At 38.0% G+C, this 72089-nt stretch overlaps 1 protein-coding gene across 2 annotated transcripts; it reads left to right on the plus strand.

The window, feature by feature from the left end:
* The first annotated feature begins 24548 nt into the window (after positions 1-24548).
* Positions 24549-38086, plus strand: IL33 (interleukin 33). 2 transcript variants are annotated; one of them, XM_024734281.1, is made up of 7 exons: positions 24549-24645; positions 30802-30927; positions 31475-31615; positions 32750-32857; positions 33771-33821; positions 34716-34813; positions 36182-38086. In XM_024734281.1, exons 1-7 carry the CDS (start codon positions 24549-24551, stop codon positions 36386-36388), a joined length of 828 nt encoding a protein of 275 aa, XP_024590049.1. In that variant the 3' UTR covers positions 36389-38086. The 2 variants fall into 2 exon arrangements, with proteins under 2 accessions (XP_024590049.1, XP_024590050.1); XM_024734282.1 differs by having other exon boundaries at positions 34719-34813.
* The last annotated feature ends 34003 nt before the right edge of the window (positions 38087-72089 follow it).

Raw genomic sequence — 72089 nt, forward strand, 5'->3', positions numbered from 1 at the left:
TCTTTTGTCATTCCCACTGGTAATGCCAGAACAAACAGTATCCATCCATAAACTTGGCTTTACTTTTAACCAGCATACCAGTCTACATCTAGTTCCTCTTCACTTTGAACAGCTCATAAATTGGATGATCATCACAATTTTTCCCAGCAGTGTTAATGAATCTGAGACCTTTTGCAATTGTAAGAATGTTTTGCTCATTACTTCTCTTGGATTTCCTAGCAAAGATTAGATATTTTCTTAAAGAGCTGGACAGAACTTCATAGTTTTGCATGTCTGCTGTGTTCAAATCTCAACCACTCTAACTTCTTAGCCCTAACTTCTTAGCCTGCTGGCTCTATCAGTTGCAGTTGTTTAAGAAATGCTATTTAAGTAGTTTATATTTTCTTTAAAAAGAGAAAATGATATGACTTTTCCCCACGTTCTTTCATTTGGGGGCTTGTTAAACCCAAACATGAACTTTCCTCTAACCTGAATTTATTAGTTCCAAAATTTTTCCTACCTAAGGTTTTATTTTTCAATTATCTTTTATACATATATTATATATATTAATTGTCCACACTCTTTAACAATCCTGTTTAAACAATACTTTATCAGTAGTCAGCATGATTGCTTCATGCAGGTAAATCAATAGTAGTAATATTGTTTCCTTGAGTAAATATTTCTTATTTTCTAGTCATTTTTAAGAGTTTGAGCCACAGACCTAGGTGCCAACATTCATTCTAGTGTAATTCAGTGGCTATCTTTAGCTTCCTTTTTTTTCTTCATTATGACTTGTATAAGATCTATATTACCTCAATGTATATGTAGCATTACTTTATCAAAGAGCATGCATATTTTTTTCTTCACTGACTTTCTCACATGCCATATGGTTTGTGAAATCATAATCATAATTGTCACTATGCGGTGCCAATTACATTTATTAGAATAAATCGGATGTTATTGACTCAAAGGAGTATAAGCTGTTTGACTAAAAAAGTTTGGAGGGTCCCATGCCTAGGATGTGACATATAATGCTTACATGTGGCTGTCCAATTATTATTACCATTCATTATGTCAAGTGGAAGGATTTCTCCTCAGTACTATGAGGTCCATGAGATTAGACACAGCATTTAGAAGCATTAAAGTCATTCGCACTGTGATGTACCAGTTGGAAAAAAATGTTGTTTATAAATCTTTGTATTTTTTTAATTCATAAAAGTATAAAAAATTAGATAGAAGTCCAGTTTATAGCAGCGTCCAATTTTTTTTTCTGGTTATTTGTGGGAAATGCTCCTAAAAGAGCATCTGGCTTTAGACTTATTGGCTCTCCCTACTATCTAGATAGAATCATGCAGGGACTAGTAACCTCGAGGATTGTAGTTCACTGCTAGGTCCAGATAACTTCTGTACTTATTACATGCAACACCTCTTCTTGGCAAAGAAAGGGACACCAGTTATATTCTTTTGCTCTGCATCATTAGGCATAGAAAGAGGTCATATCTGTCCAGGGGAGGAAAATAATTAGGTCTTATCTTGGAGAAGAGAAGTGTCTAGCATAGTCTTCATTTCAGTAGTTTTCACTTTAAACCCAGCTACCAGGTAACCAAGACTGAGCTTACTTGGATTCCCATGTAAGGATGATGAAGTCAGCAATCTGGGAAACTGTTACAGCCCATGAAGTAGGCAGGGTGGGAGACAAAGGCTTGTCACGCCATGGTGGACAAGTTTCCAGACCTCTGAGTTGTATTTCTGATCATTGCACAAGATAGCTCTGTTGAAACTTTTACGGGAATTAAATATCCAGGGTATGGATTGTGTCTTAGCTTATTCAGGTCAATGTCCAGGAACTCCCACATCTGTGAGTAGAAAGCTTCTATACTCTTGAATTTTAAATGTCTTCTAACAATCAAATTTAATATCTAATACACAATGCAGTATATCACTGGGTGGCCATTTGGTTGTGAAAGAAAATCTCATGGTCTGTCCAGGGATGATGTTCAAAACATTTAACAGCTGGCATGGCATGGCAGAGATAAGTGAGAAAGGAACTAGCCACGTGGAGCATGCCAGCTGAATACCAACTTTGGAAGGGACTCTCATTGTGGCTTTGGCCTCTATCAACTAATTTGGGATAATGTGGTAGTGAAGGAGCTGTGGGATAGCTTAAGTTTTGCGGTACGCAGGCCTCTCACTGTTGTGGCCTCTCCCGTCGCGGAGCACAGGCTCCAGACATGCAGGCTCAGTGGCCATGGCTCACGGACCCAGCCGCTCCGCAGCATGTGGGATCTTCCCAGACCGGGGCACGAACCCGTGTCCCCTGCATCGGCAGGTGGATTCTCAACCACTGCGCCACCAGGAAAGCCCAGTGCTTTTCTCTTTTGAGCATCATTACGGACTCATGATTTTTGGTGATGTGTAATTAACTCGTTTTCAGACTTGTTTTGATTAGCTATAATTTTTTGTTGTCTTCAGTCACTTGGTCACAATTTAGTACACAGAAGCCCCTTCACGGTGGCTCTTTCTTTTTAAACTACCTCAGAACTTTAAAATATGCATCTCTGTTCTCAGGCAACAAGTTATTCAGGCTCACCCTGCATTTCTTCTATCTGAAACATTAAATCAGCCGTTCTCCAAAGAGCCCTAGTTTCTTCAGTGGAGAACATTATTAGGCTACCAAAATCTGGGCCCTGGGATATACATTGGATTATATCATCTTAATACTGAAATTAAAGCAGTTCAGTTAAAATCATGAGTTCATATTTGTATTATCACTGGAGTTCTATGATATATGTCAAAATACTTCTTACAATTATTTTTAATATTTTATTTTGTTATGAGTATATAAACATTTGTTTGATTTACACTTTGGTCCAATTGTTTAAGTTCTTTTTGACTTTGAAAATGTTGATGTGTTATTGACAGTTTTTTAAATTTGGTTGCTGCATTAGTTACTGGAGGATGTGGAAACCTGCTTAACAGTTCACTTTATAAATAGGATGTTAACTGAAGTTTGATCTTCAATGTCTTTACAAGTCATTTCATTTGGCTACTATGTGTCCACCCACAATGACTTAATGCATGATTATATGTATATGATTATCATAATCAATTGTATACACAAATTAATATATATATAAATTTTTGGTGAACAAATCCTACTGGTGTTTTACAAGAATAAAATAGCAATAAAAGTACTATATTGGCAATCTGTAAAATTAATAGTAAAACTAGTAATAATAGTACCACTATTGGCAATCTGAATTTTTTTTTTAAAAGAACAACTCAAATAATTACTTATAAATTTCAAAATCCTTTCATGATATAAAATTTTTCAGTTTATCCATTCTGTTTCTGTCATATCATGCTTTTCTCTCATATAAAATATTTTTATTGATTTTAAAATATCAATTTATGTATTCATATTATTATACTAAAATTTTGCTTAAAATATATCATTATTTAAATATTAAAATGTTTAAACTAGCTGCTATGGAACACAGTATGAAGGTTCCTCAAAAAATTAAAAATAGAACCACCATATGATCTAGCAATCCCACTTTTGTGTATGTATCCAAAAGAATCGAAAGCAGGATATTGAAGAGTTATTTACACACCTATGTTTATTGTAGTATTATTCAGAATAGCCAAGAGGTGGAATCAACCCAAATGTCCACTAATGAATGGATAAAGAAAATATAGTATATACATACAATGGAATATTATTCAGCCTTACAAAAAAGGAGGAAATCCTGTCACATGCTACCACAGGGATGAACCTTGAGGACATTATGCTAAGTGAAATAAGCCAGACACAAATACTGTATACTATATGATCCCATTTATAGGAGGTATTAAAGTAGTCAAACACAAGAAACAGAGAGTGGAATGGTGTTGCCATGGGCTTTGGGAAGGGGGAAATGGTGAGTTGTTGTATGATGGATATAGTTTTAATTTTGCAAGATGAAAAAGTTCTAGAGATCTGTTGCACAACAATGTGAATGTAGTTAACACTACTGAAGTGTACACTTAAAAATGGGTAAGATGGTAAGTTGTATATTATCTATTTTTTTACCACAATTAAAAATGTTTATAAAGAAGGGCTTTGAGCAGGGGAGGGGGAGAATGTTTAAACAACCCAACTGTATTTAGAGATATTATTAAGTCAATGTCCAGAATACATTAGTTGTTAGCCATTTCTTTTTAGGATTTAGAAAAAGCCAATGTAGATTACATTTAGACAAAAAATATGTAAAGATAATTTGTATCACTTGATATGCTTTAGCTGCAATAAAAGAATAACAAATTGAATATGGCTCAAATTATAAGGATATTTACTGCTCACTTAACAAGAAGTTCTGAAGTTGGCAGCCCCAGAGTTGGTGTAAAGAATCAAGGACATAACCAAAAGACCCAGGCTCTTCTTACCCTTCTGCTCTGCCATTCTCAGACTGTCCATGATCTCTCCCTTCATGGGAGAAGATGGCTGGCCCAGCTTTGAGCACCACATCCTCACAGAGGGCAAGTGAGTGGAAGTCAAACAGCACTTACTTCTAAGGAGAGAAAGTTTCCCAGAAGTCCCAGGCACACCTCCCCTTTGTCTCAATGGTAAGATCTGTGTTACACGCCTATACCTAGAACTGTTATTGTCAGATGGAGACAGTATTGCCATGAATGGCTTAGGTTTCTGCATATCTAAATTTCTTTTTGGGGGAAAGAAAAGAGATTTGTCAGTTAAAAAAAAACATTCATGCTAGGTAAACTCTCAGCATCCCCTCATTCCTGCAGAACTCCAACCATTTTTAGTTTTTCAGGACTTCTTGCCCGTCGCTGAGAAGGGCACCCAAATTCTTTTCAAAGTCATCCTGAGGATTCTGCCTTAGTCTGAAAAACACCTCAAAAATTGTCTTTAGGGGGGCTTCCGGGAAGATGGTGGTAGAGTAAGACGCGGAGATCACCTTCCTCCCCAGAGATACACCAGAAATACATCTACACGTGGAACAACTCCTACAGAACACCTACTGAACACTGGCAGAAGACCTCAGACCTCCCAAAAGGCAAGAAACCCCCCCACGTACCTGGGTAGGGGAAAAGAAAAAAGAATAAACAGAGACAAAAGGATAGGGACGGGTCCTGCACCAGTGGGAGGGAGCTGTGAAGGAGGAAAGGTTTCCACACACTAGGAAGCCCCTTCGCGGGCAGAGACTGCAGGTGGCGCAGGGGGAAAGCTTTGGAGCTGCGGAGGAGAACACAGCGACAGGGGTGCGGAGAGCAAAGCGGGGAGATTCCCGCACAGAGGATCAGGGCCGACCGGCACTCAACAGCCCAAGAGGCTTGTCTGCTTACCCGCCGGGGCGGGCGGGGCTGGGAGTTGAGGCTTGGGCTTCGGTCTGAGCACCGGGAGAGGACTGGGGCTGTCTGTGTGAACACAGCCTGCAGTGGGTTAGTGCACCACAGCTAGCCGGGAGGGAGTCCGGGGAAAAGTCTGGACCTGCCGAAGAGGCAAGAGACTTTTTCTTCCCTCTTTGTTTCCTGGTGCGCGAGGAGAGGGGATTAAGAGTGCTGCTTAAAGGAGCTCCAGAGACGGGCGCGAGCCGCGGCTAAAAGCGCAGACCCCAGAGACGGGCATGAGACGGTAAGGCTGCTGCTGCCGCCACCAAGAAGCCTGTGTGTGAGCACAGGTTACTATCCACACCCTGCTTCCGGGGAGCCTGTGCAACCCCCCACTGCCAGGGTCCCGGGATCCAGGGACAACTCCCCCAGGAGAACACACGGCGCGCCTCACGCTGGTGCAACGTCACGCCGGCCTCTGCCGCCGCAGGCTCGCCCCGCACTACGTGTCCCTCCCTCCCCCCTGCCTGAGTGAGCCACAGTCCCCGAATCAGCTGCTCCTTTAACCCCGTCCTGTCTGAGCGATTCTATTTGTGAGTGTGTATGTGTATGCATCTGTGTGAGATTATATCTGTATAGCTTTGCTTCCACCATTTGTCCTAGGGTTCTATCCATCTTTTTATTTTTCTTAATAATTATTTTTTTATTTTAATAACTTTATTATATTTTATCTTACTTTATCTTCTTTCTTTCTTTTTTCCTTCCTTCCCTCCTTCCTTCCATCATTACTCCCTCCCTCTCTCCTGTCTTTCTTTCTTTCTACTTCTACTAATTCTTTCTTTCTACTTTTTCTCCCTTTTATTCTGAGCCGTGTGGATGAAAGGCTCTTGGTGTTCCAGTCAGGAGTCAGTGTTGTGCCTCTGAGGTGGGAAAGCCAACTTCAGAACACTGGTCCACAACAAGGACGTGGAAGAACTAAAGATGAAACAAACAACGATGAAAAACACAACAAATGAAATTAAAAATACTCTACATGGGATCAGAGTAGCAGAATAACTGAGGCAGAAGAACGATTAAGTGACTTGGAAGATAAAATAGTGGAAATAACTACTGCAGAGCAGAATAAAGAAAAAAGAGTGAAAAGAACTGAGGACAGTCTCAGAGACCTCTGGGACGACGTTAAATGCACCAACATTAGAATTATAGGGGTTCCAGAAGAAGAGCAATTATACTCCAATAAAGATGTAAAAAAATTTTTTTTTCTTTAATCTGATTTTCAGTTCTTTCAGGACAGAAAACTGTCTTTAATCAGACATATCAGAAGCACTTCTTCCATACTAACGGAAAAGAGGAATGTGTCCATTTCCCATTTGACCATTTTCTAGTCAGCTCAATTCATTCTTAAATACAGACGCTGATGTTCCTTTAATTTTTTTTTTTTTTAGCCATGAAATAGATTGCTTACTTAATTCTGTCAATGAGTCTCTTTGATCACCACACTTGAAAAAGTAGAATACATATATTTTAGAATTCACTGACAGTCTCTATTTCCTTTAACTTAAAAAATTCATTAACATATACACACAGAAAATTGCACAAATCATGCGAACAAACCTATGCAACCATAAAAAGAAACAGAAGAGTAAAGAACTCCAGAATCTTCCTCCTGCCCTCTTGTTGTCACTTCTCTCTACCTCAAGAAAAGCCATTATTAGGTTTTTTAATATCATATATTCAATATGCCTTTGGGGGTTTTGAGCTATTCATAAATAAATTCATACATTCTATATCTCTTTGTGTCTAGCCTCATTCATTCAAGATTATGTTTGTGAGATACCTCTGTGTTGTTGCACATCGAAGTAGCTTGTTTACTCTCATTACTGGTTAGAATTCCTCTAAATGAATGTGCCACAATTTATCCATTATAAGGTAGTCGGACATTTGCATTGTTTGCTGCTTGGAGTTATGTGACTAGGACTGCTAGGAATATTCTCCTACATATATTTTGGCAAATATTTTTATGCCTTTCTGTTGGATATATACCTTCAAGTAGACTTGTTGGGCCAAATGTATGTATATGTTCAGCTTTAGTGGATACTACCACATTATTTTCCAAAGTGGTTGTAGCAATTTACACTCTCATCAGCCATGTATAAGAATTCCAGTTGTCCCAAATCCTTGCAAATACCTGGTATTTCCTGTCTTCCTCATTTTAGCCATTTTGATAGATAAGCATTGTGGTTCTCCTTCAACTTTAATGCATGCATTTTCTTTACTTTTCCTAGAAATATGTTGTTTCAGTCTGGGGCAACTAGACTTAAGTAAGCTGACAAACACACTTCAGAAAAAGATATCTTCCCTAGGATTGTAGTTTTGGAGTTGAGGTATGCCTCTGTTGTGTACCAACTGCAAAGCAACATTAATTAGAGAAGAAAACATTAAGAAAACAAACCATCATATTATATTTGGGTTTCAGAAAAAAAGTCAGGAACCATTTTTTAAAAATGTTACACTATAGTAGAAAAAAAGGATTGTTCTCTTAACCTCACGATCACAAATGGAGTTTTTATAGACTTTGAATACAACATACTTTAAGGACATTTAGTCAAGTTATTATTGAATCATTATGATCTAATAATAATCCACCCTCAATGTTTTATTAAATAAAACATTGTCCAAGTGACATACAATTTAACAAAGTATCTACTTTATGTAATTTATCACAAGCATTTGATAAACCAGGTAATATAGAGGTTCTACATGTGACATCCAAGCACTAAAGGCTGACTGACTGACTGGTTTGGGTTTATTTTTAAGCACAAGGACAACTCTTATCTTCTGGTTGGGTGTCAGAAGCCTTAAGTTCAAACAAAGCAAAGGGTATTTTTAGAGCTTATATTTAGTCTTCATAATATAACTAGCAAGCAGTAACTAGTAGTTGACTTCCATTCTTAAAGAGGAAACTTTTTTCTTAAATGTTTTTATTTTTAAAGTGGGTCTGGTACATTATCTTCTACCAATGCAAAGTTTTGCTGCTTTGGGCTGCCTTCTCTTGGCCCTAAATTTTATTTTATTTTATTTTTTTATTGTTTGGCTGTACAGCTGCTGTGGAAGTGCAGAGTCTTAACCACTGAACCGCCAGGGAAGTTCCTCTTGGTCCTAAATTTTAGACATTAAAGTCCTTATTTCCCCATTACCATAAACATCTGGCTCACCCTTTCGGAAGCTCCTCTTGTTATTCCTCAGTTTTTCAAATCTGCCTTCAAATGAAGCCTACTAGCCTCCAGGATCAATTCCAGAAATATCTAGTGGCATCCCTATGCACTGCGAATGGAAGTTAGGTATACTTTCACTGGCTTTAAACATATATATATATATATATATATATAGTATCTGGAATAAACTCTTCTTATCAATGTTTTATGTAGTTAAGAAATGTACCATACCCAAATCAGTCTGCTTCTTTAGAAATTTAAGGATATATATTGCATTCTACTTTAAAGATGCACTTCAAACTCTAAAGTTTTCCTGTCTAAAATATGATGTTTCTCTTAAAAAACAAACAGCAAATCACCTGCTAGAATTTCAGATGCTGCCCAGATAACCATATCCTTGTTAGGATTTGGAATTGTACAAATATTAAACCAGTCTAGACTTTGGAATCTGGGCACTATTTCCAGAGTCATAGCTGACATTAATGGGCAAGTTCTCATCTTTGGTTAAGCAATCTGTTTCGGTTGTATTGTTGCCAATTCCAGATGCTCTCACTCTTCTTGGTATGTGTTTGTGGAGAACAGGCAAGATCCAGAAATAATTCCTCCAAACATACATACACATAGATGCAATTACTATCTTTTTTATGAATAAACAGGGATGATAGAGTTTGATATAGCTTCATTGCCTACCGTTGCAAGTTGTTTTCCTTTGTGGATCTAGGTATAAACTTTTTAGAAAGCAAAAGAAGGCAGGTCTAAAACAACGAACTGAAGCAAAACAGATTGGATTTTTATCTCCAGTTTTGAGTGCTGATTTTATGACCTAGTGACTCAGGTATATTCACATGCTGTGGCTTGGCACCTGCTTTTACCTTATCTATTTCTCAGCAAAGCCTTTATCTGAGATTTTGCCCCCACTCCTTGTTCCCCTGCCACCTTCTATGGAATGCTGTGCCAGAAATATTTTCTGTGATTCAGTTTTAATCACATCTTCTAAAACCTTTCTCACTCTTCCCTCACTTGTCTTACAAGCTAGAAGGAAACAAATCAAGGCTGCATGCCCTTATCCCCATCCAAAAAAGTGAGCAGTTTCATTGGTTCCTAGAGACAGGACATTGCACTGTGGAAGAAGGTATTCAAACATTTATTAAATTCCATACTTGAGACAAAAGGACAGCATCAAAAATTTCCCTGATAAAATGGAACAGTTCCCTGTATTTTCTTCACACTTTGTTTTTCTTTGCTGTTGTTGCTTAAAATTTTAATGAAACATTAGCAGGTTATAGAGGAAAGAGCAGTCATAGCTACTGCTCTGTGAGCTGGGGACCTAAGTTCTGGTCCTGATCCTCCACGATATACTCACTCACTAGCTGTGTGACCTTAAGTAAGACCTGCTTTGAGTGTCACTTCCCTCATCTGTAAAATAAGGAGTTTTAGGCCAGCCCTGCAGTTTTTAATGGTACTCAGTGGACGGCAAATGTGCTTTAGTGGTTCTGGCATCTATCTGATGCTAATTTCACAGGTTCTGGGGCTACTCTGAGACTAAACACTGATCCATAAACCCAATCAAAATTTCCTTTCTGCTCATCCAAATAGTTTCATTGTCTTCAGTAACTGACATTACAATCTTTTCTCTTTTTAAAAATGTTCTGCAGTTTCATAATTAATATAACAAGATGTAGATTTTTTTCTTTTTTTAAACCTACTTGGGATTCATTGGGATTTTTAGATCTGAGGATTGGGGTCTTTCAATAATTCTGGAAAGTTCTCAGCCTTTATACCTTCAAATATTGCTCATTTCCTATTCTATCTCCTTCTAAAATTCCAAATAGATACACATTAGACTGTCTCATTCTGTCCTTGAAGTCTCTTACCCCCATTTTTATATTTTTCATCTTTTTAAAAAAGTAATAATTATTTTTTTAAAGTCTTTATTGAATTTGTTACAATATTGCTTCTGTTTTAGTTTTTTGGCCCCAAGGCATGTGGGATCTTAGCTCCCTGAACAGGGATCTAACTCGCAACCCCTGCATTGGAAGGCGAAGTCTGGACCGCCAGGGAAGTCTCTATTTTTCATCTGTAAGTGTTACTGGATTGTATTCCAAGGAATACCTTCAGATACATTTTCTCGTTCACTGACTCTCTTCATATGTGTCTAATCTGTTTAATCAATCCATGGAGCTTTAAGTTCAACAGTATATTTTTCATTTCTAGATATTTTATTTGGATCTTTTTCAAATCCATTTGTTCTTTGTTCATGTTTTCAATCTTTTTAGAGCTCTACCTAAACATATTACAATCAGTTGTTTTAAAAAAAATCAGTTGTTTTATATGTCATTTATGATTGTTCTAATACATGAAGCCTTCGCAGGTTGGTTTCTGCTGTCTGTTCCCTCCATGGGCTCTCACCATGATGCCTAGTATTCTTGTTTGCTTTATAAATCTTGACTGCAAATTACTCATTCATCCTGCAAATTTTTCTCTGTGAATATTCTGTGGCTTGAGTTGCAGCTGGTAAAATTCATCAAGATAAGATTTGAGTTTTCCTTTCCAATATGCCTTGGGATACTACCAACCTAAAACCATTTTGTGTTTAATTCTCTATTTCAGGCTTTTGGAGGCACACAGGTAGTGAGTGTGAATACAGGCTGCAAACCCCTGTGGGGGCTAAGTTTTCATGAGGAGATAAATTCTCAGAGCAATGGTTTCCCTTCCCTCGGACAAACAAGCTTCCTAGCTATCCCCTTCTGCAAGTGGGGTTTATTTATCTCAATCAGCCTTAACCTGTGAGTGTAGCCCTTTGGATATCCAGGTTTGTGCAGCAATTCCCTATTAGAATCCCCATCTTAGGCACATCCTGGGCTTTATTTCCTGGCGCCCGCACTTCATGTAGTTGTCCGCTCTCTCTAGCATTTAGCAGACAACTTTAGGAAAAAGCCAAGCTTGCATGCCTACTATACATTCTTTACTTTCATGCCAGCTCAACGATAAATTTGAAAAAAATTTTTTTTTTTTTTTTTTTTTTTTTTTTGCGGTATGCGGGCCTCTCACTGTTGTGGCCTCTCCCCCCCGTTGCGGAGCACAGGCTCCGGACGCGCAGGCTCAGCGGCCATGGCTCACAGGCCCAGCCGCTAGGCAGTATGTGGGATCTTCCCGGACCGGGGCACGAACCCGTGTCCCCTGCATCGGCAGGCGGACTCTCAACCACTGCGCCACCAGGGAAGCCCTTGAAAAAACTTTAAAAAATATTTCTTACAGCATTATAGTTGTTTTGTCAGGTGGGCTGGCCATGGTAACTAATCCACTGTTATGTCGGAAACAGAAGTATCTGATTAATTAACTTTATAATGAGCAAATATTATAAATTTAAATATATAAACCATAGTTATATTAATAAATCAACAAATTCCTGATTTTCTCTTTTTTGTCTCTTGGGGGTTCTATTCAATATTCCTTTTTCAGAAAAGGATTCTACTTCTTTAAAAGTTTTGAAAATTTCCTCTTCCACCCACAAACTGTAATGATTATAATGATTTCTCCTTATGATGCTGCTAAATCTATTAACTAGCTAGACCACCACTGATGGCATATGAACTGAGTCTCAGTTTCACTCTCCCTTACAAGGTCAAATAATCCAGGTGGCATGTCATATTTTCAAACTTTTAATTTTGTTTTCATAGTAGGGAAACCTTTTTGACCTAGAAAACTTTAAGCAGAAGCCCAGTATGGAAAAGAGGTTTCTGCTCTGGGCTCAGGAATAGGGAAGAAGATCTGAAAGCCAACAGATTTGAATTTCTCCACCACTTTTCTGGAATACCTCATGAATTCTAAAAGTTTGCTTGAGGTTTTAGGCTACGGGACCTTACGCAAGTTCTTTGATCTCTCTGTGCTTCAGTTTCCTCATCTGTAAAATAGGGAAGATAATAGTACCCCTTGATAAAACTGCTATGATGATTGAATGAGTTATATATATAAAGCACTTAGTACAGTACAGTATTGGCACAGAGTGAACACTATATAAAGGTTAATTTTTAAAAATACAGAACTTCTAACTCTTCAAAAATCCTATTGAATTTTTCATACTCTTTTGACTTTTTACAAAATTCATAATTTGTATATTACTTGTCCAGTTTTACTTAAAAAGAATTTTCAAAATAAAAGAAAAAAGTGATCTCAACTTTAAACTTCAGAGTCAAACTAAAACCAAAGACCTATTTATTCTATGTTGTTTCATTCCCATACATTGCTTTCTTCTAGCACTTAGGGCTCTCTGAATCCATAAAAACAAAAACAAATCTACACTACAGACTCAATAGACTTCCCTTTTCACTTTAAGTTTGCTCTAAGACAAAACATACCCAAGTCCATTATGTACCTTGATTTCAGATTCACCTCTACCCATCTAGGTTACTTAATGCTCCCTTGTCTGCCCGCCTCATCCTGTCTGCTATAAGGTTAGTGAAAAGAGAGGAGAAGGGCACAGGGCTGAGGCAGAGCTTGTGCATTTCTCTGAGGATGGCATCTTTTGGGTGGTCAAGGGGCTGGTGTGGCTGCTGGTATAGAACCAAGCCCAGGGATAGGGGAAAGAAGGGGCTGAACCAGGAAACTGTATAGGAGCACAGGAAAGAGAGTCAAAAGGATAAGAAGACACTGGCTTTCAGGAACCCTCTTCATTTTTGAGAGGAGGAGACTGTGACCTAGACAGCTGAAAAGCCCTGTGGGAAGGGAGCAAATCCTGGGTCTAAGCTTGAGAATTGGAGGTCATTCTACCTCTGCTTCTTCAAAAATTACTAAAGACTTGGTCTAATACACAGCTGGGTCTCCAAAGTATGTGACGCATGGGGAGGGGCAACCAAGGGGAATAAAACAACACATTGAACTGAATAATTCAAAATGTTGATCACACTAAAACCACAGGGCCAGAGGCCAAACATAATGTCAGCTTCTTTAAATGCTTTAGAAAAAGCACTGACCCAAGAACAAGAAGACCTGGGTTCTATTAGGCTGAGCCATATAAAACTGTCATTTTTGTGGGTCAAAATTCAGTAGTGCCCATTTCACACTGCTCAACCCACAGTCCCAATTCCACCACTCTGTGGATCTTTGGGATCCACAGAGGCTGGTGATGCCTGCCTTGTCTAGTTTGTAGGGTTTTTGCAAGGACAGATCCAAATTACACAACATTTATTGAGTGCCTGCTTATGGGTAGCTGCTTGGAAGATAAAAGATGACTAAGGTATAACGCTGGTTCCCAAGGAACTAGCAGTCCAGTGGAGAAGATAGGGAAACAAATAAAGTTGGATACGATAAGCAACAAAGGGAGGAAGCAATAAATTCTGCTGATTGGGAGACAAAGGAATTTGAATTGAGCTCTAAGAGTTAAATAGAAGTTTCCCAGGTAAAGGGGAAGAGGCAACTTTAGCAAGAGGAACAACTTGAGCAAGCCATGGAGGTGTGAAAGTGCATGGTAGCTTGAGGAACAGTAAATAGTCCAGTGGGTCTAAAATGCACAGGGCATAGAGGAAGGGGCTGTGTGAGGCTAGAAAGTCTGACGGGCAGGTCGTACCAGTGTATAAAAATGATTAGATAAGACTGCATCCAGGAAAACCGTAAGAAAGCATAGAAGTGTTTTATAAATACTGTGTTATTTACCTTAAAGACATAAAAGTTTTCCTAAAAACTCATACCATCCTTCTCCTCCTCTAACAAAAGGTTCAGCTTGAGTCATAGATTAATTTGCCAGATTTCTTGAGTGTTTCCCCTCCCTAGGAGGCATGTAGAAATTTTCAGAGATGTGGGGAGTGGAGACAGGAAGTGATTCAGTTTGAGTGCTGTCTCATGGTTCCCCAAACTCAACCTCCCTTTCCTCGACATCACTTATTCTGATCTTCCCCAGAAGAAAGAAGTGAAGCCACCACAACCAAGGGAGTAGAAGGTCAGTGTGAGCACACTCCTCTCTTACCTTCTCCCTTCTGCTTCCCTGCAAAATCTCTCAGAATTAAGTCATACAGTGTTGCCAAGCTTAGCCATAATCCCCATTTTTTCTTCCCCCTACCAGACAGGACCAGTTTGGGGATGCTGACTGCTTTCAGTAATTTTCTGGTAGCCAACAATGGGTTGTGTAATCCCACCACATCCTCAGAGATCCTCTGCACAAACCAGAACATGCAATCTTGATGACACGGTGAATGGAATTAAAGGCCCAGGAATATAATTCTACTTCATTCTACTAATGGCTTCCATGGAATAAGAGAAAGAACCACATGGACTTGATTTCAGATTCTGACTTTGTTACTTATTAGCTATGTGGCCTTTTCCAAGATACTTAATCTCTCTGAGCCTCTATTTCCTCACTTCTAGAATGGAGGCAATCATATTCAAATATTAGTGTCATGGTGACAATTATAAATAATGTATGTAAAACATCTGACCCACAGAAGATGTCCAAGATACTGTAACTGTTATAACCGTTAGTATTATCGCCACCACCATCATTATTAAGAGTTTGCACTAATGCAGACTCCCTACTGGTTTCATTCCTACCCTCTTACTTCCCTCAATCTGTTCCTAAAATGGCAGCCAGAGCACTCTTTTAAAAACTAAGTCATATTACATATTACTTAAAACCCTTCTTTGGTTTCCCATTGTACTTTGCTTTTTTGTTTTGTTTTGTCAATCTTTATTGGAGTATAATTGCTTTACAATGTTGTGTTATTTTCTGCAGTACAACAAAGTGAATCAGCTATATGTATACATATATCCCCAAACTCCCTCCCTCTTGAGCCTCCCTCCCAACTCCCTATCCCAGCCTTCTACCTCGTCGCAAAGCATCGAGTTGATTTCCCTGTGCTATGCAGCAGCTTCTCACTAGCCATGCATTTCGCATTTGGTACTGTATATATGTCAGTGCTGCTCTCCCACTTCTTCTCAGCTTCCCCTCCCCCTCTGTTTCCTCAAGTCCATTCTCTACATCTGCATCTTTATTCCTGCCCTGCCACTAGGTTCATCAGTACCATTTTTTTTGATTCCATATATGTGCATTAGCATATGGTATTTTTCTCTTTCCGACTTACTTCACTCTCTATGACAGACTCTAGGTCCGTCCACCTCATTACAAATAACTCAATTTTGTTCTTTTTTATGATGTATATCTTTGGAGAAATGTCTATTTAGGTCTTCTGCCCATTTTTTGATTAGGTTGCTTGGTTTTTTTTCTTTTTTTTTTTTTTAGTTTCCCTTGCTGTGCAAAAGGTTTTAAGTTTCATTAGGTCCCATTTGTTTATTTTTGCTTTTATTACCATTACTCTAGGAGGTGGGTCCAAAAGGATCTTACTGTGCTTTATTTCATAGAGTGTTCTGCCTATGTTTTCCTCTAAGAATTTTATAATGTCTGGACTTACATTTAGGTCTTTAATCCATTTTGAGCTTATCTTTGTGTATGGTGTGAAGTAGTGTTCTGATTTCATTCTTTTACATGTAGCTGTCCAGTTTTCCCAGCACCACTTATTGAAAAAGCTGTCTTTCTCCATTGCATATTCGTGCCTCCTTTATCAAAGATAAGGTGACCATATGTGCATGGGTTTATCTCTGGGCTTTCTATGCTGTTCCATTGATCTAAATTTCTGTTTTTGTGCCAGTACCATACTGTATGGATTACTGTAGTTTTGTAGTAGAGTCTGAAGTCAGGGAGCCTGATTTCTCCAGCTCCGTTTTTCTTTCTCAAAATTGCTTTGGCTATTTGGAGTGTTTTGTGTTTCCATACAAACTGTACATGCAAACTTGTTCTACTTCTGTGAAAAATGCCATTGGTAATTTGATCGGGACTGCATTGAATCTGTAGATTGCTTTGGGTAGTACAGTCATTTTCACAATGTTGATTCTTCCAATCCAAAATCATGGTATATCTTTCCATCTGTTTGTATCATCTTTGATTTCTTTCATCAGTGTCTTATAGTTTTCTGCATACAGGTCTTTTGCCTCCTTAGGTAGGTTTATTCCTAGATATTTTATTCTTTTTGTTGCACTGGTAAATGGGAGTGTTTCCTTAATGTGTTCTGATTTTTCATGGTGTGTTGTCATGGTGTTCTGATTTTTCATGGTTAGTGTATAGGAATGCAAGAAATTTCTCTGCATTAATTTCATATCCTGCTACTTTACCAAATTCACTGATTACCTCTAGTAGTTTTCTGGTGGCATCTTTAGGATTTTCTATGTATAGTATCATGTTATCTGCACACAGTGACAGTTTACTTCTTCTTTTCCAATTTGGATTCCTTTTATTTCTTTTTCTTCTCTGACTGCTGTGGCTAAACCTTCCAAAACTATGTTGAATAATAGTTCTGAGAGTGAGCACCCTTGTCTTGTTCCTGATTTTGAGGAAATGGTTTCAGTTTTTCACCATTGAGAATAATGTTGGCTGTGGGTCTGTCATATATGCCTTTTATTGGCTTTTTTATTTTTTATTTTGATTAAAAACTCTGGAGAGTTTTTAATCATAAATGGGAGTTGAATTTTGTCAAAAGCGTTTTACTGCAACTATTGAGATTATCATATGGTTTTCTTTTTCTTTTTTTTTTTTTGCAGTACGCGGGCCTCTCACTGTTGTGGCCTCTCCCCTTGTGGAGCACAGGCTCCGGACGCGCAGGCTCAGTGGCCATGGCTCACGGGCCTAGCTGATCCGCGGCATGTGGTATCTTCCCGGACCGGGGCATGAACCTGTGTCCCCTGTATCGGCAGGTGGACTCTTAACCACTGCGCCACCAGGGAAGCACTAGCATATGGTTTTTATCCTTCAGTTTGTTAACATGATGTATCACATTGATTGATTTGCATATGTTGAAGATTCCTTGCATTCCTGGGATAAAGCCCACTTGATCATGGTGTATGATCCTTTAATGTGCTGTTGGATTCCATTTGCAGTACTTGGTTGAGGATTTTTGCATCTATGTTCATCAGTGATACTGGCCTGTAGATTTCTTTCTTTGTGACATCTTTGTCTGGTTTTGGTATCAGGGTGATGGTGGTCTCATAGACTGAGTTTGGGAGTGTTCCTCGCTCTGCTATATTTTGGAGAGTTTGAGAGGATAGGTGTTAGCTCTTCTCTAAATGTTTGATAGGATTCTCCTATGAAGCTATCTGACTCTGGGCTTTCGTTTGTTGGAAGATTTTTAATCACAGTTTCAATTTCAGTGCTTGTGATGGGTCTGTTCACATTTTCTATTTCTTTCTGGTTCAGCCTTGGAAGGCTGTACTTTTCTAAGAATTTGTCCATTTCTTCCAGGTTGCCCATTTTATTGGGATATAGTTGCTTTTAGTAATCTCTCATGATCCTCTGTATTTCTGCAGTGTCAGTTGTTACTTCTCTTTTTTCATTTCTAATTCTGTTGATTTGAGTCTTCTTCCTTTTTATCCTGATGAGTGTGCCTAATGATATCTCAATTTTGTTTATCTTCTCAAAGACCCAGTTTTTAGTTTTATTGATCTTTGTTATTCTTTCCTTCATTTCTTTTTCATTTATTTCTGACTTGATCTTTATAATTTCTTTCTTGTAATAACTTTGGGGTGTTTTTTGCTGTTCTTCTTCTTTCTTTAATTGCTTTAGATGTAAGGTTAGTTTGTTTATTGAGATTTTTCTTGTTTCTTTTTTACATCTTTATTGGAATATAATTGCTTTACAATGGTGTGTTAGTTTCTGCTTTATAACAAAGTGAATGAGTTATACATATATTCCCATATCTCTTCCCTCTTGCGTCTCCTTCCCTCCCACCCTCTCTATTCCACCCTTCTAGGTGGTCACAAAGCACCGAGCTGATCTCCCTGTGCTATGCAGCTGCTTCTCACTAGCTATCTATTTTACATTGGGTAGTGTATGTATGTCCATGCCACTCTCTCACTTTGTCACAGCTTACCCTTTCCCCTCCCCATTTCCTCAAGTCCATTCTCTAGTAGGTCTGTGTCTTTATTCCCATCTTACCCCTAGGTTCTTCATGACATTTTTTTCTTTAGATTCCATATATATGTGTTAGCATACAGTATTTGTCTTTCTCTTTCTGACTTACTTCACTCTGTATGACAGACTCTAGGTCCATCTACCTCACTACAAATAACTCAATTTCGTTTCTTTTATGGCTGAGTAATATTCCATTGTATATATGTGCCACATCTTCTTTATCCATTCATCCAATGATGGACACTTAGGTTGCTTCTAGGTCCTGGTTATTGTAAATAGAGCTGCAATGAACATTGTGGTACATGACTCTTTTTGAATTATGGTTTTCTCAGGGTATATGCCCAGTAGTGGGATTGCTGGGTCATATAGTAGTTCTATTTGTAGTTTTTAAAGGAACCTCCATACTATTCTCCATAGTGGCTGTATCAATTTACATTCCCACCAACAGTGCAAGAGGTTTCCCTTATCTCCACACCCTCTCCAGGATTTATTGTCTGTAGAATTTTTGTTGATGGCCATTCTGACCTGTATGAGAGAATATCGCATTGTAGATTTGATTTGCATTTCTCTAATGATTAGAGAATGTTGAGCATTCTTTCATGTGTTTGTTGGCAATCTGTATATCTTCTTTGGAGAAATGTCTATTTAGGTCTTCTGCCCATTTTTGGATCGGGTTGTTTGTTTTTTTCGATATTGATCTGCATGAGCTGCTTGTAAATTTTGGAGAATAATCCGCTGTCAGTTGCTTCATTTGTAAATATTTTCTCCCATTCTGAGAGTTGTCTTTTCATCTTGTTTATGGTTTCCTTTGCTGTGCAAAAGTTTTTCAGTTTCATTAGATCCCATTTGTTTTTTTTTTTCTGTTTTTATTTGCATTTCTCTACTGGGTGGGTCAAAAAGGATCTTGCTGTGATGTATGTCATAGAGTGTTCTGCCTATGTTTTCCTCTAAGAGTTTGATAGCGTCTGGCCTTACATTTTGGTTTTTAATCCATTTTGAGTTTATATTTATGTATGGTGTTAGGGAGGGTTCTAATTCCACTCTTTTATGTGTAGCTGTCCAGTTTTCCCAGCACCACTTATTGAAGAGGCTGTCTTTTCTCCATTGTATATTCTTGCCTCCTTTATCAAATATAAGGTGACCATATGTGTGTGGGTTTATCTCTGGGCTTTCTATCCTGTTCCATAACTCTATATTTCTGTTTTTGTGTCAGTACCATACTATATGGATTACTGTAGCTTTGTAATATAGTCTGAAGTCAGGGAGCCTGATTCCTCCAGCTCTGTTTTTCTTTCTCAAGATTTCTTTGGCTACTTGGAGTCTTTTGCGTTTCCATACAAATTGTGAAATTTTTTGTTCTAGTTCTGTGAAAAATGCCAGTGGTAGTTTGATAGGGATTGCAGTGAATCTGTAGATTGCTTTGGGTAGTATAGTCATTTTCACAACGTTAATTCTTCCACTCCAGAACATGATATATCTCTCCATCTGTCTGTATAATCTTTGATTTCTTTCATCAGTGTCTTATACTTTACTGCATACAGGTCTTTTGTCTCCCTAGGTACGATTATTCCTAGATATTTTATTCTTTTTGTTGAAATGGCAAATGGGAGTGTTTTCTTAATTTCACTCTCAGGTTTTTTATTATTAGTGTAGAGGAATACCAGAGATTTCTGTGCATTAATTTTGTATCCTGCTACTTTACCAAATTCATTGATTAGCTCTAGTAGTTTTCTGGTAGCATCTTTAGGATTCTCTATGTATAGTATCATGTCATCTGCAAACAGTGACAGTTTTACTTTTCTCTTTTCTGATTTGCAATCATTTATTTCTTTTTCTTTTGTAATTGTTGTGGCTAAAACTTCCAAAACTATGTGGAATAATAGCAGTGAGAGTGGGCAACCTTGTCTTGTTCCTGATCCTAGTGGAAATGTTTACAGTTTTTCACCATTGAGGACGATGTTGGCTGTGGGTTTGCCATATATGGCCTTTATTATGTTGAGGAAAGTTCCCTCTATGCCTACGTCCTGTAGGGTTTTTATCACAAATGGATGTTGAATTTTGTCGAAAGCTTTCTCTGCATCTATTGAAATGATCGTATGGTTTTTCTCCTTCAATTTGTTAATATGGTGTATCACATTGATTGATTTGCGTATATTGAAGAATCCTTGCATTCCTGGGATAAACCCCACTTGATCATGGTGTATGATCCTTTTAATGTGCTGTTGGATTCTGTTTGCTAGTATTTTGTTGAGGATTTTTGCATCTATGTTCATCAGTGATATTGGTCTGTAGTTTTCTTTCTTTGTGTCATCTTTGTCTGGTTTTGGTATCAGGGTGATGGTGGCCTCGTAGAATGAGTTTTGGAGCTTTTCTTCCTCTATTATATTTTGGAAGAGTTTGAGAAGGACAGGTGATAGCTCTTCTCCAAATGTTTGATAGCATTCGCTATGAAGCCATCTGGTCCTGGGCTTTTGTTTGTTGGAAGATTTTTAATCACAGTTTCAACTTCAGTGCTTGTGATTGGTCTGTTCATATTTTCTATTTCTTCTTGGTTCAGTCTCGGCAGGTTGTGCATTTCTAAGAATTTGTCCATTTCTTCCAGGTTGTCCATTTTATTGGCATATAGTTGCTTGTAGTAATCTCTCATGATCCTTTGTATTTCTGCAGTGTCAGTTTTTACTTCTGCTTTTTCATTTCTAATTCTATTGATTTGAGTCTTCTCCCTGTTTTTCTTGATGAGTCTGGCTAATGGTTTATCAATTTTGTTTATCTTCTCAAAGTACCAGCTTTTAGTTTTATTGATCTTTGCTATCTTTTCCTTCATTTCTTTTTCATTTATTACTGATCTGATCCTTACGATTTCTTTCCTTCTGCTAGCTTTGGGGTTTTTTTTTGTTCTTCTTTCTCTAATTGCTTTAGGTGTAAGGTTGGGTTGTTTGTTTGAGATGTTTCTTGTTTCTTAAGGTAGGACTGTATTGCTATAAAGTTCCCTCTTAGAACTGCTTTTGCTGCATCCCATAGGTTTTCGGTTGTTGTGTCTCCATTGCCATTTTTTTCTAGGTATTTTTTGATTACCTCCTTGATTTCTTCAGTGATCTCTTGGTTATTTAGTAGTGTATTGTTTAGCCTCTATGTGTTTGTATTTTTTACAGATTTTTTCCTGTAATTGATATCTAGTCTCATAGCATTGTGGTCAGAAAAGATACTTGATATGATTTCAATTTTCTTAAATTTACAAAGGCTTGATTTGTGACCCAAGATATGATCTATCCTGGAGAATGTTCCATGACCACTCGAGAAGAATGTGTATTCTGTTGTTTTTGGATGGAATGTCCTGTAAATATCAATTAAGTCCATCTTGTTTAATGTATCATTTAAAGCTTGGGTTTCCTTATTTATTTACATTTTGGATGATCTGTCCACTGGTGAAAGTGGGGTGTTAAAGTCCCCTACTCTTATTGTGTTACTGTCGATTTTCCCTTGTATGGCTGTTAGGAGCACCTCAATACATAAGGGAAATGCTATGTTGGGCACAGAAATATCTACAATTTTTATATCTTCCTCTTGGATTGATCCCTTGATCATTATGTAGTCTCTTTCTTTGTCTCTTGTAATAGTTGTTATTTTAAAGTCTATTATGTCTGCTATGAGAATTGCTACTCCAGCTTTCTTCTGATTTCCATTTGCATGGAATATCTTTTTCCATCCCCACACTTTGAGTTTGTGTGTGTCCCTAGGTCTGAAGTGGGTCTCTTGTAGACAGCACATATATGGGTCTTGTTTTTGCATCCATTCAGCCAGTCTATGTCTTTTGGTTGGAGCATTTAATCCATTTACATTTAAGGTAATTATCAATATATATGTTCCGATTACCATTTTCTTAATTTTGGGGGGTTTGTTATTGTAGGTCTTTTCCTTCTCTTGTGTTTCCTGCCTAGACAATTCCTTTAGCATTTGTTGTAAAGCTGCTTTGTTGGTGCTGAATTCTCTTCGCTTTTGCTTGTCTGTAAAGGTTTTAATTTCTCAGTCAAATGTGATTGAGATCCTTGCTGAGTAGAGTAATCTTGGTTGTAGGTTTTTCTCCTTCATCATTTTAAATATGTCCTGCCACTCCATTCTGGCTTGCAGAGTTTGTGCTGAAAGATCAACTGTTAACCGTATGGGGATAGTCTTGTGTGTTATTTGGTTTTTTTCCCTTGCTACTTTTCATATTTTTTCTTTGTATTTAATTTTTGATAGTTTGATTAATATGTGTCTTGGTGCGTTTCTCCTTGGATTTAACCTGTATGGGACTCTCTGTGCTTCCTGGACTTGATTGACTATTTCCTTTCCCATATTAGGGAAGTTTTCAACTATAATCTCTTCAAATATTTTCTCAGTCCCTTTCTTTTTCTCTTCTTCTTCTGGGACCCCTGTAATTCGAATGTTGGTTTGTTTAATATTGTCCCAGAGGTCTCTGAGACTGTCCTCAATTCTTTTCATTCTTTTTTCTTTATTCTGCTCTGCAGTAGTTATTCCCACTTTTTTATCTTCCAGGTCACTTCTCCATTCTTCTGCCTCAGTTATTCCGCTATTGATCCCTTCTAGAGCATTTTTAATTTCATTTATTGTGTTGTTCATCACTGTTTGCTCTTGTTCTTCTAGGTTCTTGTTAAACGTTTCTTGTATTTTCACCATTCTATTTCCAGGATTTTGGATCATCTTTACTATCATTATTCTGAATTGTTTTTCAGGTAGACTGCCTATTTCCTCTTCATTTGTTTGGTCTGGTGGGTTTTTGCCTTGCTCCTTCATCTGCTGTGTGTTTCTCTGTCTTCTTATTTTGCTTAACTTACTGTGTTTGGGGTCTCCTTTTTGCAGGCTGCAGGTTTGTAGTTCCCGTTGTTTTTGGTGTCTGTCCCCAGTGGCTAAGTTTGGTTCATTGGGTTGTGTAGGCTTCCTGGTGGAGGCAACAAGTGCCTGTATTCTGGTGGATGAGGCTGGATCTTGTCTTTCTGGTGGGCAGGTCCACGTCTGGTGGTGTGTTTTGGGGTGTATGTGGCCTTATTATGATTTTAGACAGCCTCTCTGCTAATGGGTGGGGTTGTGTTCCTGTCTTACTAGTTGTTTGGCATAGGGTGTCCAGCACTGTAGTTTGCTGGCCATTGAGTGAAGCTGGGTCAGAGTTGGAGATCTCTGGGAGATTTTCGCCGTTTGATATTACATGGAGCTGGGAGGTCTCTTGTGGAGAGGTGGCTCTGCCACCTCAGAGGCACAGTTCTGACACACAGCTGGAGCACCAAGAGCCTGTCATCCACATGGCTGCTAGTGTTGGAGGGTCTCCTGCTGAGGTGGGGGGAGGCTGTGGCTCACCATGGGGACAAGGACACTGGCAGCAGAAGTTCTGGGAAGTACTCCTTGGCGTGAGCCCTCCCAGAGTCTGCCATTAGCCCCACCAAAGAGCCCAGGTAGCAACCATCACTTTTTTTGATGCACAAACTATGCCAAATTTGCCCAGCAGGAGACCCTTCAAAGGGGCTCCTGTGTCCTTTTGGCACAATCTCACTAATATTTTAATGGCACAACAAGGCACAACAAGGTACTCAATGTTCACTTCTACTTTCCCAGCCCAGATCTAGAATCCTGGCTCCTTTTAGTGGAGAAAGTATGTAGAAACTAAGATATGGGCACACTGATATTGCTAATTCAAATTTAACACTACAGGGATTTTCTCTTCTTCTTTTATTTTATATTTATATCTCCTTTTCCCTGCAGTGAAAATCCTATAACACCAATACATTTGTTTTATCCCATAGTATAGCAAAAACAATCTCAGAATTTCAATACAGATATTTCCACTAACAACAAACCCAGAAAGTAAAGTTTAAGATTTCTTTACAGTTCTTTTTGTCCTCTCACTATATTTCTAGTATAGATATATATTCAGAATATGATGTTCAAATTTTACTGAAATTATTATTTTCTCTATGTGGCTATGTTATCAATTTTATACTGAGTTAGCCACAGTTGTTTCTGTTTGTTTTCAAGTTGAGACAATTGAACTAATGCTATATGTTAATCCAACAGAAGCCTGAAAAATGAAGCCTAAAATGAAGTATTCAACCACCAAAATTTCCCCAGCAAAGATGAACAGCTCAGCAGGCAAAGCCTTGGTAAAATCTCCCAACTTGAGAAGTAAGGACTTAAGCCTTTCTGATTGTTTTACACACTATTTTTTACCTGTTACCAAATCTTTATTATTCCAATGTTTATACATTCTACCTTACCAAAAACTACTAAGAATACAAGAGCTGAAATTGAAAGGGATGGCTCATAAATGTGTAACACAGTCAGTGCTGTTTTGTTTTGTTTTGTTTTTTGCGGTACGTGGGCCTCTCACTGTTATGGCCTCTCCCGTTGCGGAGCACAGGCTCCGGACGCGCAGGCTCAGCAGCCATGGCTCACGGGCCCAGCCGCTCCGTGAGATGTGGGATCTTCCCGGACCAGGGCACGAACCCGTGTCCCCTGCATCGGCAGGCGGACTCTCAACCATTGCGCCACCAGGGAAGCCCAGTGCTGGTTTTAAACAGACTATATCTGGCCAACTTTTGCCTATTTGATATATCACAGAACAGGAGTGGCTCAGATGACTTAAACCTGCTAATAGTGATAAACGTAATTATGGCCCTTCATATTAACTTCTTCTCTACCCATACTTCCTGCCACCAAATCCCAAAACCTTTTTCCCAGATTTCCTAACAAAAATTTAAACAGACCCACTTTTATTCAACAAACATTTATTAAGACCTTTGGTATATCAAGCTTGTGGTCTTGACTTGAGACTTCTGATAAAGGAGAGAATAACAAGCAAATATATTTGCATAATCCAGGACCCAAATAAAGCAGAATTGACCAAATGATGCTCAAGTCTGTCCAATTGCAAACTCAAAGGGTTTGGAATAAGTTGAAAGGTAACTAAGTCAGGTAGTAGCCTTACCTTTAAGATCAAAGGACTATTAACATCTTTGATTCTTAAAATTACTTATCCTAGAAAAGAATTATGCAAATTTATTCTCATGTTTTACATTTGAGAACAGTAACACAAAAGAATTAACAGAGCTCTGGTGGACCAGAAAGAAAATACAGCATGAGAAATGGTAGTGGGGACTGGCATATCTTTGTCCTTTGTGCTCTTCTGCATTTCCCTGAACATTTTAGGCAAGAAGAGAAAGCAGTGTTAAAGAATATCATTTCTGTCTCCCTGAGGCTCTGGCCCACCCATGCTCTTCTTTTGTAAGTAGGAAAACCAGTAACTGGACTGCGGTTTCTGAATCACCAGGAAATCACAGCTAAGTTAGTTCTTTTATTTATGTCTGAGTCAAAATGCTCCTTGCAGGAACAGTGACTCATTAGAAGTGACTCTGTGTCCCCAAATTCCCTCTTAATAAAAAATGAATTTTCTTTGTACCCTAGGAGATGTGGGCTCTATGTAGATACTGGAATGAGGGAGGGAGCAGGCTGGAATATACATCAGAGTTTCTGGCATTGATGGAAAATGAAAATGTAACCCCACCTGTCAGGGTTCAGTGGCCCTAACTGCTTATTTACACCATTCAGAGAAACAATGATAAAGATAATCCCAAATCTCATCGCATTATTTTTATGGTTCCTTAGCAGATTTTCCCTTCCAACAATATTGGCTCAGTTTAATACTATAATTGTCATTATTTAAACACTCCTGGCTAAAATTTCAACAGATACCTGTGTGGTGTGTGACAGGTATGAACTGCTTTTCAAAACTCAAGGTGCAAGAAATGTCACATCTTATTTCTCTAAATAAACTGCTCTGAGCCCCCAAACAACAAAGTTCATTTTAATTCCTTCTCCTCCCCTGGGCTAGCAGGATCTTACACAATCACAAAGCCATAAAATGCAATACCCAACCACTACAGGTATCCATACAGTCAGGTCCCACATGAGTTCTGGTCAGCACCAGGGCATTTCACCTCTAGTGCCAACAGGGTACGGGACTTCATGAGCTAGAGGAAAGCCTCTCCCCAAACTCATCTCCTTCCCCGTTTCTAGGAAGCTACTCCTCAGGGTCAGGCCATTCTCCTCTGTTAATTCCTCTCCCCCACATCCATCAACCCTTTCCCTGCCCTGAAAATACAGTGTCCTTATGTATCTATCCAGAGGTCACAATATGGGAGCCTTGGGACATATCCATCCAGCAGGAGTATTTTAGTTGGCCTGAATAGTATTACTGTTGTTTTTTAATTGAGACAACATTTAAAAATTGGGAGATTTTGCATAAAAGTCTGAATGTGTGGTTTCTCTCAAAAAATCTGAAGATCTAGCAACAAATGGGCCCATATCCCTACATGACAATAGTTGAAGGTAGAACTGAGTAGGGATCACCCCCTTTAGTTTGCAGCTCTCCACAGAAGATCTTCTGTTACAGTGAAGGAGCTTTCACTTTATCCTGTGGACAGTAGGGAACCAACTGAAAATGTTTAATTGAGGAAAAACAAGACATTTTTATTTTGGAAAGACCATGTTGGTGGTAGTGAAGATAGAGCAAGCAGGCAAGAGTAGAAATAGAAACTGATCAGAGGTCTACTGCATTCATCTTAGGGGTCTGGTGATGAGGGCCTGACCTAAGATGGCAGAATGGAAAGACTAAAATTCAGATACGTTCAGAAATTGAAATCAGTAAGGTAAACCGAATAAATTGAAGGATAGAGAGAGGAGAAAATGGATAATTCTCAGCTTTCTGATTTAAAAATTGGGCAGAAAACGGCAGATAGAGGTACTGTTTTTAAAGATAGGGAATTATGGAGAAATATATTGGGGGTAAAAGATAAAGAAGTTGTTTTTTTATTATGAGTATATTTGCATTTGGGGTATGTGTATGTCATTCAGGTAGAGATGTCCAGAATTCAGAAGGCTCTACACAGATAGAAATAGACATGCTTTAAGGTAACTTTAGTCAAAATGCCCTGTGGCATCAAAATTTCTGTAGAGAAAGAGCAACAGATATAAAGCTCAGGAGACAGACCAAAGGTAGAGTTACAGTTTGGGGAGTCATCAACATAGAAAAAGATGACTGAAGTCATTGGAGCAAGCAAGATTGCCCAGAAAGAAAGCCTAGAGTGAGAAAAAAAGGCAAAGGACAAAACCTTCAGGAACACCAACGTTTTAGGATCAGGCAGAGAAGGAAGAACTAACAAAGAGACAGAGATGGACTGATCAGAGGGAAACAAGGAGAATCCAAGGAGACAGCTGATACAACAATAAGGAAAGAAGGGTTCAAAGAAGGAAGTGGTCCCCAAGTCAAATGCAACAAACGGGTCAAAGGTAGTAAACAGGGCAAAGAGACCTTGGTAAAATTAGTGTTTGGGGGAAAAAATGAAAGATGAAGTGATTCCCTTCTGTAGTTCCTGTCAGCTATGGTCTGGCTCTACAAAAAGATTTCCAGGCCCATTCCCATTTACTCACCATAAATGTCTGAGGGATTTCATCATGCAGTTGCTATGATGAAACTGCTTATGAGAATTTCCTTAAAAGCCATATAAATACACTGCCCTCAGATATCAAGCAGGATGGAGACACAGGAAATGGCAACAACCTTTTCATAAGTTTGAGCTGGCTTTTTGATCCTAGTGGAACACTCTCTTCTACAGAGTTCCTATGGCCATGACAGCTTCATGCTTTCCTCCCAAGAACACAACCCTCACACCACAGTTTCAGCTCCCCCGAATACCAAAGTATACCTTCTTCCAAACTCTCCCAATGTAAAGTATTTTAAATACTTCAAAAAGTCATCCCCCAAGGAATTATACCTAGTGTTTGTCTCACTAGATGCTAGCCCTTACATTCACATATTTAGCCCGCAATTCTCTTTTTCTACATCCATAATATTTCCCCAGTGCTATGACCCTCATTTCTAACTACCCAAGACCCATATCCTCCTCCCCAAAGAGTCCACTCTCAATATTAGACATACCTGGCATGGGATACCTCAGGGGATGCTACACATAATGAGAAGCATACAGGAATGAGCATGCTTAGAGCATCATCTTATGCCTTTTAACTCTGAAGAGACAATGTGATACAGTATAGTGTAAACCCTGACAGGTGGATTTTGTTTTTCTATTTTGTAATGCAAGTGCCCGACTTACGCTTTGATTGCTGAGGCATGCACTTCAAAGAGGTATCCACTTCAAAGAGGCATCTACTTCAAAGATGGCTATCTCAAATAAATACATGGCCAGCCACAAGGCTAGATAAAGAAAAGGAGATCTTGCTCGATTTTCATAACTGGCCACTTGGACTACTTTCTTTTTTTCTCTTCCCACACTTTAAATTCCTGCTTTTATGTTTTAAATTCACCAATAAATAGTGAGCTCTCGCTATCCTAGGCTCCCACCCTCAACCCCAATAAAAGCAGAACCCCACGCCCATGTACCCTCTCTACCTGTGACTTCTCTGTGGGGTCCCAGATATGCAGTGTAATTTACAGATCCTATAATTAATCAACCTTTATTTCTTCAGCTTCCTGATGGTTACTGCTGAAGGTCATCTTGCAATCATAATAAGAACTTTAATAGCCAGTCCAAAAACAACATTGGTTATTGACAGGCTAAGACCAGCACAAAACATGCAATTAATGACATATTGTATTAAATTAGTTGTCAGGAGACCAAGTTCAGTGTTGGCTCTGGCACAGCTTTGTAAATTATCTTTGCACTATATAAATGTGAGATACTGTAGCTGACATATCTGTATTATAAAGGAATATTAGGGATTTCCAGGGTGAATGAGTATGATTTAATGGCCTTTCCCTGTTCAGACAGTTGAAGATACTTAAAGGTAGATGCCCATCTGAATTGGAAGTAAGATATAGATAATTCAAAACAGTAATTAACAAAAGTTTATTCCACTTAACTTTGAAAAGCATATTAGGAAGGCAAATCTTCTTGAGAATAAAAAAAAATCATAGAATGGATCTCAAATCACAAGGAATTATTTTCATTTTCTGAATTACTGTCAATAATTGAAATTTGGCTATATTGCATAAATTGCTTGATAATTCATTTACTATAATGTTGGAAATTGAGATCCTATGACTCAAGTGTTTCTTTTCTATTTGACTTTGAAAGGTTTTTTATGATTTCCAAGTGACAAATTTAATGTTTTATTTGAGATTTTAATTTTTATTTGGATAAATGAAATCAGAATTACTGAATAACTGATTTTTTTTTACTTCAACTGATTTAATTTCAGTTTGCATTTTGCTATTCCCTAAAGTTGTAGTGTAGCATTTTTTTTAGATGGAGGTAGATGGAAGCATAGCTTTGATATTAGACACACTTGAGTCACATCTTTTCACCAGACCTGTAACCTTGGGCAAGTGTCGTGAATGCTAAGAACTTCAAATCATCATCTGTAAAACAAAGAGAATAATACCTACCTTGCAATATTATTTGTGAAGGGTTAAAGGAAACAGTATGTAGAATTATCAGCACAGTGCTTGGCCCACTGTAGACACACTAATATTTAACAAGGGAGTAAAAATACTTAATGGAGAAAAGATGGTCTCTTCAATAAATGGTGCTAGGAAAACTGGATAATAACATGTAAAAGAATGAAACCTAACTCCTATCTACACCACTCACAAAAATTAACGCCCAATGGATTAAAGACTTAAATGTAAGACCTGAAACCACAAAACTCCTAGAAGAAAACATAGGCAGAAAGCTCCCTAACATGGTCAGCTATTTTTAGTATCAATAACCTTTATAGACTATAGTCATCTCTCCAAAATTATTAAAAGTATACTCTAGATAAGTAGAAATGATTGTAGATTTCATATGATCAAAGAGCTCCCCCTCAGTTAGGCAAAAATTGCTATATGTTGGATGTAGATCCACACTCCCTTAAACCAATTTTGAAACCAAATCTTTTCTAAAGATCTAAAGTTTTTTGTATCTCATTTGATAGCAAAATATGACCTGAACTCATTTGACAGCTAAATCCTGACCTGAACCACATGAGGTCTTTATTTATTTCACTTTATGTAAATTTTCCTGTTTCACTATAAAATTATTAATTTTTTATTATGAGGTGCTGCCCTAGTCCTTGCTGGGTGTTCTAGTTATATACAATATATGGTCTACATGACAGTCTTAAAATCTAATAAACTCTGAATTTTGAAACACAACTGGCCCCAAGGTTTCTGATAAGATACTGTGGACCTGTAGTTGCTTTCTTGGTCTGGTACACTCAGGGTTTGTAAAAGGATAAAGATGGATGGAATGAAATGGTATCACAATTTTTTCAATTGCTCAGAATCCCAACAGAAGGCTGAAGAAGTTTGCCCCATGGTCTTTATGCAGCTACGCTCTGGCCTTAAAATAGAAAAGAAGACCTGTTACTTTAGGAAAGAAACCACCAAAAGGCATTCACCAAGAACAGGTAAGGAGAAACTGCATTTCCTGATAATTTTTCAACATAATGATGGGCATCTATTTGCCTTCACTTACCACATCAAGATACATAATTTTTTTCCTCATCCAAATTCCTTCTGGAAAAGAGTAAGGATGATGAACTATTTTTTAGCCATTTTCAGAAGGGCATATAGAGTTTTTAATAGCATGGGAGAAATGGTTATGCTATAATATTAAGTAAAAATAGAGGATACAAAATTATAAATATATTTACAATATTTTTTACTTTTTTCATTTAAAGGAAGTAAACTAAAATGAATAGTGGTTGCCTTTTGGGTGTTGAGACCATGGGTGACTAGTTTTCTTTTGCCTGGACTCCAGTGGGTGTGCCCTATTGGGATATAAGTGTATAGGAGGTATTGATTCCTTCAGACCATGGGGTGACTGAAATCCTGGGGTCATTCATCATTGTCAGCAAGCAGCCTCGACTGGAAATCCTCAAAGGAGAGATGGGAGAGGGGTCTGCACAGAGTGAGGACTGACAGTCCAGTCTTATTCCTACACCTATCCTGCAGCTAAAACGTACAAAGAGAAACATCTGGTATTTGCTGCCTGTCAGGAGCTGGAACACCTTGGACCGTCTGTGAAGAGCTTTGCCTTCGATAAAACTAGGGTCCAGAAATATACTACAGCAACTGGTCTTCCAAGTATCAAAGGTAAGACTGGTCACAGGGGTGGTGTGAGGATGAGGAGGGAGGTAAGACACAGACCTTGGAAATGCCACTCCAGGAAGCAGCCCCAAGTCTACAGTTTCATGTAAATATATCAGAAACTTCTGTCCATTTGTTGCTGATGTGCCCATGTAGTGGTATCCAAACTAAGTACAGGGTAGTTGCTCTAACAATGCATGTGCGTTCTATAGTTAGCATTCCATTATTATTTTGAAATGCTTGCTATGGATTGGAATTTCATATACATTATTCCTGAGAAAAATACATTATCCTTTAGGGGAAAAACCACATTATCTCCCCGAACTTCAACATTTTGACAATGAAAGAAAAAGAAGAGCTATTATATTTTTTAAATATAATTTCAACTCAAGTATTTTAAATAGTTGTTAAAATGGTTTTAAATTATATCACATACTTGTGCAAATATTCAATATTCTTAATTTTTTATATATTATTTTCTTTAGCATAATTCTATACTATAAAGAAAATATGATTTTTTTTCCTCCAGGACCTATATATGTAGTCTCTAAATCTGCTCCAGTTTACCCCAACATGCTGTAGAAATATTACCATTTTCTATGTGTGCTCGTATATTAAAAAGAAATTGAGAGTACTGCTTTAAGTGTCACTGTTATTTAGCCAGAAGACAGAATCAGGCTCACATCTGCATTCTCTAGGACTGTTGAAAGTCTCTGAGTAACTCCATGCTTTACAGATGGGTATTCACTTATCCATGTCTATCAAAATACAGCCCCTTCTTGCCCATAGTTCCCTAGATCATGTGGAGTCAGGAAGCAGAGGTTTCCTCAGGCAAACTCTATAACTTTTCCAGCTTCTTTCTCCCCACTAAACCCTCCCATAAGCACACTAACATGGCCTACCATGGCCTTCATGCAGGATGCTAGCATCTTTAATCTCATTCAAGTGGCACACCTCAGCCTTTTAGCTACATTAAGCTTGTGCCAGAGGCTTTCATCTATCCAACAGTGATGGACAAAGTGCAGCTCAAATTGCAGAAACAAACACAACCTATTGAGAAAGCTTTTCTTTATTTCTAAAAGATTTTTCATGGAAACAAGGTTTTTGAATTCTTAATGACAAGATTTTTACTTGTTACAGAACATTCTGCTTCCCTGAGTACATACAACAATCAATACATTACTTTTGTTTTCGAGGATGGAAATTATGAGATCTATGTTGAAGACTTAGGAAAAGACCAAGAGAAAGGTAGAATATTTCCTTTTGTCTTTAATGATATAATGATGACTAGTAAAGTAAAAAAATAAATTTACCAAACCATAAACAATAGATTAACTCAGACATAGCAAATAGATTTCATGCTATGTGCTAACTCCAATGCATTGGCAGGGGATGCTTGAATATTACTATATTGAGGAGGATTCAGAAGCTTATTCAGGGGCTTCCCTGGTGGCGCAGTGGTTAAGAATCTGCCTGCCAATGCAGGGGACATGGGTTCGAGCCCTGGTCCGGGAGAATCCCACATGCCACGGAGCAACTAAGCCTGTGCGCCACAACTACTGAGTCTGCGCACTAGAGCCCGCGAGCCACAACTACTGAAGTCCATGTGCCTAGAGCCCGTGCTCTGCAGCAAGAGAGGCCACCGCGATGAGAAACCCGCGCACTGCAACGAAGGGTAGCCCCTGCTCGCCACAACTAGAGAAAGCCCGTGCAGCAACAAAAGCCCAAAGCAGCCAAAAATAAATAAATAAAATAAGTTTAAAAAAAAAAAAAGCTTATTCAGGATTCATCAGGGGAGAAGGATGATATTGAGAAGTGGTATCTGTTGTGAAATGTGGAAAGAGGTACCACATATATTTGCTATCGCTAAATTATCTACTAGGTCTTTCCAGCTTTATCAGTATCACTAAAGTATAAACCCTAGTAAAAGAATATACCAGTGCTATGAACAACATTTTAAATATTTTAATACCAGCATTGTTGGAGAATTCCTCAGAATATATTTATGCATTTTTAAGACCTTTCTCAAAACCACAGAAGTTTTGCTTTTATTGATATACAATAAAAGAAGAGGATGTTTTCTGATGTTATATATATGTTGAAACTGAACCATTTGATAAAATTGTATCTCACCAAAGGGATTTTATGCATTCTCTTTCAGACAAGGTGTTACTCCGTTACTATGATTCCCAATTCCCCTCAAGTGAAACAGGTAATTTCGAAAGCTGGGTAGCTCTAGTGCTTGAATTCCTAAATTTAGGGTAAAGACAAATCCAAAAATGCGCCATGGGAAAGGAAAGCAGTCTCAGAAGGTTCTCTCCAGCCCAAACTCATGGTAAAAATCTTGGATCTAAGATTTTAAACGGATATACTCCATCTCATCCATTTTGCAGTTTAATAATTAGGATAAAGGTTTGGCTACATTTAACAGAGATTCAGAATAATAATGTCTTAAGTTATACAAAACTTTATTTCTGTTTTAGCCAGGGCTGGAATGGCAGTTCTGCTCAACAGGTTGCCCACACCCAGCTCCTTTTCTCTTTGTGGCTCTGCCAACATCCACATGGTTCAAGATTCCTTGCCACCATGAAAATATCCATTCAGCAGGACAGAGGAAGACAGATGTATTATTTGAGTTCTATTTCCCTTTAAGGACGCAACCTGGAAGTTGCACCTGACACTTCTATTCACCTTATATTGCTCAGAACTTAGACATATTGCTACACTTAGCTACAAGAAGGCAGGCTGGGAAACATTCTATTATTACACAAAAAGAGGAGTTGGATATTGGGGGACAACCATCAGTGGCCTTCTATGCAGACAGGGAAGCTGACAACTAGAGCAATACCCATGAGACTCACAATTCTACTAGTATTCTAATAGTATATAAGAAAACTAACCTCTCTCCTAAGGGGACTTAGAATTACCCCTTACTGTCCAATGACTCTTTAGTTTCATCTGGGTACAAGTATTTCTAAGAGATGTGTTGTTGAATGAAATAGTTATTTTATATGACATCTTGGACTCTTTTCCTGGGTGTTAAATTCATTTAAATTAAAATGAGCTACAATTCTTAACTTTATAATTTGCATTTTTTAATTGCAAGAAGGTGGTGGTGATCATCGGAAGTTAATGGTAAACCTGAGCCCCACAAAAGACAAAGATTTCTTGCTGCATGCCAACAGTAAGGAGCATTCTGTGGAGGTAATAGAAATATGCACCTAACTGTCATGACAGACTCTACTCATCTGTGCAGATTTGGGGTACTTTGAAGAAGAAGTTTTGTTTGTGCTATTGTACATAAAACAAAATCAGTTATGATTAAAAACTTGCTTCTGGAACATGGAAGGGAGTGAAATGGCATGTGTAGCCTTGCTACTGAAAGTTTGATCTCTGCCAGCAGTACAGCATTGCCTGGGAGCTTTTTAGAAATGTAGACTTTCAGGCTCCCTCACAACTGAATCGAAATCAGCATTTTAACAAATCTCCAGGACATTCATAGGTACATTAAAGTTTGAGAAGCACTGCTATATAGAATGACTCGAATCCTTTCTATTTGGCTGTAGGAACTACTATGTTCTTCCAGGAAGTATTTCCTTGTAAAATATGGTTTTCTTAGGCAATTGAAAAACTAATTTTATACTCTGAGACTGCTAAAGGGAGAGTCATAAACATTTCCATATGCCAAGATATATAGATAACATAATAATCTACATTTTAATCATAGGATTCACTGCATTGTCTTCTTCAGTTAGTAGATAGCAGTATTATATTGGTCATGATGAAGAATTATAAACATCTTGAGGAACAAACAAGCCAAAGTGGACACAAGGAAGAAAACATTAAAGTATAATATAGAAGATAAATTATATAAATATATAGAGCTAACAAATATAGCCATGCAAGGTATTAATATAAACTCTGGATGGTAATCAGCATCTCCCTTAACAAAACATTCCTAAGTATATATAATAGTGTTTGGCATATATAACTACTCAATAATAAGTGCTGACCCCTACTGAGCTTTATTATATACCAAGAAGTGTGCTAAAGGTTTTACAAGTACTATCTCATTTAATTCTCACAATAACTCTCTTATGAAGTTATTGTATTGGTTAGGTTTGCTGTGTAACAAACCATCCCTAACACTTAATAACTTAAAATAATAATCATTTCTATCACTCATGTATCTGTGGGTAAGTTGGGAGTTGACCGATCTAGAAAACTGGCTACACTAAAAAACTGAGGCTTGAAAGGTAAAGCAAAGTGTCCAGGTCTCAGAGATACTACATGGCAAAAGAGAAATATGAATCCAGAAGTACTGCATCCAGATCCAGTCATTCTAAGCCATCATGTCTCTCAAAATATACTATCAGTGAATCAAATCAAATCCCCCTACTTTGGCCCTCTGCTCATTTCTTCCCCACCTCCCATCCCCTTCTCAGTAAGCAGGCTTGCTAGAAATATCAAGTTATGAATAATTATTCTCCTTTAGTTTCCAATACAGGGATGTAAAGTTGACTCTGTACTTCCAACTCACATATTGGTTACTTTCTCTCTTGTCTTCCTCAGCTACAAAAATGTGAAAACCAATTGCCAGAACAGGCCTTCTTTGTCCTTCATGAGAAGACCTCCCAATGTGTTTCATTTGAATGTAAGAGCAATCCTGGAGTGTTTCTAGGAGTAAAGGATAACCACCTAGCTCTTATTAAACGAGGGGAACACCCTGAGGATTCAAATGAAGAGAATACCATATTTAAGCTCTCAAACTTAATATGATGGAAAGCTGCGGATCTTGGGTTGAGTAGTCCAAACAGCTACCACTGGAGAAAGGATAAGCGATAAAGAGACAGATAACATGAAGGGAAATGGAATGTTTAGTATGCTGAGGAATGTTTTCCTTATTATGTATAAAAATATTTTTTATAATCCTTCAGTTCTGTTTTTTACTTCCCTCTGTATCACTGCATATTCAGTACAAGTATTGGTATATTAAATAGCATATTGGTAAAGAGATTTGCCAACATTCTGAAGAGATACAGCCTGACCTTTACATTTTTCCTCTTTCAGTCCTGAAAGAACTTCTTCATATTTTGAGCTGAGACCTCTGGGGAGAAGCAAAGGGACTGATCCGCAATTTTGCTTTAGACAGGGATCAATTTAAAGAGCTATATAGGGACATAATTTTCCCTTGTTCCAAATAATAGCCTCAAACACTAGAGCCACTAATAAAAAAGACAAGTGGAAGCTACACAGATTTACCATTTCACAACTGGAATAAAACACCAAGTTTGTTTGTAAATACCGAAACTTCAGATGCCTATATAGTTAGACAGGTAATATAAATATGTGAAAAGGCAAGGATAATTTTAAAATTAAGGAAAACAAATCTAATATTTTAAAAGTGAATAATTTCAACTCTAACTCACTTTTAAAATTCTGATTTTTATAGACTGAGTTAACTTTAAGCAAGGCATTCTTACATTAGAAAGTGAAATAAATTTTAGTTCAGACATGAAATTGGAATTATTAGGAATATCTAACAAACTAGAATATTTTTAAAAGCACTGAGCCACAATATATGTTTGGGCATCCAAGTATCATGGGTTCCAAGTACCATGGGTTCCAAGTACCATGGTGTGGACATAAGTCCTCTAACCTATTAGAGCTTAGACGGGACATAGGATTAACATTACAATTTCAATAACTGGTTATCCTTCATATGTTCTTCTGACCCTGGCTTCCAGGAATCTATGACTTTTGATATATTCATTACCTTGGACAAAATTTCTTCTCATCCTTTCTTCCGACATGCACAAGGCCTTTTGTTGTTTAGCTTCCCAATAACCCTGCTTACTATGGAATATTCACTTGACTTCTGTTCTTTCTCCATTTCTTTTGACCATCTGTGTCCTTCTGCACCCCCTGACCTCACTTCCACGTAACCTGACCTCTGGATGCCAACATCTTTATTCTGCTTTTTCTACCTGATGGTGTAGAATTTTATGTAAACCTATTTATGGCAGTATTCTTCATTAAACGTCTTTGTGTTTTATTGCTACTAAGGTACTAAAGTTTATATTCAACCATATAATAACATTTCTCAACTACTAAATAATTTTTGCTTATTTTAAAACCTTAGCAATTTCTACTGTAATTCTTCACAGGTGTAATACTGATAATAAATGACAAACATAATGACAGAATACTTATAAAATATGGCTTTTTCTGAAAGTGTCGGCTTTTTAATTTGTTGAGATATATTGAATATAACTGTTGGTGGAACATAAAATAAAAGAGGCTGAGAATTACTGTATGAGTGCAAACAATTATAGAACAATATATCTTTGATTCATTACTTTGTCAATAATTTTACTATAGAGACAAAAATAAAAGCAGAATCTATATCACTCCCTCTGAAAAACACTAAATGTTGGCCATGTGTATCTGTATGATATACTTAAATGATTATTATTAAGTAACCAAATATATCCATTACATTGTTCATATTCTTGAATAAACTGTATTTTTCAAAAGTATGTGAGACCACAATGATTTTATAATAAAATGACTCATATTGTGAAATTATTAAGTGAAAGTAAGCATAATCCAATCCATCAACGTTGGTAAGTGGAGTAGGTCATTTCTCTAATATTTTTGGTGATTCAAAATTAAGTAAGGGACTTGCCTGGTGGCGCAGTGGTTGAGAGTCCGCCTGCCGATGCAGGGGACACGGATTCATGCCCCAGCCCGGGAAGATCCCACATGCCGCGGAATGGCTAGGCCCATGAGCCATGGCCACTGAGCCGGCGCGTCCAGAGCCTGTGCTCCACAACGGGAGAGGCCACAACAGTGAGAGGCCCTTGTACCGCAAAAAAAAAAAAAAAAAAAAAAAAATTAAGTAAGATTTTTCAGAGAAGAGACTGTGTCTTTTTCACCTTTGTACTCATAGTGCCCATCATGGTGGCCAGTACAAAGGAGGTATTCAGTGACTTTTACCAAAGATCAAACAGCCAACATACACTTGCATTAAACCTTTAACCTGGGACTTCCAACTCCTTATTTAGATATCTTTCAATCAGGTTATCTTATTTTACAAGTTTAATTTTCCTTTTTTTAAAAAAATACTTTCCACCATCACTATAGTCAGTATTATTTGATTAAAACATTCAAATGTATGGTAGCTTTTTGTCATTTGCTTGCATTTTTTTTAACATCTTTACAGGAGTATAATTGCTTTACAATGGTGTGCTAATTTCTGCTTTTATCACAAAGTGAATCAGCTATACATATACATATATCTCCATAACTCCTCCCTCTTGTTTCTCACTCTCACCCTCCCTATCCCACCTCTCTAGGTACTCACAAAGCACCAAGTTGATCTCCCTGTGCTATGCGGCTGCTTCCCACTAGATATCTATTTTACATTTGGTAGTGTATATATGTCCATTCCACTCTCTCACTTCGTCCCAGCTTACCCTTTCCCCTCCCCATATCCTCAAGTCCATTCTCTACATCAGCGTCTTTATTCCTGTCCTGCCCCTAGGTTCTTCAGAACCTTTCTTTTTTTTTTTTGAAATTCCATATATATGTGTTATCATATGGTATTTGTTTTTCTCTTTGTGACTTACTTCACTCACCCTCTGCCCATTTTTGGATTGGGTTTTTTGCTTTTTTGATATTGAGCTGCATGAACTGCTTGTAAATTTTGGAGATTAATCCTCTGTCAGTTGCTTCATTAGCAAATATTTTCTACCATTCTGAGGGTTGTCTTTTGGTCTTATTTATGTTTTCCTTTGCTGTGCCAAAAGCTTTAAGTTTCATTAGGTTCCATTTGTTTACTTTTGTTTTTATTTCCATTTCTCTAGGAGGTGGGTCAAAAAGGATCTTGCTGTGATTTATGTCAAACAGCGTACTTCTTATGTTTTCCTCTAAGAGTTTTAGAGTGTCTGGCCTTACATTTATGTCTTTAATCCATTTTGAGCTTATTTTTGTGTATGGTGTTAGGGAGTGTTCTAATTTCATTCTTTTATATGTAGCTATCCAGTTTTCCCAGCACCACTTATTGAAGAGGCTGTGTTTTCTCCATCGTATATTCTTGCCTCCTTTATCAAAAATAAGGTGACCATATGTGTGTGGGTTTATCTCTGGGCTGTCTATCCTGCTCCAATGATCTATAGTTCTGTTTTTGTGCCAGCACCATAAATGTCTTGATTACTGTAGCTTTGTAGTATAGCCTGAAGTCTGGGAGCCTGATTCCTGTAGCTCCGTTTTTCTTTCTCAAGATTGCGTTGGTTATTTGGTGCCTTTTGTTTCCATACAAATTATGAAAGTTTTTGTTCTAGTTCTGTGAAAAATGCCATTGGTAGTTTGATAGGGATTGCACTGAATCTGTAGATTACTTTGAGTAGTTTGGTCATTTTCACAATCTTGATTCTTCCAACCCAAGAATATGGTATATTTCTCCATCTGTTTGTATCGTCTTTAATTTCTTTCATCAGTGTCTTACAATTTTCTGCATATAGGTCCTTTGTCTCCTTAGGTAGGTTTATTCCTAGGTATTTTATTCTTTTTGTTGCAATGGTAAATGGGAGTGTTCTCTTAATTTTTGTTCTGATTTTTCATCATTCGTGTATAGGAATGCAAGAGATTTCTGTGCATTAATTTTGTATTCTGTTACTTTACCAGATTCATTGATTAGCTCTAGTAGTTTTCTGGTAGCATCTTTAGGATTCTCTATGTATTATATCATGTCATCTGCAAACAGTGACAGCTTTACTTCTTCTTTTCTGATTTGGATTCCTTTTATTTCTTTTTCTTCTCTGATTGTTGTGGCTAAAACTTCCAAACTTGCATTTGTTTTGATGTTGGATAACACATATTACCAGAATGAATTTGCCCATTTCATTTTATCAGAAATGACAATTATGTCAAAATTTAGTTTTCCCTCATTTTATTTATGTTCTTTACATTTTTATGTATTTATTGGACACCTTGAAATATTGTCAGGAAAATTTTATTTGAATGAGTAAAGTGACTTAGAATTGGGATAGAAAACTAAGTAAGTGTTGAAATTTGGGGAGTTGGGGAAAGAAAATTCCTAATTTAAGTAGAATGCAACAGGTTGTTTAAAGTCTAAAAGGATTAATTCACAACCCCCATATCTGCAGAAAAAAACAATCCAAAAAAAAATCCCACCAATTTCAACCTTTGCGCCTCATGCTGAGAAACTGCATGGTGGATAGAGAAATCTTAAGCTGGGATACTCCAGTTGGGTTTTGGACAGGCTTGTCCTAAAACTCCTTCTCCCCTCATACTATCAGCTCTACAGCTCAGAAATCTCATCTTCTAGCAGGTATTCCTTAAATACATGCCATATATACTGGATGTATCAATGAGCTACTTCCTGTTGAGGTGCCAAGATGATGAAATACTTCCTCAAGTCCAATTACAGTCCCTAACCCAGAGGACACTCCCATAAAGAGAACGCATGAATCACTGCCTAGCATATTAAGAACATAGGCTGAGACTTCCCTGGTGGCGCAATGGTTAAGAATCCACCTTCCAATGCAGGGGACTCCAGTTCCATCCCTGTTCAGGGAACTAAGATCCCACATGCTGCGAGGCAACTAAGCCCATGCACTGCAATTACCGAGCCTGTGTTGCTCTAGAGCCCGCATGTTCCAAAGCCCACATGCTCTAGAGCCCATGTGCCACAACTAGAAAGAAGCATGTGCCCCACAACAAAAGAACCCGCGTGCCACAATGAAAACCCAATGCAGCTAAATAAACAAATATTAAAAAACAAAAAAAGAACATAGGCTTGGTTTACTGCTTACTGCCTGTGCAACTTCAGCAAATTATATAACCTCTCTCAATCTCAGTTTATCCTCTGCAAAAATGAGGAGATACCAAATATTGTAGTTGTTTACTTACTATCTATCAGCACCACCCCTACTTCCTTGCCCACAGAAACTCATTTTGACCTGGGCAGCAATATGCCCAACTAAAAATACACTCCTTCTCAGACTTCCACACAGTAATGTGGTAAGCATTTGAAACCGTTCTGGACAATAAAAGTTAGACAGTATGATGGTTTGAGAAAAACTATTTATTTATGGCTGCATTGGGTCTTCATTGCTTTGTGTGGGTTTTCTCAAGTTGCAGTGAGTGGAGGCTACTCTTCACTGTGGTTCGCAGGCCTCTCATTGCAGTGGCTTCTCTTGCTGTAAAGCACAGGCTCTAGGTGTGCGGGCTTCAGTAGTTGTGGCATGTAGGCTCAGTAGTTGTGGCACACAGGTTCAGCCACTCCACGGTATGTGGGATTCTCCCAGACCAGGGCTCGAACCCATGTCCCCTGCATTGGCATGCGGATTCTTAACCACTGTGCCACCAGGGAAGTCCCTGAGAAAAACTTTTTAAAGGGGACATATTCAGCTGGCATGTCCTTTTTCAGTCTTTCACCCTCTCCCCTTCTTCCTACCTAGACCATAAGTATGAGGCTGAATGTGCAGCAGAAAACTGACCATGAAGCAGTAAGCAAGGAGACAAAGGCTTACATATTAAAAATGGCAGAAGGAAAAATGGGAGAACACTGGTGTAGAGAACAATATTCGTGTTCTGCTCAAATCTTAAGTTTCTTTATACTGGATTCTTTGGTAACATTTATGTGTGTACCATACACCCACACCACCACCACCACCACCACTTTCTGTGTGCTTTCAATATCCAGCACTTGCATCTCTTCTTACAAAGACTGCACTTATAGTACTGATGCTGCTTTTCTCTCTTGCACAGAGAGATAAAAGTTTCTGTGAGTTTGCATTCCTTCCACCAGCCTTATAAAGCTCCTGAAAGCCCAGCTCCCTTGTTTTGGGTGAAACAACTCTGTCTTAAATTTCACTCAAAAATTCCCCTACAGGGTTCATGTGGAAGCTACCCTCTGCTGGACTTCAGCATGAGATCACATTCTTGTTTAGATCCCTGTCCATCCCTGCCCTGCCCAACTCCCATAGCAGTATTTCTTGGGAACACTTCCTTAGTAAATCACATGCTGATAAATCCCTTAATCAGAATCTACTTCTGGGGAAACTAATGTAAGACTCCAGGTCACACGTGACATTTTTTTTGCTGCCATACTAGTCTTGTAGTGTTAACTGCAGACTTTCTTGTTGAGAGAGAAAAATAAAACCATGTTTGCTTAAGCTAATGGTGGGTTTTCTGTTGAATGTGGCTTAAAGCAAACTCATCCATAGAAGAGGTGATGGTAATACCTGCTTCTTAGGACACTGATAAGAATTGCCTTGCACATTGCAACCACTCAGTGAATGTTTGTTTAGAAAGACAGGCAAACCCAAGAACAATCTTTCTTAGGTATAATTGGAATATAGAAAGGCACAATCAAATCCCTCCATGACTTTAAGAAAAAACCTCTAAGGGGCCTCCCTGGTGGCGCAGTGGTTGAGAGTCCGCCTGCCGATGCAGGGGACACGGGTTCATGCCCCGGTCCGGGAGGATCCCACATGCTGTGGAGCAGCTGGGCCTGTGAGCCAAAAGAATAAAGTGTGATGGTCGGGGTGGGGGTGGAATCAGAATGGATGTGATCTTACAGGTATAGAAGTAATCCACTAAGTTCATAGGGGTTTATTTGATTATACTTCTTAACCTACAAATAAGTTACATATAGTATTTAATATACATCAAATATTACATTATAAATATAAAAAGATTTAAAAGCAAAAATGAAAGAATGACTCATATTCCTTCAAAAAAATCATTGGATAAGAGCATAGATGTTCCAAAATATAGAAATGGGATAACTAAAAAATTTTATAATAATTTATTAATATTAAATTGATCAGAAAAACAATAGAGAAATCAATGAAAACAAAAGCTCGATATTGCAGAAAAATCAATAAAATGGATAAATCTTTTACCAGATTGATTAGGAAAAAAATGATGATACAAATTACCAACATCAAGAGTAAGAGAGTTGTCATCAGTATAGATTCTAGAGATATTAAAAGGATAAAAAAGGGAATATTATGGACAATACTTGGCAATTTTAATAAAAATAGACAGATTACTTGAAAGATACAAACTATCAAGACTTACTCAAGAAGAAACAGACAATATGAATGGCCCTATATTGATTTACTCAATATTCTGTAATGGCCTATACGGGAAAAGAATCTTAAAAAGAGTGGATATATGTGTATGTATAACTGATTCACTTTGCTATACACCTGAAACTAACACAACATTGTAAATCAACTATAGTCCAATAAAATTTTTTTTAAAAGTGAATCTGTAGTTTAAAATCTTCTCATTAAAAACTCCAGTCTTCATTGTTGAACTCTTCCAAATATTTAAGGAAGAAATATCAATTCTAAACAAACTCTATCAAAAAATTGAGGGAATTCTGTTGAACTAATTCTATGCAGCAAGTGTTACATTAAAAACCAAAGACATTGAAAACTACAGACCAATAGTTTTCATGAACAAAGATAAAAGAATACTAAATAAAATTTTAGCAAATCAAACCCAACAATACAGAAAAAGGATATATAATACATACAAAGGATACACACACACAAACATATATTTAAAAGATATAAAAATGCATCATGACCAAGTGGGGTTTATCCCAGGAATACAAGGTTGGTTAAATATTCAAAAATCAATCAATGTAATTTACCACATTAACAAATTAAAACAGAAAAATAATACGATGATGTGGATAGATGCAGAAAAAGCAGTTCAAAATCTAATATCCATTCCTAATAAAAGCACTCAATAAACTAGAAATAAAAGGGAAATTCTAAACATGATAAAGGGCATAGACCAAAGCACACTTACAGCTAACATCATAATTAATGGTAACAGACTGAATAAGATCAAGAGCAATGAACGGATGTCCACTCTCACCACCTCTTTTTTTCTTTTTCTCTCACCAGTTGTATCTAGCATTTTACTGGGGCTTCTAGTCATTGCAATAAGGCAAGACAAAGAAATAAATAATCCAGACTGCAAAACAAAAAGTAAAACTGTCTTTATTTAAAATAACATAATCATCCATGTAGAAAGTCTGATGTAATTTGCAAAGAAGCTAATAGAACTATAAATTGAGTTTAAAGATCCAGGTTGTTACAATACACAAAAATCACTTTTATTTCTATATAATATAATAACAAAAGACAACTGGAAATTTAAATCTTTACCATTTATAATACAATTAAGTATTTTAAAGTACTTAGGGATAAATCTGACAAAGATGTGCAAGACCTGTTCACTGAAAACTACCAAGCACAAATGAGAGAAATTAAAGAAGACCTAAATAAATGGAAAGACATACCTTGCTCAGGGGTCAGAAGATTCAATATGGTTAGATGTCCATTCTCCTGAGGTTGATATATGTTTCGTGCAATCCCAATCAAAATCCCAATCTGATTTTAAAATTTACATAGACATTCTGAGGACCTAGAATAGCCAAAACAATTTCTAAAAAGAAAAACAACACTAGAGGTCTCTACTACTTGCTTTCAAGACTTATTATAAAGCTACATTTATGTTAAGAGTGTGGTATTTCCATAAAGATAGACAAAGTCATCAGTGGAACAGCATAGATAGTTCAAAAATAGACTCAACTATATATACACAACAGATTATTCCCAAAGATGCGAAGTCAATTCAATAGAAAAAAAAAAAGGTGATCTTTTCAACAAATGGTGTTGGAACAATTGCATATCCATATGCAAAAAACAAAAAAAGAAAGAAAGAACGAAAAGAAAAAAACCATTAAACTTCAAGCCATACCTTGCACTATATATGAAAACTCAAGACGAATCACAGACATAAAAAGTAAAGTGTAAAACTATAAATCTAGAAGAAAACATAAGAGAAAATCTATGTGACACTGGGTTAAAGATTTTTTATATAGGATATCAAAAATATGATCCATAAAATTTTAAAATTTGATATTTTGGAATTCATCAAAATTAAAAACTTCTGCTCTTAGAAAGATGGTGTTAAAAAGAGTGAGAAGACAAGCCAAAGACTATAAGAAAACATTTGCAAAACATGTATTTGCTAAAAGACATATCTAGACTATATGAAGAACTCTTAAAACACAGTAAGACACAGTGATGTCAGCATTATGGTAGTATGAGACAGTCCCTTTACCTCTCCCCTTCTATCTATAACTAGTAAAACACGCATAATTTAACAAAGGCTCTGCTGCCCAACACATCAGGATGCTGGAGAGATCCACACGTTTGTACATCTAAAGGTGGGTGGATATGAACTCATAGAACAGACAGAACTGGGGGAAGAGTGGAGGCAGTACAGCTATCCTGGTCCTCCTGGATGGTGGCTGAGCCTGCAGCCCCAGAGAACCTGATAGCAGCAACAGAGGTGGTGCACACAACTCTGGGCTCTAAGCCGCAGCAGCAGCCACATCCACAGGCAACTGGGCAGCAGTAGCATCAGGGCCCACAATCTAGTTCTTACCACCACAGTGGCACCCATGACTCCAGTCACCCATGAACATGACAACTCCAGAAGTTGTAGAGGGAACCATAATCCTGGCTTGTCCCAAATTTCCCCCTCTCCCTGCCACAGTGACAGTGTCTACAACCCAGGTGAACCTGGACACAGCAGAGCCACCCACCATTCTGGTGCTCCCAGCAGCAACGCCAGAAATAGCACTGACACCAGCAACAAGACACCAGTGACCCCAGGAGCACAAGTAGCAATAACAAGGGCACTGGTAACACCTCTGATAGAGGTGGTAGAGGGAGCAAAGTGCTGATTCTCAAATATAGCTAGAGCCAGCTCAAGCAAGAGAAACCTAAAACTTGTGCTATAGCACCACCTAGTAAAAAACAAAAGGAAGGACTTAATTACCAACCCGTTGAAAAATTAAAATCAAATTGAACAAAAGCTCTACCTAAACAAGAAAGATGTTCACTACTTCAAGTACACCACAGAGGAACAAGTCATCAAGCACCATGAAAAAACATAGTGACATGATATTTTAAAAAGAAAATGAAAGAGGGAGGGGATATGGGGATATATGTATACATATAGCTGATTCACTTTGTTATACAACAGAAACTAACACAACACTATAAAGCAATTATACTCCAATAAAGATGTTAAAAAAAAAAGAAAAGAAAATGACAATTCTCCAGAAACCAAACTTAAAATCTTGAAAGACTGTGAGGACAAGATAGCAGAGTAAAAGGACCTTGAGCTCACCTCTTCCCATGAACACACCAAAATCACAACTAACTGCTGAACAACCATCGATTAAAAGGACTGGAATCTACAAAAAAAAAAGGTATTCTATATCCAAAGACACAAAGAAGAAACCACAAGACAGTAGGAGGGGTGCACTCTTGATATAATCAAATTCCATACCACACAGGTGGGTGACCCACAACCTGGAGAATAATTATATTGCAGAAGTTCTCCCACAGGAGTGAGAGCTCTGAGCCACATGCCAGGATTCCCAGCCTAGGGGTCCAGAATTGGGAGGAGGAGCTCCCAGAGCATTTGGCTTTGAATGCCAGCAGTTGATTGCAGGAGCTCCACAGGACTGGAGGAAACAGTGACTCCACTCTTAAGAGCACACACAAGGTCTCACATGCACCAAGACCCAGCGCAAAAGTAGTGACTCCATAGGAGTCTAGCCCAGACCTACCTGCAGGTCTTGAAAAGTCTCCTGGGGAGACAGGGGATGGCTGTGTCCCTCTCTGGGGCCAAAAAAGCTGGTGGTGGGGCTTCCCTCGTGGCGCAGTGGTTGAGAGTCCGCCTGCCAATGCAGGGGACAAGGGTTCATGCCCTGGTCCAGGAAGATCCCACATGCCGCAGAGCGGCTGGGCCCGTGAGCCATGGCCGCTGAGCCTGCGCATCCGGAGTCTGTGCTCCGTAACGGGAGAGGCCACAACAGTGAGAGGCCCGCGTACCACAAAAAAAAAAAAAGTGATGAAGGAGAAAAAACACAGCAAGGACCTAAATGACCTCTGACTAAATGCAGACATTTTGGTTCCTTGGCATGGAGACCTGGCCCCACCCAGTAGCCTGTAAGCTCCAGTGCTAGGACACCTAAGGCCAAACAACCAATAAGGTGGGAACACAAGCCCACCCATCAGTAGACAGGCTGCCTAAAGACTTCCTGATCCCACAGCCAGCCTAAGACATGCCCCTTGACACTGCCCTGCCCACCAGAGGGCCAAGAAACAGCTCTACCCACCAGTGGGCAGGCATTGACTCCTCCCACCAGGAAGCCTGCACAAGCCTGTAGACCAGCCTCACCCACCAGGGGGCAGACACCAGAAGGAAGGAAACTCCAATCCTGCAGCCTGTGGAACTGAGTCCACAAACACAGGTCAGAACCTACCCTGGAACCAGCTGGTCCCTGGCTCTTGGGTGATGAGAGGGGAGTGTACTTCTGGGACACACAGGACAGCCCCTACAGAAGGCCACTCCAAGGTTGAGAAATGTAACCAAGCTACTACATACATAAAAATACAAATAGAAATTCAAAAATGAGATGGCAAAGGAATATGTTCCAGACAAAGGAACAAGATAAAACCCCAGAAGAACAACTAAGTGAAGTGGAGATAGGCAACCTACCCATGAAAGAGTTCCAGGAAATGGCTACAAAGATGATCCAAGAACTCATAAAAAGAACAGATGCACAGATTGAGAAGTCACAAGAAGTTCTTAGCAAAGAGATAGAAAATATAAAGAACAACCAAACAGAGTTGAAGAATACAATACTGAAATGAAAAACACACTAGAAGGAATCAATAGCAGAATGAATGAGGCAGAAGAATGAATCATTGAACTGGAAGACACAGTGGTGGATATCACTGTTATGGAACAGAATAAAGAAAAAAGAATGAAAAGAAATGAGGACAGTTTAAGAGACATCTGGGACAACAGCAAACACACCAACATTCACATTATAGGGGTCCCAGAAGGAGAAGAGGGAGAGAAAGAGGCTGAGAAAATATTCAAAAAGATAAACAGTCACCCAAGTCCAGGAAGCACAGAGTCCCTTATAGAATTAACCCAAGGAGGAACACACCAAGACACATACTAATCAAATTGACAAAAATTAAAGACAAAGAGAAAATATTAAAAGCAACAAGGAAAAAGCAGCAAATAACATACAAGGGAATCCCCTTAAGACTATCAGCTGATTTTTCAGCAGAAACTCTACAGGCCAGAAGGGAGTGGAAAAATATATTTAAAGTGATGAAAGGGAAAAAGCTACAACCAAAAATACTCGACCCAGCAAGGCTCTCATTCACATTCGATGAGAAATCAAAAGCTTTACAGACAAACGAAAGCTTAAAGAATTCAGCACCACAAAACCAGTGTTATGACAAATGCTAAAGGAACTTCTTTAAGTGGAAAAAAAAGGCCACAACTAGAAACAAGAAAATTACAAAATGGGAAAGCTCACTAGTAAAGCAAACATACAGTAAGGGTAGGAAATCATGGACACACAAATGTGATATCAAAACCAGTAATCGTGAGATCCTCTGGCACAAATGCTGGATACCTGAAATGCAATTGAAATTAAGAGAACAGCAACCTAAAACAATCATGTATACATATAGACTGCTAGAGCAAAACCTCATGGTAACCACAAAAATCTATAATAGATAATACACACAAAAAAGAAAAAGGAATCCAAACACAATATTAAAGATAGTCATAAATCACAAGAGGAGATAACAAAAGAGGAAAGGAATAAAAAAAAAACCTACAAAAACAAATCCAAAACAATTAACAAAATGGCAATAACAACATACATATCAATAATTACCTTAAATATAAACGGATTAAATTCTCCAATCAAAAGACATAGACTGGCTGAATGGATACAAAAACAAGACCCATAAGGATGCTGTCTACAAGAGACCCACTTCATATCTAGAGACACATACAGACTGGAAGTGTGGGGATAGAAAAAGGTATTCCATGAAAATGGAAATCAAAGGAAGCTGAAGTAGTGATACTCATATCAGACAAAATAGACTTTATTTGTCTGTTTGTTTGTTTTTTGGCCACTGTGCAGCTTGGGGGATCTTAGTTCACCAGCTAGGCATTGAACCCAGGCCATGGCAGTGAAAGCACCAAGTCCTAACCACTGGACCACAAGGGAATTCCCCAAAATAGACTTTAAAATAAAGACTGTTACAGGAGACAAAGAACAAAACTACATAATGATCACAGAATCAATCCAAGAAGAAGATATAACACTTGTAATAAATATATATGCACAGAACATAGGAACACCTCAATATATAAGGCAAATGTTAACAGACATAAAAGGATAAATTGACAGTAACACAATAATAGTGGGAGACTTTAACACTTCACTTACATCAATAGACACATCATGCAGACAGAAAATCAATAAGGAAACACAGGCCTTAAAAGACACATTAGACCAGATGGGCTTAGTTAATATTTATAGAGCATTCCATCTGAAAGCAGCAGAATACACATTCTTTCAAGTTCACATAGACTATTCTCCAGAATAGATCACATGCTGGGCCACAAAAGAAGTCCTGGTAAATTTTAAAAAACTGAAATCATATCAAGCATCTTTTCCAACCACAGTGCTATGAGATTGGAAATCAACTACAAGGAAAAAAAACTTCAAAAAACACAAACACGTGGAGGCTAAGCAATAAGCTACTAAACAACCAATAGATCACTGAAGAAATCAAAGAGGAAATTAAAAATACTTAGAGACAAAAGAAAATGAAAACACAACAATACAAACCCTTTGAGATATGGGAAAAGCAGTTCTAAGGGGGAAATTTATAGCAATACAGTCTAACCACAGGAAACAAGAAAAATCTCAAATAAACAACCCAACCTTACAGCTAAAGAAGAACAAACAAAAGCTAAAGTTAGTAAAAGGAAAGAAATCATAAAGATCAGAGCAGAAATAAATGAAATAGAGACTAAGAAAACAATAGAAAAGATCAATGCAAGTAAAAGCTGGTTCTTTGAAATGATAAACAAAATTGATAAACCTTTAGCCAGACTCATCAAGAAAAAAGGGAGAGAGCCCAAATCAATAAAATCAGAAATGAAAAAGGAGAAATTACAACTGACACCACAGAAATACAAAGGATTTTAAGACACTACTATGAGCAGCTATATACCAATAAAATGGACAACCTGGAGGAAATGGACAAATTCTTAGAAAGGTACAATCTCCCAAGACCAAACCAGAAAGAAATAGAAAATATGAACAGAATAATCACAAGTACTGAAATTGAAACTGTGATTTAAAAACTCCCAACAAACAAAAGTGCAGGACCAGATGGCCTCACAGGCGAATTCTATCAAACATTTAAAGAAGAGGAGAGACACTCACAATGGCAGAAGAGTAAGACGTGGAGATCACCTTCCTCCCCCCAAATACACCAGAAATACATCTATACGTGGAGAAACTCCTACAGAACACCTACTGAATGCTGGCAGAAGACCTCAGCCTTCCCAAAAGGCAAGAAAATCCCCACGAGCCTGGGTAGGGCAAAAGAAAAAACAGACAAAAGAATAGGGATGGGACCAGCACCACTGGGAGGGAGCTGTGAAGGAGGAAAAGTTTCCACACACTAGGAAGCCCCTTCACTGGCAGAGACCGGGGGTGACGGGGGGAAAGCTTCAGAGACATGGAGGACAGCATAGCAACAGGGGTGCAGAGGTCAAAGCTAAGAGATTCCCGCACAGAGGATTGGTGCTGACCAGCACTCACCAGCCTGAGAGGCTTGTCTGCTCACCAGCCAGCCAGGAAGGGTGGGGGCTGGGAGTTGAGGCTTGGGCTTCGGTTATATCCCAGGGAGAGGACTGGGGTTGGCTGCGTGAACAAAGCCTGAAGGCGGCTAGTGCACCACAGTTAGCTGGGAGGGAGTCCGGGAAAAAGTCTGGAACCACTTAAGAGGCAAGAGTCCATTGTTTCATGGTGCGTGAGGAGAGGGGATTTAGAGCACCGCCTAAACGAGTTCCTGAGAGGGGCGAGAGCCACACCTATCAGCACAGACACCAGAGATGGGCATGAAACGCTAAGGCTGCTACTGCAGCCACCCAGAAGCCTATGTGCAAGCACAGGTCACTATCCACACCTCCCCTCCTGAAAGCCTGTGCAGCCCGCCACTGCCAGGGTCCTGTGATCCAGGGACAGCTTCCCCAGGAGAACACAGGGCATGCCTCAGCCTGTTGCAACGTGATGGTGGCCTCTGCCGCCACAGGCTCGCCCTGCATTCCGCATCGCTCCCTCCCCCAAGGCATGAGTGAGCCAGAGCCACCTAATCAGCTGCTACTTTAACCCCATCCTATCTGAGCCAAGAAAGGATGCCCTTAGGCACCCTACATGCAGAGGTGGGGCCAAACACAAAGCTGAACGCCAGGAGCTGTGCAAAGAGAAAGGGAAATATCTCCCAGTGGCCTCAAGAGCAGTGGATTAAATCTCCACAATCAACTTGATGTACATTGTATCTGGGGAATACCTGAATAGACAACGAATCATCCCAAAATTGAGGCAGTGGACTTTGAGCAACCATATATTTCTTTTTTCCTTTTTCTCTTTTTGAGACTGTGTATGTTTATGCTTCTTGGTGTGATTTTATCTGTATAGCTTTGCTTTTACCATTTGTCCTAGGGATCTGTCTGTCCATTTTTTGGTATTTTTTCTTTTTTTAGTATAGTTTTTAGCGCTTGTTATCATTGGTGGATTTGTTTTGTGGTTTTGTTGCTCTCTTCTTTCTTTTTTTATTACTTTTTAATATTTTATTTTAAAAACTTTATTTTCTTTTTTTCTTTCTTTTTTTTTTTCCTCCCTTTTCTTCTGAGCTATGTGGCTGACAGGGTCTTGGTGCTCTGGCCGGGTGTCAGGCCTGTGCCTCTGATGTAAGAGAGTCGAGTTCAGGACACTGGTCCACCAGAGACCGCCCGGCTCCATGTAATATGAATTGGAGAAAGCTCTCCCAGAGATCTCTATCTCAATGCTAAGACCCAGCTCCACTCAACGACCAGCAGGCTACAGTGCTGGGCACCCTAAGTCAAACAACTAGCAAGACAGGAACACAACTCCACCCATTAGCAGAGAGGCTGCCTAAAAGCATAATAAGGTCACAGACACCCCAAAACACACCACCAACACAGTCCTGTCCACCAGAAAGACAAGATCCAGCCTCATCCACCAGAAAACAGGCAACAGTGCCCTCCACCAGGAAGGCTTCACAACCCACTAAACCAACCTTAGCCACTGGAGGCAGCCACCAAAAACAATGGGAACTATGAACCTGCAGCCTGTGAAAAGGAGACCCCAAACACAATAAGTTAAGCAAAATGAGAAGACAGAGAAACACACAGCAGATGAAGAAGCAACATAAAAACCTACCAGACCAAACAAATAAAGAGCAAATTAGCAGTCTACCTGAAAAAGAATTCAGAGTAATGAGAGTAAAGATATCCAAAATCTTGGAAACAGAATGGGGAAAATACAAGAAACGTTTAACAAGGACCTAAAAGAACTAAAGAGCAAACAAAAAATGATGAACAACACAATAAATGAAATTAAAAATTCTCTAGAAGGAGTCAATAGCACAATAACTGAGGCAGAAGAACGGATGAGTGACCTGGAGGATAAAATATTGGAAATAACTACTGCAGAGCAGAATAAAGAAAAAAGAATGAAAAGAATTGAGGACAGTCTCAGAGACCTCTGGGACAACATTAAATGCAACTACATTCGAAATATAGGGGTCCCAGAAGAAGAAGAGAAAACGAAAGGGACTGAGAAAATATTTGAAGAGATTATAGTTGAAAACTTCCCTAATATGGGAAAGGAAAGAGTCAGTCAAGTTCAGGAGGCTCAGAGAGTCCTATAGAAGATAAATCCAATGTGAAACACAACAAGACACATATTAAACAAACTACCAAAATTAAATACAAAGAAAAAACATTAAAAGCAGCTAGGGAAAAACAACAAATAACACACAAGGGAATCCCCATAAGGTTAACAGCTGATCTTTCGGTAGAAACACTGCAAGCCAGAAGAGAGGGCAGGACATATTTAAAGTGATGAAAGGGAAAAACCTACAACCAAGATTACTCTACCCAGCAAGGATCTCATTCAGATTTGATGGAGAAATTAAAACCTTTACGAACAAGCAAAAGTTAAGAGAATTCAGCACCGCCAAACCAGCTTTACAACAAATGCTAAAGGAACTTCTCTAGGCAGGAAATACAAATAAAGGAAGGGAACTACAATAACAAAATAAAACCAATTAAGAAAATGGTAATAGGAACATACATATCGATAATTACCTTAATGGTATATGGATTAAAGGCTCCAACCAAAAGACATAGACTGGCTGAATGGATACAAAAACAAGACCCATATATGCTGTCTACGAGAGACCCACTTCAGACCTAGGGACACATACAGACTGAAAATGAGGGGATGGAAAAGAGATATTCAATTCCAATGGAAATCACAAGTAGGCTGGACTAGCAATTCTCATGTCAGACGAAACAGACTTTAAAATAAAGACTATTACAAGAGACAAAGAAGGATACTACAGAATGATCAAGGGATCAATCCAAGAAGAAGATATACCAACTGTAAATATTTATGAACCCAACATAGGAGCACCTTAATACATAAGGCAAATACTAACAGCCATAAAAGGGGAAATCGACAGTAACACAATCATAGTAGGGGACTTTAACACCCCTTTTTCATCAATGGACAGATCATCCAAAATGAAAATAAACAAGGAAACATGAGCTTTAAATGACACATTAAACAAGATGGACTTACTTGATATTTATACGACACTCCATCCAAAAACAACAGAATACACTTTCTTCTCAAGTGCTCATGGAACATTCTTCAGGATAGATCATATCTTGGCTCACAAATCAGCCTTGGTAAATTTAAGAAAATTGAAATTGTATCAAGTATCTTTTCTGACCACAACGCTATGAGACTAGATATCAATTACCGGAAAATATCTGTAAAAAATACAAACACATGGAGGCTAAACAATACACTACTAAATAACCAAGAGATCACTGATGAAATCAAAAGGAAATCAAAAAATACTTATAAACAAATGAAAATGAAAACACGACGACCCAAAACCTATGGGGTGCTGCAAAAGCAGTTCTAAGAGGGAAGTTTATAGCAATACAATCCTATCTCAGGTAACAAGAAAAATCTCAAATAAACAGCCTAACCTTACACCTAAAGCAATTAAAGAAAGAACAAAAAACAAACAAACAAACAAAACCCCAAAGTTAGCAGAAGAAAAGAAATCATAAAGATCAGAGCAGAAATAAATGAAAAAGAAATGAAGGAAACAATAGCAAAAATCAATAAAACTAAAAGCTCGTTCTTTGAGAAGATAAACAGAATTGATAAACCATTAGCCAGACTTATCAAGAAAAAAAGGGAGAAGACTCAAATCAACAGAAATTAGAAATGAAAAAGGAGAAGTAAAAACTGACACTGCAGAAATACAAAGGATCATGAGAGATTACTACAAGCAACTATATGCCAACAAAATGGACAACCTTGAAGAAATGGACAAATTCTTAGAAAAGCACAACCTTCCGAGAGTGAACCAGGAAGAAACAGAAAATATAAACAGAGCAATCACAAGCACTGAAGTTGAAATTGTGATTAAAAATCTTCCAAATAAAAGCCCAGGACCAGATGACTTCACAGGTGAATTCTATCAAACATTTAGAGAAGAGCTAACACCTATTCTTCTCAAACTCTTCCATAATATAGCAGAGGGAGGAACACTCCCAAACTCATTCTACAAGGCCACCAGCATCCTGATACCAAAACCAGACAAAGATGTCAAAAAGAAAGAAAACTACAGGCCAATATCACTGATGAATATACATGCAAAAATCCTCAACAAAATACTAGCAAAGAGAACCCAGCAGCATATGAAAAGGATCATGCAAAATGATCAAGTGGGGTTTATCCCAGGAATGCAAGGATTCTTCAATATATGCAAATCAATCAATGTGATACACCATATTAACAAAATGAAGGATAAAAACCATATGATCATCTCAGTAGATGCAGAAAAAGCTTTTGACAAAATTCAACACCCATTTATGATAAAAACCCTCCAGAAAGTAGGCATAGAGGGAACTTACCTCAACATAATAAAGGCCATATGTGACAAACCCACAGCCAACATCGTTCTCAATGGTGAAAACCTGAAACAATTTTCACTAAGATCAGGAACAAGACAAGGTTGCCCACTCTCACCACTCTTATTCAACATAGTTTTGGAACTTTTAGCCACAGCAACCAGAGAAGAAAAAGAAATAAAAGGAATTCAAATCAGAAAGGAAAAAGTAAAGCTGTCACTGTTTGCAGATCACAGGATACTATACATAGAGAATCCTAAAGATGCCACCAGAAAACTAATAGAGCTAATCAATGAATTTGGTAAAGTAGCAGGATACAAAATTAATGGAGAGAAATCTCTTGCATCCCTATATACTAATGATGAAAACCTGAAAGAGAAATTAAGGAAACACTCCCATTTACCATTGCAACAAAAAGAATAAAATACCTAGGAATAAACCTACCTAAGGAGACAAAAGACCTGTATGCAGAAAACTATAAGACACTGATGAAAGAAATTAAAGATGATACAAACAGATGGAGAGATATACCATGTTCTTGGATTGGAAGAATCAACACTGTGAAAATGACTATACTATCCAAAGCAATCTACAGATTCAATGCAATCCCTATCAAACTACCAATGGCATTTTTCACAGAACTAGAACAAAAAATTATACAATTTGTATGGAAACACAGAAGACCCCAAGTAGCCAAAGCAATCTTGAGAATGAAAAACAGAGCTGGAGGAATCATTATCCCAGATTTCGGACTATACTACAAAGCTACAGTAATCAAGACATTATGGTACTGGCACAAAAATAGAACTACAGATCAATGGAAGAAGAGAGAAAGCCCAGAGATAAACCCACGCACATATAGCCACCTTATTTTTGATAAAGGAGGCAAGAATATACAATGGAGAAAAGATAGTCTCTTCAATAAGTGGTGCTGGGAAAACTGGACAGCTACATGTAAAAGAATGAAATTAGAACACTCCCTAACACCATACATAAATATAAACTCAAAATGGATTAAAGACCTAAATGTAAGGCCAGACGCTATCAAACTCTTAGAGGAAAACACAGGCAGAACACTCTATGACATAAATCACAGCAAGATCCTTTTTGACCCACCTCCTAGAAAAATGGAAATAAAAACAAAAATAGACAAATGGGACCTCATGAAACTTAAAAGCTTTTGCACAGCAAAGGAAAACACAGATAAGACAAAAAGACAACCCTCAGAATGGGAGAAAATTTTTGCCAATGAAGCAACTGACAAAGGATTAATCTCCAAAATTTATAAGCAGCTCATGCAGCTCATTATGATAAAAACAAACAACGCAATCCAAAAATGCGCAGAAGACCTAAATAGACATTTCTCTACAGAAGATATACAGATTGCCAACAAACACATGAAAGGATGCTCAGCATCACTAATCATTAGAGAAATGCAGATCAAAACTACAATGAGGTATCACCACACCAGTCAGAATGGCCATCATCAAAAAATCTACAAACAATAAATGCTGGAGAGGGTGTGGAGAAAATGGAACACTCTCGCATTGTTGGTGGGAATGTACGTTGATACATTCACTATGGAGAATAGTATGGAGGTTCCTTAAAAAACTAAAAATAGAACTACCATATGACCCAGCAATCCCACTACTGGGCATATACCCTGAGAAGACCATATTTCAAAAAGAGTCATGTACCACAACATTCATTGCAGCTCTATTTACAATAGCCAGGACATGGAAGCAACCTAAGTGTCCATCACCAGATGACTGGATAAAGAAGATGTGGCACATATATACAATGAAATATTACTCAGCCATAAAAAGAAACGAAATTGACTTATTTGTCGTGAGGTGGATGGACCTAGAGTCTGTCATACAGAGTGAAGTAAGTCAGAAAGAGAAAAATAAATATTGTATGCTAACACATATATATGGAATCTCAAAAAAAAAAAAAAAAAAAAACTTTTTAGAAACCAATAAGCTGGGACGAAGTGAGAGAGTGGCATAGACTTATATATACTACCAAATATAAAATAGATAGCTAGTGGGAAGCAGCCGCATAGTACAGGGAGATCAGTTCGGTGCTTTGTGACCACCTAGATGGGTGGGATGGTGAGGGTGGGAGGGAGACACAAGAGGGAGAAGATATGGGGATATATGTATATGTATAGCTGATTCACTTTGCTATAAAGCAGAAACTAATACACCATTGTAAAGCAATTATACCCCAATAAACACGTTAAAAAAAATAAAGAAGAATTAACATCTATCCTTCCAAAACTATTCCAAAACATTGCAGAGGAAGGAACACTCCAAACTCATTCAATGAGGCCACCATCACCCTGATACCAAAACCAGACAGAGATACCACAAAAAAGAAAGTTATAGGCCAATATCACTGATGAACATAGACACGAAAATCCTCAGCAAAAAACTAGCAAACTGTATCCAACAGTATATTAAAAGGATCTACACCATGATCAAGTGTGATCAATCCGAGGGATGCAAGTGTTTTTCAATATCTACAAATCAATCTATGTAATATACCACATTAACAAATTAAAGAATAAAAACCGTATAATTACCTCAATAGATGCAGAAAAGATTTTGATAAAAAATTCAACATCCATTTATGATAAAAAAAAATAACTCCAGAAAGTGGGCATAGGGGGAACCTACCTCAACATAATAAAGGCCATATATGACAAACCCAAAACCAACATCAAACTCAACAGTGAAAAACTGAGAGCATTTCCTCTAAGACAGCAGTCCCCATCCTTTCTGGCACCAGGAATCAGTTTTGTGGAAGACAATTTTTCCATGGACAGGGGGTGAGGGGGATGATTCAGGTGGTAACTGAGCAATGGAGGGGATGGTTCAAGTGGTAATGTGAGTGATGGGGGGATGCTTCAGATGGTAATGCAAGCAATGGTTCAGGTGGTAATGAGAGAGATGGGGAGCAGCAGATGAAGCTTTGCTCGCTCACCCACTTCTCACCTCCTGCTGTGTGGTCCAGTTCCTTAAAGGCTGTGGACCGGTACCAGTCCATGTCCCGGGGTTGGGGACCTCTGCTCTAAGATCAGGAACAAGACAAAGATAACAACTCTCACCACTTTTATTCAGTATAGTTTTGAAAGTCCTAGAAACAGCAATCAGATAATTAAAAGAAATAAAGGGGATCCAAATTGGAAAAGAAGAATAAAATTGTCACTATTTGCAGGTGACATGATACTATACATAGAAAATCCTAAAGATGCTACTCGAAAAGTATTAGAGGTCATAAATGAATTTGGTAAAGTTGCAGGATACAAAATTAATACCCAGAAATCTGTTATGTTTCTATACATTAACAACAAAAGGTCAGAAAGAGAAATCAAGAAAACAATCCCATTTACCATCACACCAAGAACAATAAAATACCTAGGAATATACCTACCTAAGGAGGCAAAAGAACTGTACTCTGAAAACTATAAGATGCTGATGAAAGAAATCAAAGAAGGCACAAACAAATGAAAAGATATATCATGTTCTTAGATTGGAAGAAGCAATATTGTCAAAATGATTATACCACCCAAGGCAGTCTACAGATTCAACACAATCCCTATCAAATTACCAATGGCATATTTCCCAGAACTAGAACAAAAAAAATTTTAATTTGTGTGGAAACAAAGAAGACCCCAAATAGCCAAAGCAATCTTGAGAAAGAAAAACGGAGCTGGAAGAATCAGGCCACCCAGCTTCAGACTATACTACAGAGTTACAGTCATCAGAACAGTATGGTACTGGCACAAAAACAGAAGTAAGATCAGTGGAACAGGATAGAAAGCCCAGAAATAAACCCATGTACCTATGGTCAAGTAATCTATGATCAAGGCAAGAACATACAATAGAGAAAAGACAGTCTCTTCAATAAGTGGTGCTGGGAAAACCAGACAGCTACATGTAAAAGAATGAAATTAGAACATTTACTAACACCATACACAAAAATAAACTCAAAATGGATTAAAGTTCTAAATGTAAGACCAGATAACTATAAAACTCCTAGAGGAAAACATAGTCAAGAGACTCTTTGACATAAATTGGAGCAATATCTTTTTGAATCCACCTCCTAGAGGAATGAAAATAAATACAAAAATAAACAAATGGGACCTAATTAAACTTAAAAGCTATTACACATCAAAGGAAACCATAAACAAAACAAAAAGACTACCTACAGAATGGGAGAAAAATTTTGCACACATTGAGACTGACAAGGGATTAATCTCCAAAACATAAAAACAGTTCATGCAGCTCAAAACAAAAAAATAAACAACCCAAAGAAAAAATAGGCAGAAGACCTAAATAGACATTTCTGCAAAGAAAACATACAGATGGCTAAAAAGCATGTGAAAATATGCTCAACATCACTAATTATTAGAGAAATGCAAGAAAAAACTACAGTGAGGTATCACCTCACACTGGTCAGAATGGCCATCATCAAAAAGTCTACAAATAATAAATGTTGGGTTTCCCTGGTGGCGCAGTGCTTAAGAATCCACCTGCCAATGCAGGGGACACGGGTTCGAGCCCTGGTTCGGGAAGATCCCACATGCCACAGAGCAACTAAACCCGTGCGCCACTACTGAGCCTGCTCTCCAGAGCCCGCGAGTCACAACTCCTGAAGCCTGGGTGCCTAGAACCTGTGCTCTGCAACAAGAGAAGCCACCACAATGAGAGGCCTGTGCACCGCAACGAAGAGTAGCCCCTGCTCATTGCAACTAGAGAAAGCCCATGCACAGCAACAAAGACCCAACGCAGCCAAAAATAAATAAATTAAGTAATTTTTAAAAATTAATTAAATAATTAATTAATTTTAAATAATAAATGCTGGAGAGGGTATGGAGAAAAAGGAACTCTTCATCCACTGTTGGTGGATATGCAAACTGGTGCAGCCACTATGCAGAACAGTATGGAGGTTCCTCAAAAACTAAAAGTAGAGCTACCGTGTGATCCTGCAATCCCACTCCTGGGCATGTATCTGGAGAAATCCATAATTTGAAAAGATACATGCACCCCAATATTCATAGCAGCACTATTTACAATAGCCAAGATATGGAAACAAGCTAAATGTCCATCGACAGATGAAGGGATAAAGAAGATGTGGTATAAATATCCAATGGAATACTACTTAGCCATAAAAAATAACGGAAAAATGCCATTTGCAGCAATATGGATGGACCTAGATATTATCATACTAAGTGAAGTAAGCCAGACAAAGACAAATATCATACGATATCACTTATATGTGGAATCTTAAAAAAAGAGAGCGACACAAATGAACATATTTCGAAAATAGAAAGAGACTCACAGACACAAAAAACAAGCTTACAGTTACCATAGGTAAAAGGGGGTGGGGGAGGGATAACTTAGGTGACTGGGATTAACATACACATACTACTATGTATAAAACAGATAACCAACAAGGATCTACTATATAGCACAGGGAACTATACTCAATATTATGTAATAACCAATAAGGAAAAAGAACCTGAAAAGGAATATATATATACATATATATGTGTACATATGTATATATGTGTGTATACAGATGTATAACTGAATCATTGTGCTGTACACCTGAAACTTATATAATATTGTAAATCAACTATACTTCAATAAAAGTTTTTTATTTAAAAAAATATTTTAATATACTGTCAGCCATCACAAAAATAAAATTCTTCTTTCCTCCATTGAGAAAAAAATAAAAAAGACTGTACTCTAAGCGATAGAGAATTCAAAATGGTTGTCATGAAGAAACTCAATGAGCTACAAGAAAACTCAGAAAGGCAGTTCAATGGGCTTAGGAATAAAATTAATGAATAGAACAAATACTTTACCAAATAGATCAAAATTCTGAAAAATTCTGGAGCTCAGCAACTCAGTAAATGTGATGAAGAATGCATTAGAAAGCACTGGAAATAGAGCAGACCATATGGAAGAGAGAATTAGGAAGCTTGAAGATCTTGAATCTTGAAATGATTCAGGTAGAAGAAGAGAGAGAACTAAGATACTTAAAAAAAAATAAAGATGCTCTATGAGAACTGCGTGACTCCATTAGAAAGGCAACATAAGGATAATGGGTATCACAGAAGGAGAAGAGAGGGAGAGGGGAGCAGAGAGCTTATTTAAAGAAATAATAGCTTAGAACTTCCCAGACCTGGGGGAATAAACTAGATATACAAGTACATGAAACTAAGAGAACACATAATTGACTCAACATTAAAAAAGACCTTCTCCAAGACACAGTATATTAACACTGTCAAAAGGCAATGATAAAGAAAGAATTTTAAAGGCAGCCAGTGCGGGGGTGGGGGAGTAGAAAAACACAGTAACCTACAAAGGTACCCCCCAACCCCCATTAGGCTATCAGCATATGTCTCAACAGAAATTCTACAGGTCAGGAGGGAGCAGAATGACATACTCAAAATCTTGAAAGATAAAAATGGTCAGCCAAGAATACTTTATACAGCAAAGTTATGATATGAAGGAGAAATACAAAAAAACAAATACAAAAAAACAAAAGCTGAGGGAACTCATCACCACTAGACCTCCCTTACAAGAAATGTTGAATGGATCTCTTCTAGCTGAAATGAAAAGGCCAAAGTATACTAACCTTTGAATAAAGTGATAAACAGACAGAATAAAAAAATTGCAACTCTGTATCAGAATATCTTGTTAAACACTTAATTATAGCATAAATGTTAAAGGGGATAAAAGCATTAAAAATAACCATAGCAATTTCAATTTGGAAACAAACACACAATATAAAAAGGGATAATTTGTGACCACAAAAATATAAAAGGAGAAGAGGAAAAGGACATAACTTGTATATGTAAATGAAGATAAGATATTATCAGCAGATAAAGGACCATTTTATCTGTGAGATGTCTTATACAAACCCCATGGTAAACACAAAACAAAAATCTAGAGCAGAGACACAAAACATAATAAAAGAGGAATCTGAGGGAAAACATCATAGACAACCACCAAACTAAAAAACCAGATAGAAACACAAGGAAAAAGAAAGAATTGAGATACAGAGCAACCAAAAAACAGAAGACCAAATGGCAGTACTAAGTCCTCATATCTCAATTACCCTCAATATAAATGGATGGAATTCACCAATGAAAATTGAGCCATTGGCTCAAAAATGAGCCATTCCACAGAGTGGCTTCGTGGATTAAAAACAAGTACCAACTATATGCTGCCTTCAGAAGACTAATCTCAGGTCTAAAGACAAACATAGACTCACAGGGAAGTGTTGGAAGATGATACTCCAAGCAAATAGCAGCCAAAAGAAAGCAGGTGTAGCCATACTCATATCCAACGAAATAGACTTCATATCAAAAAAGGTAACAAGAGACAAGATGGACATTTTATAATGATAAAGGGGATAATCCATTAAGGAGGCATAACAATTATCAATATATCAATATATATGCAGTTAACATAGGAGCACCAAAATGTATAAAGCAATTATTAACAGACCTAAAGGGAAAAATTGATAGTAATACAATAATAGCAGTGGGCTTCAACACCCCACTTATAAAGATGGATAGATCATCCAGACAGTAAGTCAACAAGAAAATATCAGCCTTCAATGAAACATTACCAGATGGATTTAATAAATATATATAGAACATTCCAAAAGCAGTGGAATACACATTCTTCTCAAGTGCACATAAAATGTTCTCAAGGATAGACCATATGTTTGGACACAAAAGAAGTTTCAATAAATTTAAGAAGACAAATCATATCAAGCAACTTTTCTGACCACAACAGTAAGAAACTAGAAATCAATTACAAAAAGAATGCTGGAAAAATAAAAAACATGTGGAGTAAACAACATGCTACTGAACACTACTGGGTCAACAAGGAAATCAAAGAAGAAATTTAAAAATACCTAAAGACAAATGAAAATACAACATAACAAAGTCTATGGGATGCAGCAAAAACAGTACTAAGAGGGAATTTTAGAACAATGGAGGCCTATCTCAAGAAAAATCTGAGACTAAGATAACAAGGACATATTGTACAGCACAGGGAAATATAGCCATTATTTGGTAATAACATTAAATGGAGTATAATCTATAAAAATATTGAATCACTATGCTTTATACCTGAAACTAATATTATAAATCAACTACATTTCAATAAAAATCATATGATCATCTCATTATATGTAAGAAAAAGCATTTAGCAAGATTCAACATCCATTTATGATTAAACACTCTCAATAAAATGGATATAGAAGGAATGTACCTCAACATAATAAAGGTCATATATGACAAACCCACAGCTAATTAACATCATACTCAATGATGAAAAACTGAAAGCTATCCCTCCAAGATCAGGAGCAAGACAAGGATGCCTGCTCTCACCACTCTTATTCAATATAGTATTTGGAAGTCCTAGACAGAGCAATTAGTCAAGAAAAAGAAATAAAACACATCCAAATAGGAAAAGAAGAAATAAAACTATCACTGGTTGTGAATGACATGATTTTATATATTGAAAACCCTAAAACTTCCACCAAAAAACTATTAGAAATAATAAACAAATACAGTGAAGTTGCAGGGTACAAAATCAATATACAAAAATCTGTTGTGTTTCTATACTCTAACAACAAACTAGCAGAAAGTAAAGTTAAGAAAAAAATCTGACTTACCACTGCAATAAAAATAATAAAATATCTAGGAATAAATTTTACAAAAGAGGTGAAATACCTGTACATTGAAAAGTATAAGACAGTGTTAAAAGAAATTAAAGAAGACACGAAGTTATAAAATAAATGTCACAGATATGAAATGTACAGTGCAGGAAACACAGTCAATAATTATGTAATATCTTTACATGGTGACATACGATAAATAGACTTATCATGGTAATCATTTTGAAATGTATAGAAATATTGAATCACTATGTTGTGTAACAGGAACTAACATAGTGTTGTAGGTTAATTTTACTTCAAAACAAACAAACTTAAAGAAAAAAATCAGATTTTTGGTTACCAGAAGCAAGGTGTGGGGGAAGGGGAAATTGGACAAAGATAGTCAAAAGGTACAAACTTCCAGTTATAAGATAAATAAGTACTAGGGATGTAATGTACAACATGATAAATACAATTAACACTGATGTATGTTATATATGAAAGTTGTTAAGAGAGTAAATCCTAAGAGTCTCATTACAAGGAAAAAAATTTTTTTCTATTTCTCTAATGTTGTATCTATATGAGATGATGGATGTTCATTAAACCTATTGTGGTAATCATATCATGATGTATGTAAGTCAAATCATTACATTGTACATCTTAAACTTGTATGGTGCTGTATGACAATGATATGTCAATAAAACTGGGGGAAAAGACATTGTTGAAAGAAAGTAAGAAGACACAAAGAAACAGAAAGACATTCCATGCTCATAGATTGGAAGAATCACCATTGTTAAAATGACCATATTACCTAAAACAATCTACATATTCAATGCAATCCTTATCAAAATCCCAAGGACATTTTTCATTGAAAAAGGACAAAAAATTCTAAAATTTGTATGGCATTACAAAAGACCCTGAATAGCCAAAGCAATACTGAGAAAAAAGAGCAAAGCTGGAGGTATCACACTCCCCAATTTCAAACAAAGCTCTAATAATCTAAACTACATGATATCGGCACAAAAACAGACACACAGATCAATGGAACAGAATTGAGAGCCCCAGAAATAAACCCATACACATATGAACAACTTATGACAAAGTAGCCAAACTCATACAATGGAGAAAGAATACTCTCTTCAATAAGTGGTTCTGGGAAATCCACACACAAAAGAATGAAAAACTAGGCCACTATCTTACACACCTTGCATTAAAAGTAACTCAAAGTGGATCAAAACTTGAATATAATATCTGAAACCATAAAACTCCTAGAAGAAAACAGGTAGTACTCTCTTTGACGTTGGTCTTAGCAATATCTTTTTGGATACATCTCCTCAGGCAAGGGAAACAAAAGCAAAAATAGACAAATGCAACTATATTAAACTAAAAAGCTTATGTACAGCAAAGGAAACCATCAACAAAATGAAAAGGCAGTCTACTGAATGTGAGAAGACATTTGTAAAACATATATCTTATAAGGGGTTAATATCCACAATATATAAAGAACTCATACAACTCAACAAGAAAAGAAAATCCAATTTAGAAATGGATAGAGGATCTGAATAGATATTTTTCCAAAGAAGACCTACAGATGGCCAACAGGCACATGAAAAAATATTCAACATCACTAATTATTAGGAAAATGCAAATCAAAACCACAATGGGATATCACTTCATGCCCTTTAGAATGGCTATTATCAAAAAGACAAGAAATGACAATGTTAGAGAAGATGTGGAGGAAAGGGAACCCTCATTAGTGAAATAAGTCAGACAGAGAAAGACAAAAAATGGCATAATATCACTTATACGTGGAATCTAAAAAAATAAAACAAACTAGTGGATATAACAAAGAAGAAACAGACTCACAGATGTAAAGAACAAAAAAAACCACCCACTAGTGGTTACCAGTGGGGAGATGGAAGCAGGGAGGAGCAAGATAGGGGTAGGTATTAAGATGTGTTAACTACTATGTATAAAATAAATAAGCTACAAGGATATATTGTACAGTACAGGGAATATAGTCAATATCTTATAACTTATAAATGACATATAACCTTTAAAAATTGTGAATCACTATGTTGCACACGTGAAACTTACATAATATTATAAATAAACTATACCTTAATAATAAATAAATAAATGGGTACCCTCGTGCACTGTTGATGGGAATGTACATCAGTGCATTTACATTCTATTTACTATGGAAAATGGTATGGAAATTCATCAGAAAATTAAGAATAGAACTACCATATGATCTAGCTATTCCGCTTCTGGGTATTTATCAGAAGAAAACAAAAATGCTAATTAGAAAAGATACATGCACCCCTATGTTGACTGCAGCATTATTTACAATAGCCAAGATATGGAAACAGTCTAAGTGCCCACCAATGGATGAATGGATAAAGAAGAAGTGGCATATATATATATATATATGTATATATATATATATATACATATATATATATGTCATTAAAAATGATGAAATCTTGCCACTTGCAACAACACAGATAGACCTAGAAGGTATTACGCTAATAAAAAAAGTAAGGCAGAGAAAGACAAATACTGTATGATTTCACCCATATGTAAAATATTTTTAAAAATAAAAAACAAAACAAAACAAAAACAAACATATTTAGGCAGAGAACAGATTGGTTGTTACCAGAGGGGAAGGAGGATGGATGGAGGGCAAAATGCGAAAGGGAGTCAACTGCATGGTGATGGATGGAAACTAGACTTTTGGTGGTGAGCACGCTGTAGTTTATGCAGAAGCTGAATTATAATGTTGTACACATGAAACATATAATATTATAAACTAATGGCACCTCAAAAAACTCAATAATAAGAAAACAAACAACCCAGCTTTTTAAACTAGACAAAATATTTGAATAGACAACAAAGAAAATATATGGATGGCAAAGAATCACATTAAAAGCTGCTCACCAAGTCATTAAGGAAATGTAAGTTAAAACCAGAATAAGAAACTACTTCACACCCACTAGAATGTCTATAATCAAAAGATAAATAATAATAAGTGTTGGCAAGGCTACAGAGAAACTGGAACCCTCATACTTTCCTGGTGGAAATATAAACTACTAGTAGTAGTTTATACTACTACTAGTACATACTAGTAGTATGTACTACTACTTTGGAAAATAGTTTGGCAGTTCCTTAAAAAAGTAAAAATAAGTTCACCTTACAACCCAATAATTCTATTCCTAAGACTCTAACCAAGAGAAATTAGACATATATCCATATAAAGACTTGTACACAAATGTTCAGAGAGGCATTATACGTAATGCCCAACCACTGGATGAATGGATAAACACTCAGCAATAAAAGGGAACAAAGTACTGATACATATTACAACATGCATGAATCTCACAAACTTTATACAAAATGAAAGAAGCCAGATGTAAAACACTACATATTGCATGATTCCATTTACATGAAATATCCAGAAATAGCAAGTCTACAGAAACAGAAAGTAGATGCCTGGAGCTAAGGACAGGAGCAGGGAAGACTACAAATGGAGACAAGGGTCTTTTTGAGGTGATGGAAATTTTCTAAAATTGGATTGTGGTTACACAACTCTGTAAATTAACTAAAATTCATTGAATTGTACACTTAAAATGGATGAATTTTAAGGTATATAAATTATACCTCAATAAAGCTGCTTTTTAAAAGATTTTTTTAAATAACTAAACATACATCTACCATGTGATCTAGCTATGCCATTCCTATGTATTTACCCAAGGGAAATGAAGGCTTATCTCCCTACAAAGACTTGTGTATAAATGTTCACATTTGTTTTGCTTATAATAGTCAAAATCGGGAAACAACCCAAATGTTCAACCACTGGTGAATGGATAAGTAAACTACAGTATATCCATACAATGGAAGTACTTCTTACCAATAAAAAGGAAGAAATTATTGTGATCTACTATAATATGGATAACTCTCAAAATAATTAAGCAGACTCAAAGAAGCCAGATTTTAGGGGGACCTCCCTGATGACACAGGGGTTAAGAATTCACCTGCCAATGAAGGGGACATGGGTTCGAGCCCTGGTCCAGAAAGATCCCACATGCTGTGGAGCAGCTAAGCCTGTGCATCACAACTACTGAGCCTGTGCTCTAGAGTCTGCGAGCCACAACTACTGAGCCTGAGAGCCACAACTACAGAAGCCCGCGTGCCTAGAGCCCATGCTCCGCAATAAGAGAAGCTACCGCAATGAGAAGCCCATGCACCACAACGAAGAGTAGCTCCCACTCACCGCAACTAGAGAAAGCCCGTGCACAGCAATGAAGACCCAATGCAGCCATAAATAAATAAATAAATAAATATTTTTTTAAAAAGAGAGAAAGAAGCCAGATTTTAAAAAAAGAAGGCGGGGACAACTAGGAAGATGGCGGAAAAGTAAGATGCGGAGATCACCTTCCTTCCCACAGATACATCAGAAATACATCTACACGTGGAGCAACTCCTACAGAACACCTACTGAACGCTGGCAGAAGACCTCAGACCTCCCAAAAGGCAAGAAACCCCCCCACGTACCTGGGTAGGGCAAAAGAAAAAAGAAAAAACAGAGACAAATGAATAGCGACGGGACCTGCACCAGTGGGAGGGAGCTGTGAAGGAGGAAAGGTTTCCACACACTAGGAAGCCCCTTCGCGGGCGGAGACTGCAGGTGGTGCAGGGGGAAAGCTTTGGAGCTGCGGAGGAGAACACAGCAACAGGGGTGCGGAGAGCAAAGCGGGGAGATTCCCGCACAGAGGATAAGGGCCGACCAGCACTCACCATCCCGAGAGGCTTGTCTGCTCCTCTGCCGGGGCGGGCGGGGGCTGGGAGCTGAGGCTCTGGCTTCGGTCAGTCCGATTGCAGGGAGAGGACTGGCAGCGTGAACACAGCCTGAAGGGGTTAGTGCACCACAGCTAGCCGGGAGGGAGTCCCGGGAAAAGTCTAGACCTGCCGAAGAGGCAAGAGACTTTTTCTTCCCTCTTTGTTTCCTGGTGCGCGAGGAGAGGGGATTAAGAGTGCTGCTTAAAGGAGCTCCAGAGATGGGCACGAGCCGCGGCTAACAGTCCGGACCCCAGAGACGGGCATGAGACGCTAAGGCTGCTGCTGCCTAAACCAAGAAGCCTGTGTGTGAGCACAGGTCACTATCCACACCTCCCCTCCCGGGAGCCTGTGCAGCCCACCACTGCCAGGGTCCTGGGATCCAGGACAGCTTCCCCGGAAGAACACACAGCGCGCCTCAGGCTGCTACAACGTCCCGCCAGCCTCTACCTCCGCAGGCTCGCCCCGCACACTGTGCCCCTCCCTCCCCCCAGCGTGAGTGAGCCAGAGTCCCCGAAGCAGCTGCTCCTTTAACCCCGTCCTGTCTGAGAGAAAAACAGACGCCCTCCTGCGACCTACATGAAGAGGCGGGGCCAAATCCAAAGCTGAGCCCCGGGAGATGTGCAAACGAAGAAAAGAAAGGGAAATTTCTCCCAGCAGCCTCAGGAGAAGCGGGTTAAATCTCCACAATCAACTAGATGTACCCTGCATCAGTAGAATACCTGAATAGAAAATGAATCATCCCAAATTGAGAAGGTGACTTTGAGAGCAAGATTTATTATTTTTTCCCCTTTTCCTCTTTTTGCGAGTGTGTATGTATATGCTTCTGTGTGAGATTTTGTCTGTATAGCTTTGCTTTCACCATTTGTCCTAGGGTTCTGTCCATCCATTTTTTGTTTTGTTTATTCTTTTGTTTTTTTACTTAAAAATTTTTTTTTCTTAATAATTCATTTTTATTTTAATAATTTATTTTATTCTTTCTTTCTCTCTCTCTCTCTCTCTCTCTCTCTCTCTCTTTCTCCCTTTTATTCTGAGCCATGTGGATGAAACCACTTGGTGCTACAGCCAGGAGTCAGTGCTGTGCCTCTGAGGTGGGAGAGCCAACTTCAGGACACTGGTCCACAAGAGACCTCCCAGCTCCACGTAATATATAATGGAGAAAATCTCCCAGGAATCTCCATCTCAACACCAACACCCAGCTTCATTCAACGACCAGCAAGCTACAGTGCTGGACACCCTATGCCAAACAACTAGCAAGAAAGGAACACAACCCCACGCATTAGCAGAGAGGCTGCCTAAAATCATAATAAGGCCACAGACACCCCAAAACACACCACCAGACGTGGACCTGCCCAGCAGAAAGATAAGATTCAGCCTCATCCACCAGAACACAGACACTAGTCCCCTCCACCAGGAGGCCTACACAACCCACTGAACCAAATTTAGCCAATGGGGACAGACACCAAAAACAACAGGAACTACGAACCTGCAGCCTGCAAAAAGGAGACCCCCAAACACAGTAAGATAAGCAAAATGAGAAGACAGAAAAACACACAGCAGATGAAGGAGCAAGATAAAACCCACCAGATCTAACAAACGGAAAGAAAATAGGCAGTCTACCTGAAAAAGAATTCAGAATAATGATAGTAAAGATGATCCAAAATCTTGGAAATAGAAAAGAGAAAATGCAAGAAACATTTAACAAGGACCTAGAAGAACTAAAGAAAAAACAACAAATAACACACAAGGGAATACCCATAAGGTTAACAGCTGATCTTTCAGCAGAAACTCTGCAAGCCAGAAGGGACTGGCAGGACATATTTAGAGTGATGAAGGAGAAAAACCTACAACCAAGATTACTCTACCCAGCAAGGATCTCATTCAGATTTGATGGAGAAATTAAAACTTTTACAGACAAGCAAAAGCTGAGAAGTCCAGCACCACCAAACCAGCTTTACAACAAATGCTAAAGGAATTTCTCTAGGCAAGAAACACAAAAGAAGGAAAAGTCTTACAATAACAATCCCAAAACAATTAAGAAAATGGGAATAGGAACATACATATTGATAATTACCTTAAATGTAAATGGATTAAATGCTTCCACCAAAAGACACAGACTGGATGAATGGATAGAAAAGAAGACCCATATACATGCTGTCTACAAGAGACCCACTTCAGACCTAGAGACACATACAGACTGAAAGACATGGGTTCGTGTCCCGGTCCAGGAAATCCCACATGCCGCGGAGCGTCTGGGCAGGTGAGCCATGGCCAGTGAGCCTGCGTGTCCGGAGCCTGTGCTCCGCAACGGGAGAGGCCACAACAGTGAGAGGCCCGCGTACTGCAAAAAAAAAATAAAAATAAACAGAAAACATCTCGAATACACAACCTAACTTTGCACCCAAAGCAATTAGAGAAAGAAGAACAAAAAAACCTGAAAGTTAGCAGAAGGAAAGAAATCATAAAGATCAGATCAGAAATAAATGAAAAAGAAATGAAGGAAACGATAGAGAAGATCAATAAAACTAAAAGCTGGTTCTTGGAGAAGATAAAAAAGATTGATAAAACATTAGCCAGACTCATCAAGAACAAAAGGGAGAAGACTCAAATCAATAGAATTAGAAATGAAAAAGGAGAAGTAACAACTGACACTGCAGAAATACAAAACATCATGAGAGATTACTACAAGCAACTCTATGCCAATAAAATGGACAACCTGGAAGAAATGGACAAATTCTGA

This window comes from Neophocaena asiaeorientalis, unplaced genomic scaffold (genome assembly GCF_003031525.2).
Source record: "Neophocaena asiaeorientalis asiaeorientalis breed wild unplaced genomic scaffold, Neophocaena_asiaeorientalis_V1.1 scaffold256, whole genome shotgun sequence".
Classification (NCBI taxonomy): domain Eukaryota; kingdom Metazoa; phylum Chordata; class Mammalia; order Artiodactyla; family Phocoenidae; genus Neophocaena; species Neophocaena asiaeorientalis.

What these genes read in the sequence shown, in the direction of transcription:
- IL33 (XM_024734281.1), top strand. Translation starts at nt 24,549, where the DNA reads ATGAAGCCTAAAATGAAGTATTCAACCACCAAAATTTCCCCAGCAAAG. An exon ending in AAGGCATTCACCAAGAACAG is followed by an intron (nt 30,928 to 31,474) that starts GTAAGGAGAAAC and finishes CCTATCCTGCAG; the next exon opens with CTAAAACGTACAAAGAGAAA. An exon ending in AGGAAAAGACCAAGAGAAAG is followed by an intron (nt 32,858 to 33,770) that starts GTAGAATATTTC and finishes ATTCTCTTTCAG; the next exon opens with ACAAGGTGTTACTCCGTTAC.